The sequence below is a fragment of the Phascolarctos cinereus genome, unplaced genomic scaffold (genome assembly GCF_003287225.1).
Source record: "Phascolarctos cinereus isolate Bilbo 61053 unplaced genomic scaffold, phaCin_HiC Scaffold_4;HRSCAF=312, whole genome shotgun sequence".
In the NCBI taxonomy this organism is placed as follows: Eukaryota; Metazoa; Chordata; class Mammalia; order Diprotodontia; family Phascolarctidae; genus Phascolarctos; species Phascolarctos cinereus.
In genome coordinates this window covers 292,044,652-292,116,740 of record NW_027555847.1, presented here as the reverse complement: position 1 = coordinate 292,116,740, position 72,089 = coordinate 292,044,652, and the positions used below count along the sequence as shown (strand labels likewise).

At 40.5% G+C, this 72,089-nt stretch overlaps 1 protein-coding gene across 1 annotated transcript; it reads right to left on the bottom strand.

Annotated features, from left to right (window-relative positions):
- Positions 1-30,649: 30,649 nt before the first annotated feature.
- LOC144456532 (uncharacterized) lies at positions 30,650-52,471 on the bottom strand. Its single transcript, XM_078151749.1, has 3 exons — positions 52,136-52,471; positions 36,693-36,914; positions 30,650-31,066 (listed from the first exon to the last, which is right to left on the bottom strand). Exons 1-3 carry the CDS (start codon positions 52,469-52,471, stop codon positions 30,779-30,781), a joined length of 846 nt encoding a protein of 281 aa, XP_078007875.1. The 3' UTR covers positions 30,650-30,778.
- Positions 52,472-72,089: the final 19,618 nt, after the last annotated feature.

The window sequence follows — 72,089 nt, the reverse complement described above, 5'->3', positions numbered from 1 at the left end:
GTCATTTGACGCCCACCCTAAGGCTCTGCCTTCCTAATTGGTGAGTTTCTTCAACGTTAGCCCTAGTTCCTGCCCGGTGATTGGTCGTAATTTCCATTATTCACTTATCTAGCCCAACCAGGATTCTTGCTCCTATCTGACCATCTTTATGCCACGCCTCCTGCAACCATGATTGGTTCTCGCGTTGCCCTCTTGGGGCCTGAACTCCTGATTGGTGAAAATGCTCCAGCGCCTCCTTTGGGGTTCTGCTTGATTGGTGAGAGTAGTTCATAGGTAGCCAGGCACAGACTCATCTACCCACTCCTGTCTTTGCCGTGCTTTTGTGTGGCGCGCTGTGGGCCCGGTACTTGGGGAGAATGGTGAGAATCCCCCCTAACTGATTTCACCTAGACCAGAGGTTCCAAACTTATTTGGCCTGCTGCCCCCTTTAAAAATTAATTACTCAGTGTCCCCCTGGAAATCTTTAACCCTTTAACGTTTTTTTTTTAATATTTGCATAATTTCAAAAAACATATTTTATAAAAAGTGAAGCATCTTAAATTTAATAATTCATTGCATATTTGTGTTTTTTGTCCTACACTGAAATTTTGATGAATCAGTATTACCTCATGTAACTGTATAGTATCGCATTGTAAACAAGTTATTACATGCACATATTCCTGCTGATGCATGCTGGACTTCCCCACAATTCTTGACAGGCTTGCCTGTTTACATTTGTCTTGTTAAGACCTGTTGGGGAGCTTGACCACAGATTGGTTATAACTTGCATTTTGTGTGTTTATTTGGAAAATGGTGCAACTTACTACCACTTTAACTCTGGTACACAATAGATGAAACATGTAGGAATGGTTTTTGTAGGAATTGATTTTGATGGACTATTCACATTTGTAATGGGTTTTCCCTTTTCCACGTTCTCAGCTGTGGGGAGGAGGGCTGGGGTGGGAGGGTGAGTACATTTTTTTTAACTGATTAAAACAAATATTATATTTTAAAAATAAATTTGGAAGTAATATGCGCAGAGATGATAGTTGAACTCATGGGGACTGATTACTTTCATCATGAGTATGTAGAAAGATAAGAGATGATAGTTGAACTCATGGGGACTGATTACTTTCATCATGAGTATGTAGAAAGATAAGAGAAAACCCATTTGGGGTTTTCTTGGTAGAGATGCTGGAGTGGTTAGTCATTTCCTTCTGCAGCTCATTTTACAGATGAGGAAACTGAGGCAAATTGGGTTAAGTGATATGCCCAGGGTCACACAGCTAGTAAGTGTCTGAGGCTAGATTTAACTCAGGTCTTCCTGACTCCAAGCCCAGAGCTCTATCCGCTCTGCCACATAGCTGCCCCTGGAAGTCAGGACTACCTGGGTTCTTGTACCCCCTCCCTTATTTTTATTGAACCCCCACCCCCCAGTTACACCAGTTACAATCCCCCTGGATCGTTCTAGCAACCCCCACCTTTCAGACCTATGAAATGGAGTGGAATGGCTCCTTGTCTGGGAGTTGACTCTCCTGCTCTAGCTATAGCATTCAGTGCTCCTGACTGGTGAGAGTTCTCCAACGCCTGCATTGGGGCTCTGCCACCTAACTGGGGATAGTTCTCCTTAACTACAGGGGATCCAGACCAACCAGGCTGCTTTGCTGTTATTCCTGCCACGCCTATTTCCTCCTCAACAGTGTGGGGATCTCCAGTTTTAGAATTGCACCCTGTGCTCCTGATTGGTAAGTTTTCCATAACTGGCCTGAACCCCAAACTATCACACTTTGCTCTCTGATTAAACACCTTGCCTTCTTGAATGAGAGCTCTAAGGCATAGACTCTGGGGCTCTGTGTTCCAGATTATTGAGTTCTCCAGCTCTTAGCTCCTGCCTTTGGGTCCCATGTTTCCCTCCAGTGAGTTTCCAAGCTCTTGCCCTGGCCCTGTAGTGAGCTCCTGATTGGCCTGACTTGGTCCAACCAGGCTGCCTGATCCTTTTCGAGCAGGCCGGTGCCACTCTGCCTTCCCCATGGCTGGTGAGAATTCTGATTGGTTGTGAGTTCATTTCCTCTTTGGTAGGTCTCCCTCTTAACTCCTGATTGATGAGAATATTTAGCTCTTCCCACCTGTGGGCCTTTTAATCCAATTGGTGAGAGCTCATTATTATCGTCTCTCCCGCTCAAGTTGTGATTGGTGAGAATGTTCTAAATCCTCCAGCACTGGAGTACTGTGCTCTTGCTTGGTTATGAGTTCTCTAGCTCCTCCTCTTCTCAACTCTTGATTGGTGAGAATGCTTCATCTCTTGAGTCCTCAGCTGCTGATTGGTGAGCATTCAGCCAACTTCCTGCCTCCCCACCAACTCCTGACTGGTGTGAGTGCACCATAGTGAAACCCATCAAGACTAACTCTTGACTCCTCCTTTATGACTCTCTCTCCAGCTCTTTCCTTGGTGCCTGTCTTGCTGAGGGTCCTTTCTAATTAGCCAGCCGATCCAACTGAGCTCCATCAAGCTGTTTGCTGCTCCCTGCTGCCTTCAAGCTGGGCCTCTGATGTTGCAACCAGCTTCCGGCTGCCACCCTGGACGCCTGCGCTCCTGATGACTGCCAGGTCCCCAGACTGACATGACTCAGCCTCACCCTGCTGCCTACTGCTCTCTGGCTGCTCTGCAAGGGGCTCTGGTGGTCCTGCCCCGAACCTGACTGTTAAAGATTCTCCAGCCCCCTGGGGTCCTCCCCACCATGAGGGTTCTCTCTGTCTCCCTGGCTGGTGAAATTCTCCACCTGCTGCCCCCCTGGCTCCCTGCCTCCCCTCCCCAAAGATTCTCCTGTGCCCCTCCTGATTCTCCAGCTCCTACCCAGGGGTCCTGCCTCCCCCAGTTCTTCAGTCCACCCTGCCCCCCTGGCTGATAAGGGTCCTTTTCCTGCCACCCCAGTGATTCTCCAGCCCCTGCTTAGGGGCCCTGCGCACCCCACACCTCACCCCTATCCACCCAGTGAAGGTTATTTCCCTTGCCCCCCTGATCTTCTGGCTGGTGAGGGTTCACCAGCTGTCTTCATGCCATGCCTCAGCATTTGATGTGACTGATGCTCGCTCTCCAGTTCTGGGCGTGGGGTCCTGGTTAGAGTTTTCCAACTCCCATTTGGGAACTTGTTCTCATGATGCATGAGAAGTTTTCTCAACCAGATGTATGCAGACAAACCATGCTGTCTGTTGCACTCCGGCCATCTTCTTGCCATGACTCTTCCTTTGACTAGCTCTCCTGGTTCCTCAGACTTTTGACTGGTGAGAATGGAGACATAAGAGGTCTCTGTACCTATCTCAGCAAGCATCCTGCTGCTTTTTAGCTGTTTCATGCCAAGACTACTCCCCTTCAAGGAGCGTTACCGTTCTGAGTTTGGTTAAAGGTGTTGTTGATGGGAGTTGAGTTTAATGTACTGGGAAGGGGGGCATATTGGAAGGATCTCATTGTAAATTGAAGTGCCTAACTTAAGGACAAGGTTGGGGTAGAGAAGAAGTCTGTGAGTTAGATCCTAAACTCTTGGATACAGGAGAAACACCAACACAGAACACCAGAATTTGGATAGGGTAACCCGTCAGTAGAATGAAACTCAAAGGAGTGTTGGAAGATGGAAGGAGTGTGTTGGTTAGTGCAATAGAAGAATGGGAGGTAAAATGGAATGATAAGGAGATGGCATAGATGGGTTTGAGGAAGCAAAGAGTCAAGGCAGCCTGTGACTGAATGATAGGGAGTTTTTGGAGCTGTAGAGTAGTATATGGTCACAAACTTCCCAGTAGCAATAGTCCTGTGAATATGATCATTATTTACTGAGCAAGAGGTGGAAAGCAAGAATGATGGTCATAGATGGTCATAGGTTGTGTGGTAAGGCCCATGGTATATCTTTTTTTCTGTCTGGAGACCTGATGATCTGATCCTTAAAGATAGGATTCACAGGTTACATGGGCTTGATTCTGTAGCTTGGCTGGTTATAGAGGCACAAGTGATCTACTCACAATGCAATCATCAGCCAGGGCTGCTTCTAACGAGGCCAGCCTCAATGTTTAGTTGGTTGTCTCCTGGGTGAAGGGGCAGGTAGTCTATCAATAAGTATGTACAGCATACTAACCCAATAGAGACTTACCAGTCAGTAAGTATGTATAACATTTATTAGATGTTTTCTGTGTATAATCCACTATGTTGAATACTTACGGAGATGCTGAGTTTTGGTAAGACATAGCCTCTGCCTTCAAAGAGCTTATGTTCTACTAAGCCTAATTTAGTATGGAAATAAAATAGCCATATAAAATAAAATAATATTCTTATGTGAAAAGCACATAAATGTTTAGAGGCATATTGTCATGTAGCTGGCTAGACTGTCAACTTGTTGAATTAGTCCCATACATTGTCTGAGAAAGGGATATATATTACTACATTGTGTATATATTGTATATTGTTGATTTCTAATCAGAAGGGCCTTAAATTAAAATGGGTGTGGAAAGGAGGAAACCATGAATATCAAGCCTTTTATTTTTATTCTTTGTGTCTTTTTTTAAAAGAATGTATTTCTTATACATAGTGAATCAGTTTTGTTTTCTGATACGTCATTCTTTTTCATTTATTGAATTGTTTAATCCATTCATAGTTTAAGTTATGAGAGGATTGAATTTTCCTACATTTGTATATAATATCATGTTTGTTTTTCCAAATTAGGATTTTTTATCTTCTTCCTCTAAAGAAAAGATTGTCTCTTCACTTATTTTAGCTTAATTTATCCTCACTGGCTCTCTTCTCCTCACTCTCAAGTACTACCTTTTCTCTCTCTATACTTCATATAATTAAAGCTTTAAGGTACCTAGCTATTTGAGTTCTTCTAAATAGTTTCTATGTAATTGTCTTTTAGATAGATCTTCACTCTTCCCTCCTCCCTGCTCTCTACCCCCTTTTTATTTCTTGTGCCTCTCTTAAAAATACCAATTCCTGTGGGTAATACAGAGGATACTGCCTCGCAGTAGGAATTTTCCCATTTCCCTGATTGTGTAGTTTATCATTGACCTTTGCCTTCCTCTTGATTATTTTTTCCCACTTTTGTCTCAAAATTGTTTCCCTGGTCTATGTCTTCTCACTCTTCTGAGCGTCAGTTGCTCTGAAGATCGAGCTCTTCATGTAGCTGAATGAGTGATCTCTACCAAATCGCTGAGGATCATACCTGTTGTAAGGTCCCTCTTCCTTTCATAATATTCTTCAGCACTTACCACCATTGAAGGTTGTTGTAGTTCAGTCATTTTTTAGTTGTGTTTTGGGGTTTTCTTGGCAAAGATATTAACAGTGGTTTGCCATTTGCTTCTCCAGCTCATTTTACAGATAAGGAAACTGAGGCAAATAGGGTTAAATGACTTACTCAGGGTCACACAGCTACTAAGTATCTGAGGCCAGATTAGAACTCAGGAAGTACTGTGGTCATTTACTCTACAATGTCTATTGGGTCTTGTTCCACTGATCCACCACTCTATTTCTTAGCCAATAGCATACAGTTTTGATGATTACTGATTCATAATATAGTTTGAGAGCTGGTAGGGCTAGGCCAACTTCCTTCACCCCCCCAATTAATTCTCTTGATATTCTTGACATTTTATTGTTCCAGATGAATTTTGTTACTATTTTCTTTATCTCTATAAAATAATTTTTTGGTAGTTTAATGCTGTGGCACTGCATAAGTAGACTGATTTATGTAGAATTGTCATTTTCATTATATTGGCTCTTCCTCTTTCTCTCTTCCCCCTCCCCTCCTACTCTACCCAATTGAATGTATGTATTATTTTCTCTTTGAGCCCATTGTGACAAGAGTAAATTTCAGGCATTGCTTGCCACCCCACTTTCATCTTCTTCATTGTAAAGGCTCTTTCATGCTTATGTGATATAATAAACCCGTTCTACCTTTCCTTTCCCCTTTCTCCCAGTGCATCTTTCTTTCTCACCCGTTATTTTTATTTGGTTATCATCTTTTCATAGTCAACTCATACCTGTGCCCTCTGTCTATGTATACTCTTTCTAGCTACCTTAATAATGGTTCTTAGGAGTTATAAGTATCATCTTCCCATGTAGAAATGTAAACAGTTTAATCACATCAAGTCCCTTATGATTTACCTTTCTGTTTATCTTTTCATGCTTCTCTTGAGTCTTGTATTCAAAAGTCAATTTTTCCATTCAGCTCTGGTCTTTTTCATCAGGAGTGCTTGAAAGTCCTCTATTTCATTGAAAACTCATTTTTTCCCCTGAAGGATTACACTCAGTTTTGCTAGGTAAGTGATTCTTGGTTGTAATCCTAATTTCTTTTCCCTCCATAATATCCCATTCCAAGCCCTCCAGTTCTTTAATGTAGGAGCTGCTAAATTGTGCGTTCTTCTTACTGAGGCACCACAACATTTGAATTGTGTGTTTCTGCCTGCTTTGCACAGTTTTCTCCTTGACCTGAGAACTCTGGAATTTGGCTGTAATATTCCTGGGAGTTTTCATTTTGGGATCTCTTTCAGGAGATGATTGGTGGATTCTTTCAATTTCTGTTTTACCCTCTGATTCGAAAATATCAGGGCAGTTTTCCTTGTTAATTTCTAGAAATATATTTATTATCTAGGCTTGGTTTTTGATCATGGCTTTCAGGTAGTCCAATAATTTTTAAATTATCTTTCTTCAATCTGTTTTCTAGGTAAGTTGTCTTCTGGTGATATAGTTCACATTTTCTTCTATTTGTTTCATTCTTTTCATTTTGTTTTTATTGTTTGTTGATGTCTCTTGGAGTCATTAGCTTCCACTTGCCCAATTCTATTTTGTAAGGAGTTATTTTGCTCAGTGAGCTTTTGGTACCTCCTTTTCCATTTGGCCAATTCTACTTTTTAAGGAGTTTTCAGTGGATTTTATGCCTTTTACCATTTGGTAATTCTATTTTTTAAGATGTTATTTTCTTCAGTTTTTTGGTGCCTCCTTTAGCAAGCTGATCTCTTAAGTAGTCCTGGGCTGGAAAATTGTTTAACCCAACCCTTTTTTGTTTTGCTACTCCAGAATTTTATTTGAGGCTTTATTTTAAAGTTGTTTAGAAGGAAATTTGGGAGAGCTCAGGTGAATCCTTGCCTTTCCTCTTCCATCTTAAGATGTCTTCCAGTTCTGGTTAAAGAGCTTTTCTTCAGTATTTGGATTTTTTTTTTGTCCCTCTTATCATTCTTTTTTTCATAATTTTCTTGCATTGCTCTCATTTATTTCCCCAGTTTTCCTCCTGACACTATTATTTGCTTTTTAACATCTTTTTAAAAATCTCTTTAGTTTTTCTAGGAATTCTTTTTGGGTTTTGTCCAGTCTATATATATATATTATATATATTTTGAGGCTTTGTTTGTGGGTGTTTTCGTATTGTTGTCTTCTGAGTTTGTGTATTGAGCATTTCTGTTCCCACAGTAACTTTTTATGGTAAGATTACTTTTTGTGTGTTTAGCTGTTTGTTCATTTTTTCTACTATTTCTTACCTTTGGACTTTATTTGTTTTTAACATATTTTATTTTTTCCCACAATTACATGTTAAAACAATTCAAACAGCATCAGTTCTTTCTCTGGAGGTAGATAGTACACTTCATCATTAGTCCTTTGGGATTTTCTTGGATCATTGTATTGCTGAGAATAGCTAAGTCATTCACAGTTCATCATACATCATTGTTATTACTGTGTATAACCTTCTCCTGGTTCTGCTCACTTAACTTGGTATCAGTTCATGTAAGTCTTTCCAGGTTTTTCTGAAATCATCCTGTTTGTCATTTCTTGTAGCACAATAATATTCCATCATAATCATATTCCACAGATTGTTTAGCTATTCCCCAATTGATGGACATCCCTTTGATTTCCAATTCTTATTCACCACAAAAATAGCTGCTATAAATATTATCAATTGGGGAATGACTTGTATTTTTATAAACTAGACTCAGTTTTCTATATATTTGAGACATGAGGCTTTTATCAGAGATGTTACAAAACTTTCCCCCTAGTTTTCTACTTTCCTTCTAATTTTGGTTGCATTGGTTTTGTTTCTGCAAAAACTTTAATTTATAATAATCAAAATTATGTATTTTACATTTTGTAATGCTCTCTGTATCTTCTTTGGCTCTAAATTCTTATCCATAAATCTGACATATAAACTATTCCATGCTCTCTTAATTTGCTTATGTACCACCCTTTATGTCTAAGTCATGTACCTATTTTGACCTTATCTTGGTATACAGTGTGAGATGTTGGTCTATACCTAGTGTCTGACATACTGTTTTCCAATTTTCCCCGCAGTTGTCAAATAATGAGTTTTTCTTCCAGAAGCTTGGATCTTTGCATTTCTCATATACTACATTGCTATGGTCATTTAGTATAATATAATTTGTACCTAATATATTCCACTGACCCACCACTGTATTTCTTAGCCAATACCAGTTTGTTTTAATAATTACTGCTTTTCCTCATTGCCTACTCTAATTCCTTTTATTTCTTATTTCTATAGCTAACATTTCTAGTACAATATTGAATTATACTGGTTATAATGGGCACCCCTGCTTTATGATCCCTGATCTTATTGGGAAGGCTTCTAGCTTATCCCCGTTACACATAATGCTTGTGATGGTTTTAGATAAATATTACTTATCATTTTAAGGTAAGCTCCGTTTATCCCTATGCTCTTTAGTGTTTTTAATAGAATGGGTATTGTATTTTGTCAAAGGCTTTTTCTTCATCTATCGAGGTAATTGTATGTTTTCTGTTGGTTTTGTTATTGATATGGTCAGTTATGCTGATAGTTTTCCCTAATATTGAACCAGCCCTGCATTCCTTGTGATATGTTGCTGTAATCTTTTTTGCTAGTATTTTATTTAAAACTTTTACATCAATATGCATTAAGGAAATTGGTCTATAATTTTCTTTCTCAGTTTTGGCTCTTCCTGATTTAGGTATTACCCACATATTTGAATCATAAAAGGAATTTGGTAGGATTCCTTCTTCACCTGTTTTTCCAAACAGTTTATATAGTATTGGAGTTGATCTTTAAATGTTTGGTAGAATGGCAGCTAGGTAGTGCAGTGTATAGAGCACTGGCCCTTGAGTCAGGAGTCCTTGAGTTCAACTCTGGCCCCAGACACTTGACACTTATAGCTGTGTGACCTTAGGCAGGTCACTTAACTCTGTGATTGCCTCACCTGCCCCCGCCCCAAAAAAAAACTGTTTGTAGAATTTTCTCATGAATCCATCTGGCCCTGAGGATTTTTTCTTAAGTACATTGATGACTTGTTCAATTTCTTTTTCTAAGATTGGGTTACTTAAGTATTTTATTTATTCTTTTTTTAATATTTTTGTAGATATTCATAAATTTCATTTAAATGGCCAAATTTATCGGCATATAATTGGGCAAAATAGCTCCTAACAATTGTCTTAACTTCCTCTTCATTGGTGGTAAATTTTTCATTTTAGATACTAGTAATTTGTTTTTTTCTTAACTTTTAAAAATCAAATTAACTAATGGTTTTTCTACTTTATTTTTTTCATAAAACTAGCTTCTAATTTTATATATTAGTTCAATGGTTTTCTTTCAGTTTTAATAATCTTTCCTTTGATTTTCAGGATTTCCAATTTGGTATTTATTTGGGAGGGTTTTACTTTGTTCTTTTTCTAGTGAATTTTTAGTTGCATACCCCTATTCATTGATATGCTGTTTTTTCTATTTTATTGATGTGTAATCAATTATAAGTATAAAATTTCCCCTAAATACTGCTTTGGTTGCATCCCATAAATTTTGGTATGTTGTCTCATTGTTGTCATTTTCTTTAAAGAAATTATGTATTATTTCTGTGATTTGTTCTTTGACCTATTTGTTCTTTAGGATTAGATTAGTTTCCAATTAATTTTTGATCCAGATTTCCATTGCCCATTATTGAATGTAATTTTTATTGTATCATCATTTGAAAAAGATGAGTTGATTATTTCTGCTTTTCTGCAGTTGGTCAATTTTGTGTAAGTGCCATGTACTGCTGAGAAAAAGATAGGCACATTTCCTTTCTATTCCCATTCAGTTTTCTGATCATGTCTAACTTTTCCAGAATTTTATTTACCTCTTTAATTTCTTGTTTATTTTGTTGTTAGATTTATCTGTTTCTGAGAGGGGAAAGTTGAGGTCACTCACTAGTATACTTTTATTATCTGTTCAGGGGTGGGGAACCAGACCTCAGCTTCCCTACCCCTGGTCTATTTCCTCCTTTAATTCATTCAACATCTCCTTCAAAAATTTAGATACTATACCATTTGGTGCATATATGTTTAGTATTGATATTACTTCATTGCTATTACTTCCATGGTACTTTTCAATAAGATATAGTGTCCTTCCTTTTTAAATTAGATCTATTTTTGTTTTTGCTTTGTCTGAGATTGTGTTTGCAACCCCTGCTTCATTTGCTTCAGCTAAAGCATGATGGATTCTGCTCTGGCCCCTTACTTTTACCCTGTATGTGTATCTCTCTGTTTCAGATGTGTTTCTTGTAAACAACATATTGTAGGATGCTGATTTTTAATCCATTCTGTTATCTGCTTCCATTTTATGGGTGAATCCATCCCATTCCCATGTGTAGTTATGATAACTAATTGTGTATTTCCCTCCATGCTATTTTCCCTTGTTTATCTCTTTCTCTCTCTTTTTCTCGCCCTTATCCTTTCCTTTTTAAAGTGTTTTACTTCTGATTACCATCTCCCCCAATCTGCCCTTCCTTTTATTAATATCCTTTCCCACTTCTATTATCCCTATCCCTTTTTACTTCCTTTTAGGATAAGATAGATTTCTATATCCAACTGAGTGTGTGCATGTTATTGCCTCTTTGAGTCAATTCTGATGACAGTAAGGTTTAAGTTTTGCCCACTGCCTCCCCCATCTTCCTCTCCATTATAGTAGCTGTTTCATACCTCTTTTACATGGGATAATTTCTCTCATTCTCTCTCCCATCCTTCTTTCAGTGCAGTCTTCTTTCTCACCTCTTTATTTTGTTTTTTTGGAGTATCATTCCATCAAAGTCACCTTATATCCATACTCTCTGTTTATGTATACTCCTTCTAATTGCCTTAACAGTAATAAATTTCTTAAGAGTTACAAATGTTGTCTTGCTATATCTTTTTATGTTTCCTTGGAATCTTGTATTTGGAAGTCATATTTTTTATTCTGCTGTGGTCTTTTCATTAGGAATGCTTGAAAGTCTTCCATTTTGTTAAATGTCTACTTTTCCCCCCTGAATGATTACATTCAGTTTTGTTGGGTAGGTGATTCTTGGCTGTAATCTTAACGACTTTGTCATCCAGCATATTCTATCTAAGCCCTTTAGTTCTCTGATGTGGAATCTGCCAAATCCTCCGTAATCCTGATTCTAGCTCCATGATACTTGATGTGTTGCTTTTTGGCTGCTTTCAGAGCTTCCTCCTTGGAGCTGTGAGCTCTGCAATTTGGCTGTGATGTTCCTGAGAGTTTTCATTTGGGGATCTCTTTCAGGTGCTGATCAGTGAATTCTTTCATTTTTTGTTTTGCCCTTTGGTTCTAGTCTTTAATGGCAGTTTTCCTCGATAATTTCTTGAAAGATGTTGTCCAGGCTTTTTTTTTTTCAGTCATGGCTTTCAGATAGTCTAGTTATTCTTAAATTATTTCTCCTGGGTCTGTTTTCTAGGTCAGCTGTTTTTCCGATGAGAAATTTCACTTTTTCTTTTTTTCCTTTTTAATTTTGTTTTATCATATCTTGCTGTCTTATGGAGTCATTAGCTTCTACTTGTTCAGTTCTACTTTTTAAGGAATTATTTTCTTTCCTTTCCCTTTTTTTTTTTTGGTAGGCAATGGGGTAAGGAATTATTTTCTCCAGTGAACTTTTGTACCTCCTTTTCCATTTGGCTAAATTCTATTTTTTTAGGAGTTATTCTGTGAATTTTTGCATATCTTTTTCCATGTTGTTGATTCTTTTTTCATGATTCTCTTGCATTACTCTCATTTCTTTCCCCAATTTTTCTTCTGCTTCTTTAATTTTCTTTTAAAAATCCTTTTTAAGCTCTTGTAAGAGTTCTCTTTGGGCCTGAGACCAAATTGTATTTTTCTTTGAGGCTTCACATGTAGCCATTTTGATACTATTGTCCTCTTCTAAATTTGTGCCTTGATCCTTCCTGTCTCCATAGTCAAGTTCTGTAGTCAAGTTCTTTTTTTGTTTTGGTTTGTCTTTTTTGCTCATTTTTTTCTGTGTACTTAGGGCAGACCTGCCCAACTTGTAAACTTCTTCAGGTCTCAGATAGGTTTGACTAGATACAGACTGACGATGGTTGGTTGCCATGGGTCATGTGACAAACGGGATTGTGGAGTGGCAGCTCTACCTTTTTCATGGGCCACCTGAAATCCTTTGCTGGGTTGCAGGCACCCTTCGCAACATATGTTGTGCAGGACTGATTTGGTGACTTGGTGTTTTTATAAGAGAGTTGGACTCTGGTCCTGCACTGTCCCAAGCTTTTTGTGCTGGGGCTTAGCGTCTTGCTTCTGGTTTTCACTGGGATTCAGGAACTAGTTGTTTGCTTGCACCAGAGGATATGCTTCCCTTCTGGCTTATGCTAGGGGGTGGGGCTCCCTATTGACCTTTCTCTGTCTCAGGGGCAGGGTTTTACTGCTAGGTTACTATGGAACAGGGCCTTTCTATGGGGAAGGCCTTAGGGCAGGGTCTCACTGTTGACCATCCCTGGGGCAGGGCTTCACTCTTGGTCACCAAAGCAGTCAAAGCCTGGCTAGTGGCTTGTGCTGGGAGGTGGGGCCTTGCTGTGCTGCAGAGACTTCTGGGTTGCCTAGGGGGCTGTTGACTTGCAGGAGGGTGGGTCCTTTCCTTGCTGTGAGTCTGGCTGCTGCTTCTCTTGGACCTCATTCCCCCTCCACCCCAGTGAGACAGACCTTTTCTCTTGTGCTGCTTCTCTGCTCCTAGATCAATTCTGAGCCACTTTTTAAGTTGTTTGGAGGGGAATATGGGTGGGCTTCAGAGGGTTCCTTCCTCATTCCACCACCTTGGCACCAGAAGTCCCAGCTTTGGAGTTTGTGTCAGAGTTAGGTTCTGCCCACCTCTGGGGAGAATGACTGGCCTGAGCTTCTAGCTTTTATATCCTGTTGTTTTCACAGCTTGGTCTGGGATCTGGAAAGTTTTTGAAGATTCCAGAGTAATAAGATCTGGGCTGTGGTCCTACTTCTTCTAGTCTTTGTTACAGTCTTACCCAGGACTCCGTGCTCCCTTTTGGCCACTCCTCCTCCTCTGTGCTCTGGAACTTTGACCTCTATTGCTTTGAGACCACAACTATTCCAGCGCATCCTAGAACTTTGACCTTGGACTTTGTAATGAGTGATGGAGTTTCTAAATGGTGTCTGATCCTGCATCTAGCACTAGCACAGCAGTCTGCCTGGTATGTCTTTCTGAGCAGGTATTTGGTTTTGTTACGGATGTTGGACATTGGCTGTTCCTGGGGCTGCAGCTATAGTTGCCATTGCTACCTCCACTGCCCATAGTGAGGGGTGCTTTTGCCACTTTTGTTTGAGGCCAGCTCCCACTCTAGTGTCCACAGGCCCCTCTTTCTGTCCTTCCAAGCTATCCTGGGCTAAACAAATAACTCAGTGTGATTTTTTTTGGGTTGTTGTTGGTTATATTGTTCAGATTTTTGTTCGATAAGTTTTTAAAGGTTGTTTAGAATAGTGGGTTGGGAATGTCAGCAAAATTGCTGACTTCACTCTACCATCTTGTAGTAGTACCTCTCTTTATCCTTTATCCTTTTCTATTTTGGTTTTTAATTGGGGATTTTTAAATTTTTTTTTCTTATTTATAGTTGTATGCCCAATTAATTGATCTGCTCTTTCTTTTATTGATGTATGTGTTTAGAGATATAAATTTCTCCTTAAGTATTGCTTTGGCTGCATCCAACAAATTCTGGTATGTTGTCTCGTCATTATCTTTAATGAAATTATTTATCATTTCTATGATAAATAGACCCACTCATTCTTTAGGATTGGGTTATTTAGTTTGCAGTTAACTTTTACTCTATGATTCAAAGTCCCTTTGTTGATGTAATTTTTGTTATATTATAGGTAGAAAAAGATATGTTTACTACTGCTACTTTTCTGCATTTGTTTGTGAAGTTTTTAGGTAGGTCCTAATACAGTCAGTTTTTGTCAATGGTTTATACAAACTGGGAAAAGGTATATTCCTTTCTGTTGTCATTCAGTGTATAACCCAGAGGTCATATCTAACTTTTCTAAAATTCTGTTCATCTACTTTTTTGTTTATTTTGTGGTTGGATTTATGTAGGTCTGAGAGGATAAAATTGAAGTATCCCACTAAAAAGTTTTACATCTATTTTCCCCTATAATTCATTTTAACATTTCCTTCAAGAATTTTGATGCTTAGCCATTTGGTGCATATATGTTTAATATTGATATTAATCATTGTTTATAGTATCTTCTAGTAAAATGTAGTCATCTGTTTATCTCTTGTAATTTGGTTCACTTTTGCTTTGTCTATTATCATGATTGCTACCCTTGCCTTTTTACTTCATCTGAAGTAATAGATTTTGCTCCAACCTCTTATTTTACCTCTGTGTGTATTCTTCTGTTTCAGGTCTTTCTTGTAAATTACATTTTTTCATTCTGGTTTCTAAATTCATTTTGCTAGCCTCTCCTGCTTTACAGGTGAGTTTTCTTCATATTCCCATTTATAATTATATGAATATTATTAATTTTTTCCCATCTTGTTTTTTTATACAGTCATCAAATTTCACAGGAATAAGGTTTCTAGAAAACAGTATTAAGTGAAAAATGTGAATATTGATACATTGTATTTATGGGAGATAGGGGATTAGGTTTTTGCAGCCACCAAAAACTAATTTTTCATTAGAGACTGCTCAGAATACAGTTTTTCTGTATTCTGTTCTGCATACAGTTGTTCATAACAAAACATTAATTCCTATAATGTGTACTTTTCCTAAAATTTGGTAACATGCAAAATATTTTTTCTCACTAGTAATTCTCTAGAGGTTTTTTTTGACTTTTGTGCTAAAATCTCAAAGAAAAACCCAAAACATTGATTTCACATGATAGTTACTTTTCATAACACATGAAATCTACAATGCCATAAATACTGTGCAGCAAATAACATTCTTAAAACTAAAACATTTTTTAACTGGAATCTTTACCTTCCACTGTATCAGATGGCATATGTGGGTATTGTACTCTTTACTGTACTGCTGTCAACCTCTTTGTCTTGGCTGCCTTCTGAAAACCAAGGAAGAGGTTGTTGGGACTCTAGGTGCTGCTGTCAGAAGATGCTGAGACTGGATACCACCTTAGCACCCAAATAACTTGTGCTATGCTTCGGGTCACAATGAATGCATAGGGAGGGAGCTCTTTACTCTACAATGGTAGGGTGAATAAGATCAGTGAAATGCCTAGTAGGACACCAGCTGCTCTGAAAACCTGCCCCCTCATTCCTTTCATTTTCTTTTTATGCTGCGCGTAGCCATGAATGTGTGTAGTTGCCAATGTGAAAGTGAAAAAGAGATTAATATAAAATCATGCGAATGCTTGAAGTCATAGAAGTTAAACATGCAACAGAGTCTGATTTGTCTCCCATAGTCTACTTCTCCTCTTATTCCATGTCTCTTATGCCCCTTCCCCTTTTCTTTTAGCCTGTTGGGTAAGATGGAACTATGTGTGCATGTTTATTTTTTCATTTTTCCATTTTGTGTTTTTCCCCAGTTACACGTAAAAACAATTTTCAACATTCATTTTCAAAACTTTGAGTTCCAAATTTTCTCCCTTCCTCCCTACCCACCTCACCTCATTGAGAAGGTAAGCAGTTTGATATAGGTTATACATGTGTAGTCATTCAAAAATATGTCCATAATAGTCACATTGTGAAAGAAAACAAAAAAGAACCTCAAGAAAAATTAAAATAGGAAAAAAAGTATGCCTCAGTCTGTATTTAGGCACCATCAGTTCTTTCTCTGGGGATGGATGATATTTTTCGTCATAAGTCCTTCAGAGTTGTCTTGGATTGTTGTATTGCTGAGAATAGCTAAGTCATTCATAACTGATCATCTCGGAATATTGTTGTCACTTTGTACATGGTACGTTTCACTTTGCATCAGCCCGTGCATGTCTTTTCAGGCTTTTCTGAGAGCATCCTGCTCATTTCTTATAGTACGTAGTGTTCCATCATAATCACATATGAAGTTCAAGTATTGCCTGATTCCCCTCTGCCTCCATTGCCCCTTCCATTGTATATGCTCTTCCTTGAGCCACATTAATGTAAGCTAATTATCCCCATTCTTTCTCTTCCTTCCCCCTCTTCTAGGGCATTCTTCTTCCTCATTCTTAGATTCTTCGTTTGGGATTTTCCCAATAGAATCACACCCAGGCTCTCTGTCTATCTAATTAGATCCTCTCTTAGAACTCTAGTGGTGATACAATTCTGAGGAGTTACATGTGTCCTTGTTAGGATTTCTCCCTCATGTTTCCATTTTTTATCCTTCTTGAGTCCTTTGTTTTAACATTAAAGTTTCTGTTCAGCTCTGGTCTTTTCATCAGAAATATTTGAAAGTCGTCTCTTTAATTAAATGTCCATTAAGAAAAGAATCCCTGAAGGATTATACAGTCATCCCATGACATTCACAGGTTTCATATTAGTAGTTTTGGTTATTTGCAGTTTGGCCATCAGTAATTAAATGGGGACTTTTAGAAATTTACAGACTTCACGTTGCAGAAAAACATTCACAGCTTGTCTCATCTTCCCACACCAATATTGGTGGGCCAAACTAAGCAATTTGTGTGGACCCCCATGACTCTGGGCATTCTACCATAGGAGGACACAGGGAGTCAGGGAGGACTAGGTGACCATTTGGTCCATGCCAGAACCCAGAGTTTTTGTTCCTTATGTATGTTCAAACCTGTTCTGGATAGGCTAGAACATGGCCTTTTGGGCTGCCACAATTTCTGCTGTGGTCAGTGTAAGTCTAGGGGCAGGCCCTGCAAACATGGAGGAGGACAGACCTATGGGGACTGGGGGTTGAAGGGCAGCCTGCTTAGTATTCAGGTTAGTAAAGGCATTTCCCGGGACATAGGGAGAGCCTTCACAAGACTGTCCTAGAACTTTAATAATGGCCACTGCTGCTGGCAACAAGAGGGAGTCAAGCAGTCTCAAAACTTGCACCCTGTTCTTAGTGGGAGTGCCAGAAGAAGCCAAGAAGTATCAATACTTGTACAACATCCCAAAATTATGTGCCATTACAAAGGTGTCCATGTAAATGTTCACCTGTTTTCTTTTTGCTAATTCACAAGCTTGGGTCAGTGTTTCACGTTTGGCTTGTTAGGCTGAAGAGGCTGAGGGGAAGGGTACAACTTCTCAGTGGTAGTGGTAGAGCACCTGGCCATCAGGTTCCTGTAATCATTTTGGAGGCAGGAACTGTCAGTGTCCCAGGAGAAATCTGGGTTTTTAAACTCAGTTTCCTAGGTTTGGATAGAAGGAAGATCTCTCTCTAATCCTACAAGGTGGCTGCTGGGGAAATGCTGGGTGTGATGAGAGTTTGGAAGAGTATTAATTGCATGGGAAACAGGTAGGACTAAAGGGAAGTTTAAAGTCACCTCTTCCACTAAGACCAAAAGGTCTGAGGGTGCAACAGCAGCTCAAAGGCACAGTAGAAGTTTCCTAACCACTGGGTCAAGGATCTTGCTATAGTACCTGAGTGGTCAGAAATTTTCCCTATGTTTCTGATACAAAATTCTAAGACTATTCTACCTTTTCCCACTAAGAAAAGGAAGGGGAGGAAGTAGTTAAGGCAGCTCATAGCCAGGGAACATGAGAAGGCCAGTTCGTGATAGACAAATGCAGCCTCAGAAACTTTGTCCCAGGGGAGTGACTTAGGGACGGGGATCCAGAACGTCCAGTAGCCAGTGAGTTCTAAGAAACTGCAAAGCTGTTACTTGGTTGAAGGAAGGGAGCTCAACACTACCATCAACCAGGCTGGGTCAAGGTGTAGACCACTGAGTGAGATCACATGTCTTTAAAAACTTAACCTGGGAGCTTAGCAAACTGTAGCTTTTTTTTTACATGCCTTATGGCCTTTGTGGGCCAAGGATGTAAGGAGAAAAATGGAGTCAGTCTTAGAAGATTCTGGATGTGGGGAGCACATGAATAAATCATATGCATATTAGAGGAGGGTGGACCCTGAAGGAAACTCAAGGTCAGCAAGGTTTGCTTTCAAGAACTGTGAAGTAGGTGGGGCTCTCAGTGTGGCTTTGAGGTAGGCAAGTCTAGGTAAACTGCTGGCCCTCCCAGGTCAAGGTGAAAAGGAATGGGCTTGGAACCAAGTTTTGTAATAAGGATTCCCCAGTTTCTCAGGTCTCTTTTATTACTATTTAAACATTTTTTTAATATTTTATTTTTTCCCTAGTAACATATTAAAACAATTTTTTAAACTTTTAAGTTTTGAGTTCCAAATTTTATCCTTCCCTTCCCTCTCCCCTCCCTATCCAATATAGTTTATACATGTATAATCACCTAAGACATTTGGAGACTCGAACAAAAAAATAATGAAAGAAAAAGTGAAAAAGCTTGCTTCAGTCTATTCAGACAGTATCACTTCTTTTTCTAGAGGCAGATAGCATGCTTCATCAGTAGTCCTTTGGGACTGTCTTGGATTATTGTATTGCTGAGGATAGCTAAGGCGTTCGCCAGTTTTTCATCATACAATGTTGCTGTTACTATGTACAGTGCTCTCCTGGTTCTGCTCACTTCAGTTTGCTTCAGTTCATATAAGTCTCCATGTCTTTCTGAATCATCCTGCTTCTCATTTCTTAAGGCAATAATATTCTATCACAATCATATACCACAGCTTGTTTAGCCATTTCCCAGTTGATGGGTATCCCTTTGATTTCTGATTCTTAGCCACCACAAAAAAGAGCTGCTATAAATTTGTGTACAAATAGGTTCTTTCTCTTTTATTGGGGGATGTCTCTGGGAAATAGACCTAGCAGTGGTATATTGGTGAATCAAAAGGTATGCAGTCCTTTAGGCATAGTTCCAAATTGCTCTCCAGAATGATTGGATTAGTTCACAACTCCACCAACAACCCATTAGTGTCACATTTTTCCCCCACATCCCCTCCAACAGTTGTCATTCTCCTTTTTTGTCATATTAGTCAATCTGATAGGTGTGAGGTGGTACTTCAGAGTTGTTTTAATTTGCATTTCTCTAATCAATAGTGATTTAGAGCAGTTTTTCATGACTATAGATAACTTTGATTCATTGTATGAGAATGGCCTATTCATATCTTTTGACCATTTATCAATTGGGGAATTACTTGTGTTCTTATAAATTTACTCAGTTCTCTATATATTTGAAAAATGAGGCCTTTATCAGAGGTTCTTAACTATAAATTTTCTCCCTTTTTAAGTGCAGCCAACCCTTTCATTGCACTCATACCTGAATTCCATGGGGAAATTGCATTCCCTTAGGCATTTTTTTCCTCTTGAAAATTATGTAAGTTGGTAGCTTCCTTTGATCAGTTGTAACAGCAAGCATTACCATCTATCATAATTTCTCATTACCACGGATTTGCATAGGTACATTCGATGATCCTTTCAGTGCAATAGTGCTTTTGAGAGGTATGTTGAAAAAAACTGGAGTCTGATCAGCAGTATAGATTTGAGAAAGTAAGTATAAAGTTTCCTGGCACATATGCAAAACAAATCGATGGAAACTTTCAACCTTGTCAGTGTAATCAGGTGGCAACTCTTGGCATATTATGGTTCTCCTTCTCATAGACAGATTGTGTCATCAGATGAACCTCATAACCCGCCCATGACTCTCCTTGAACAGAGTTGTAAGAATGTCATGTTTGTGCACTGCCTCCCGTGCCTTCATTTGCAACATCTCATAGGATACATTGCAGCCATTTTTGTGCATTTCATTGACATACACAAATACTTCATTGATTTGTGGAAACTTGCCTGTTTTAGGACCTTTAAAAACGTGTCTAGAAAGGTTTGTGTTTTTTAGCTTCTCTTTTAGTTTCTGCCAGGCTTGCACCAACTTTTCACTCACTGTCTTTCCACAGCTGTTTCCATGCTGTTCAGCAAACGCAATCACTTTCAGCTTGAAGCCCCAGAATAGTTTTTATATATACCTGTAATCAGAAAGAAATGCTTTGCATGTTAATACATCACTGTCAGACACACAGTACAGTTTAGCTAGTGTTATAAAGAAGACCCCAGACTCAATTCCGAAAACTGGTGCCTCAAGCTTTCTTTATTGGAGAGGTTGAAGAATGGTTCCTCCAGTCTCCAGGGGCACACCTCCGCAGGAGGGGAGAAGGTGCCGAGTACAGAAGTGAGAGCAAGCTTTGTAGTTAGTAATTGCCTAACTCCTCCCTTCTGGATCAGGATTGGTCCTAATCCTTCTGGGTTCATATATTTTACATACATGTGATCCCGACCCCTTAACATACAATTTGTGCCTAAAATTGTGTTATTGCTCCCCCCTGGGCAGAGAAGGTAATATTCATGAACCCTATTACGCTTGTGCAGTAGCAAAAAGCTGCTGACTGGAGATTAACCCCAGCCTAGTTGAAGCCTTTCAGCCTGGGCCCCTTGTTTGTGGTTTCTTCTCACCCACTGGCTATTCCCTCATTGATTGGCCTTCAAGTGGTTCCCGGTCTTTCAAACCTGTGCTGATTTCTATCTACTTATGTGGAAACTTAACTCTTATTTCTTACACTAGTGCAAGAATATGCAAGTCTTTACCATGTCACATGACTTACGGCAGCTTCTCCTGCCGTCTGCTGCACTTGCACCTACGGCTCTTCATTGGGTTGAGTGACAATGCCGTTAGTACTGCAGCGCACTAAACAGACCACGCAAGTTGGCTTTTGGAAATATACTGACAGTGCACATGCACTGAGCATTCTAGGCTTGTGGCTTGCAGTGCGTGAGAGATAAATGTGTATCCATTGGTGAATACATTGCTGCTCTGTTTACCGTGTAGTGGCATGACAAATAGAATTATGCCATGCAACGATTACACAATGAAAGGTTATGAACCAATTTTTAAACTAAAAAAGCAATGTTTGACTATTATGCAATGGTGACAATTATGCAGTACCCCTTAAGGACACAAACCTTGTTAAATAGACTCTGTAGGTAAACTAAGTCAGGGAATCAAGAAAACTCAGCAAACATAAACACCATGAAACCAAAAGCTAAAGCAATACAATAACAACTGTCAATATTAAATAACATCAATTCTCCTTGTACCTGGTAATCCATTCCCAATGTTCATCTAATCACATTTCATCTTGAGTCCCAGATGTCCCAGGTAGTTGTCTGGTCCCTGGAAACATCTTCCCTTGGACGTTCAGGAGTAAGTCTTGTTCTCTGGGCAGCTCTGAAGGGGATTTCTCCTAGTAAATCTGCTTCTTTGGTTCCAAGTCACTCAGAGATTCCTAAGTAATTCTGCTAAATTCTGCCACTAGGAAGACTCAATAGAAATTAGTACAACTTCCCATCGTTTTCCAATAATTTAATCCGATAAATTCCAATAATTCATGTGGTAAAAATTAGCTCAAGCCTTATGGTTCTGATCCTATTAACAGCAGTCAGAAGAAGAGCATCAAAATAGGAACCCATAATTCACCTGAAACTTCAGAGAATTTAAGATTTTACATACCACTTGCTATTTTTATTTTTACTTAAACTCTACCTGATATGTACACTGCCATCAACAGGCTGAAGGAAGAATCTTAAGAAAAAAAATCCGCAAGGGCTTGACTTAGAAAATGAGCTCTTCTGTCCCTTAAAATTATTGGAGGGGCAGCTGGGTGGCACAGTTAGGTGGCACAGTGGATAGAGCACCGGCCCTGGATTCAGGAGGACCTGAGTTCAAATCCGGCATCAGACACATAACACTAGCTGCATGACCCTGGGCAAGTCACTTAATCCCATTGCCTAGCAAAAAAAAAAAAAAAAGAAAACATATATTACATGAAAGGCTCATAGGTGCTACAGATAGAAAAGACCAAATGGAAAAACAGCCCTTGCCTTCAAGAAGCTTGTATACTATTGGGAAATGGAATCAATTGTTTGTTAGGGGCAGCTAGGTGGCGCAGTGGATACAGCACCAGCCCTGAAGTCAGGAGTACCTGAGTTCAAATCTGGCCTCAGACCAGACACTTGACACTTACTAGCTGTGTGACCCTGGGCAAGTCACTTAACCCCAATTGCCTAAAAAGCAAAAAAAAATTTTTTAAAAAAAATTATTGGAGACTTCAAAATAGAAAAATAATTTTACATTGTTTGCATTTATCACTGCAATTTTATGCACAAAATCCTTAATCCAACTTTGAGAACTTTTTACTAAAACATATTCAAAGTCTGTGCATCCCATTAGAAACATTTGGACACAAGTCGTGTGTGTGTGTGTGTGTGTGTGTGTGTGTGTGTGTGTATCTCCTAGTTCTAGAGAAAACAGTCCGGTCTTGTTGCTTTCTCAAAATTTACCACTCTATTTTATTAAAAAACACTCAGTCATATACCAAAATTCTACATTATTCACAGGGTATTAAAAGCCAGGTTCAGAACTAACCTGATGGGAAAATTTCTCGTTCAGAATGGAAATAAAACCATGGGAAGCTGAGTCAGGAGGATCCTACCTTTGCCTATAATATTGTCCTCTCAACTTTTCCCAAGGTCAGAATTCACTTGTAGTAGTTCTCAGATTGTACTCCTGTTGAGCAGCACATAGAGTTTCTGCTGAATGGGCTGTTGGCTTCATGAGAATTCAGACAACCTGAAATAAAACTCAGAATAATATCAAATTACAATCCCTAGAGATTTTACCTGAAATAGCAAACATTTTATTAATGACAGCTTAGGGTTAAGTGGTTCTTATTTTTTTCATGTTGCAGCAGGTTAACAAAAAGGAACTATGAAGTAATTTCATTTATCCTTCATTTATAAATTAAAAACAACCACATTCTGGAAAAAATTCTGGCCACTGTAAGTTTCCAGACTAACATCCATATTGCTTAAGGCAAAATGAAATCACTGAATCTAAGGTCTCTATTGTTACTTTTTGTTGTAGTTTAGTTTTATTGGCAAAGATAACTGGAGTGTTTGGCCTTCTTCTCCTATTCATTGTTCAGATGAAGAAACTGAGATAAACAGGGTTAAGTGACTTGCCCAGTGTCACATAGCTAGTAAGTGTCTGAGGCCAGATTTAAACTCAGGAAGATGAGTTTTCATGACTCCAGATCCAGAACTCTATCTACTGTGCCATCTAGGTGCCCTTAGTAACACTTAAAATTTCATAATTTTCATAAGTAAAAGCCAAATAATCTATAGGATAGAACTCTTTATTATAAACAAATGTGTAAATCCTCTACTTTGGGTGTGGTCCTAGTTTCTTAAATTTCAGTACTTTAGAATTTTATCACACCTATCTGTACGGATAAGATCTTAGCACTTTGCCTAAGTCAAAAGTCCAAAAGAACCTCATGGATAAGGATAACTCAAAGAGATCTTTACTATTTTTTCTTCTAACAGTCATTTTTATTATCCGTTTTTTTTTAAATTAGGACCTATTGATATGTTTTTTATTCATTTTGAACTTAAATATATAAAGACAAAGAGAACATTTTCTCTGTATGTAACACAACATAAAAAGAGGATTCACTATAAAATCATAAATTTGCATTTCACACTGTTCACTTTTTTTGAAAAACTATATAGTAAGTACTACCCAACATTTTCAAAGCTACTCTATGTTCTCCTAAATTTTCTTTTCTCTGCTGTGCACTTTATACATATTTTTTAATCCCCCCCATCCTGCCCTAGGGCTGGCCACCATTAGATGTGTGTGTGTACACACACACACATACACACACATACGCATACATGTATGTATATATATATATATGTACACACATGTATATATGTATATGGAGAGAGAGAACGAACCATACTATATATCTGTCAGTTCTTTCTGTGGAGGCAGATGGCATATTTTTTCATAGGGCCTTTGGAATTGATTTGAGTATTTAATACTAAAAATTACTTAGTCACTCTAAGTTGTTCTTAGAACTGTTGCTGTTACTGTATACAACATTCTCTTGATTCTGCTCATTTAGTTTTTCATTATTTCATGCAAGTTTTTCCATGTTTTTCTAAAATCAATGAGCTCATCGTTTTGTATAGCACAGTGGTATTCCATTGCAATCATGTACCACAACTTGTTTAGTCATTCCCCAATTGATGGGCATCCTTGCAATTTGTAGTTCTTTGCTACCACAAAGAGAGCTGCTATTAATATTTTAGAACAAAAAGGTTATTTTTCCTTTCCCTAATCATCTTGGGAATCATACCTAATAGTGGTATTGCTGGGTCAAAAAGTATAGACAGTTTAATAACTCTTTAAGCATATTATTATCTACTTTAAAGGAAATGTACCCTAAATATTTAACAGTTTTCAAACATTTTTGCCACAGTTCAGTTAATAATCTAACAACATCCAGATTAAAAGAGAAGTTACTTTTCTAACAGTATTTCTGATACAATGGTTTCTCAAATTTTATAATATAAGAAAATATTTTAAAATACCTAACAACATACATGATATCATATATTTAAATCATCAAACAAAATATATTGCCAGTCAAGTGACATCAATTCAGTGGAATGCCTTTCCAAATTATCTAGAATTTATTATTTATGTCTTTAGAATTTATTATTGTTTTCATTCTATATTGATTGCATTCAAGACCAATATATAACAAATATTTATATAGTGCTTTTGGTTCCTTTAAAATTACCCAGTAAGCCAAATCAATTCTTTCATGATTAACCAAGTCCCAAATATTTTAAAAGGGTAGATAAAGTGCATATTTCACCTTTCCCTGAGGCATCTACTATTCTCTGCAGTTTTCACCATGGGAAACCATAGGCCTAGAATTCCCATCCCCTTATTTTGGAGCCTGGGAGACCCTAAGGTCTTCTGTACAACCTGTGGCTGCCAAAATGTAGAGGATTTCTTTTTCCTCTACTTTTTTTTGGGGGGGAGGGGCTAGGCAGTGGGGTTCAGTGACTTGCCCAGGGTCACACAGCTAGTAAGTGTTATGTATCTGAGACCAGATTTGAACTCAGGTCTTCCTGAATCCAGGGCTGGTGCTCTATCCGCTGCGCCACCTAGCTGCCCCTCCTCTACATTTTTTGAGGGCCACCCGGAATCCTTTGGCAGGCCATAGGTTGTGCTGCAGGCCTGCTCTAAGGGTTGGGACAGACCCTTCAAATGGTCCTTCAAGAACAGAGTGTAAGCATGATCAAACCTTTCTCTTAGTTTTTCTGGTTAATTGATTCTTAGTTGTAATTCTAGCTCCATTGCCCCCTGGAATATCATATTCCAAGCCTTTTGATTCTTTAATGTAGAAAGCCACTAAATCCTGTATGATCTTGACTGTGGCTCCACAATATTTGAATTGTTTCTTTCTGGCTGCTTTGCAGAATCTTCTCCTTGGCTTGGGAACTCTGGTATTTGGCTGTAATATTCCTTAGAGTTTTCATTGTAGGATGTCTTTCAGGAGATGATTTTTGGATCTTTCTATTTCTATTTTAACTGCTGGTTATGGGATATCAGGGGTTTTCCTTATCAGTTTTTTAAAAGATGACATGTAGGCTCTTCTTTTGATCATGGCTTTCAGGTAGTCCTGAATCTCTCTCCTCAATCTATTTTCCAGGTCATTTGTTTTTTCCAATGAGATATTTCATGTAATCTTCTATTTTTTAATTATTTTGATTGTTTTATTGTTTCTTGATGTCTCATGGAGTCATTAGTTTCTACTTCCCCAATTCTAATTTTTTTTTTGGGGGGGGGGGCTAGGCAATGGGGTTAAGTGGCTTGCCCAGGGTCACACAGCTAGTAAGTGTTATGTGTCTGAGGCCAGATTTGACCTCAGGTCCTCCTGAATTCAGGGCTGGTGCTCTATTCACTGCGCCGCCTCGCTGCTCCCCTAATTCTAATTTTTAAGAACAGTTTTCTTCTTTGACTTTTTGTACCTCCTTTTCCATTTGGCCAATTCTACTTTTTAAGGAGTTCTTCTTTTCAGTTGATTTTTGTGCCTTTATTACCATTTGGCCTACTCTATTTTTTAAGATGTTATTTTCATGTGTGTGTGTATATCTTACTTTACCGAGCTGTTGACTCTTTTTTCATTGTTTTCTTGCAGTTCTCTCATCCCTTTCCCCAATTTTCTTCTACTTCTCTTATTTAATTTTTAAAATCCTTTTTGAGCTCTTCCTTGAATTCTTTTTGGGCCTGAGACCAATTTTACATATTTTTTTTGAGGTTTTGCATATAGACATTTGTTGCCCTCTTATGAGTTGGTGTTTTGATCTTTATTGTCACTATAATGACTTTCTATGGTCAGGTTCTTTTGTTGTTGTTGTTGTTGCTTGCTCACTTTTCTAGCCTATTTCTTGTCGTAACAATGTCAAAATTGGGCTCTGATCCTGGGGTGGAGGGGGCACTGTCCCAAGCTTCAGGTTTTTTGTTCTGTTGTTTTCAAAGCTAGTTCTGGGAGTCTGTAAGTTTTCAGTTTTTCCAAGGTGGTATGATCTAAAGAGAGGTGTGGTCACTGTTTTTCTGGCCTTTATTTTGGTCTGTGAGTGTTTTCTGTCTTGGAACTGTGACCAGGGTCCCTGCTCCCTTGCATCTGGGAGTTCTAGTATACCAGTGCTCCTATTTGCTCGGAACTGTGACTCAGCTCCCATGTATGGGCAATGTAACCGAGTCCTGCATCCAGTGCCAGCAAAGAGTCCCCTGTAATCTCCTCTTGAACAGTTGTCCAGCCCCTTACTAGCTTGTGAGCTGACAGCTCCACATAAGTTGCTGCCACAGATTTAGTTGGCTCCAAGTCCTGCTGCCACCTTTTACTGGGGGTGGCCTGCTGTTTGCTGCCTTCTGTGGGGCCAAGGAGCTTTGCTGCTGGGGTGTGAGGCCTTCCTGTTGGCTTACACCTAAGTTGCCCTCGGCTGGGATATTTTTCATCCCATCCTTTTATTTGCTTTACCTCTCCAGAATTTGGGTTTAGGCATTATTTTAAAGTTCTTTGGAGGGGAATTTGAGAGAGGTGAGTCTTTGCATTTTACCTCCACTGTCTTCCATCAAAACCTTCTCAAATCACTTTCCAAAAAGTCCAAACCCCTACCTTCATTCACATTGTTTGAGTAAACAGACTTCAAACTTTTTTTTCAGCTTTTCTACCTATTCTCCTCTCATCTCTACTTACTTGAACTTTCTCTGTTCCTCTTCTCTCCAGTGGTCTTTGATAAAGCCTACAAACTTTGAAACTAACCTTTCATTTTATACTCTAGATTACTTACTTCACTTTACCATCACTACTTTAAGTACATTATTTCTTATTTTTCCTTAAAACAAATTCTATAGAGCAGTACCCCCAACCTCACTTAAGATATTTCAGCAGTTATAAAAACATTGAAACCACGATTTGGAAATTTACAGTACAGAACTTACATTTTAATCAGAAATTTAGTCTCTGGTTTTATAAAACCATGAATTCCTGCAGACTGAGAGAAAAGATTACCTTCTCTTTTATCTCTGTAATCTCCAACCTGGCCAGACATGCAGAGAAAAAGGCTGTTTTTCTTTCTTTCTTTTTTTTTTTTGCAGTTTTATGTATAATCATCTTTTTATTGTACTATGTTTATGGCAGTGCTTACTTTTATTCCATAAATTAAAATGTTTTAAATTTTTTTTTTGCCCTTTCAATATAAATTTATTTATTTTTAGTTTTCAGTATTCACTTCTACAAGTTTTTGAGTTCCAAATTTCTCACCCCTCCCCCCACCCCAAGATGGCATGCATTCTAAATACCCCTTCCCCTGGTCTGCCTTCTCTTCTATCTTTCCCCCCTCCCTTCTCTTATCCCCTTCCTCTTCTATTTTCCTGTAGAGCAGGATAGACATCTGTACCCTATTTCCTGTATTTCTTATTTCCCACTTGCATGTGAAAACATTTGTTTTTAAAACATGTGTTTTTAAAACTTTGAGTTCCAAATTTTCTCTCTTCCTCCCTCCCCACCCACCCTCATTGAAAAGGCAAGTGACTCAATATAGGTTGTACATGTGCAGTTATGCAAAATACTTCCATAGTAGACATGTTGTGAAAAACTAACTCTATTTCCCTTAATCCTATCCTGCTCTCCCATTTATTCTGTTCTTTCTTTTGACCCTGTCCCTCCTCAGAAGTATTTGCTTCTGATTACCCTCTTTCCCATTCTGCCCTCCTCTCTATCACCCCCCTGCTCTCTTGTCCCCTTCTCCCCCTATTTTCCTGTAGGGTAAGACAGATTTCTGTACCCAATTGAATGTGTATGTTATTCTCTCCTTAAGCCAAATCCTATGAGAATAAGATTCCCTCATTCCCTCTCACCTTCCCCTGTTTCCCCTCCATTGTGAGACTTCTGTTTTTTTTTTTGTGAGATAATTTACCCCATTCTACCTCTCCCTTTCTTCTTCTCTGAATATAATCCTCTCTCATCCCTTAATTTTATTCTCCAGATATGACCCCTTCATCTTCAACTCACCCTGTGCCCTCTATCTATCTATCTGCCCCGACCTGCAGGGCCAGTATACGTGGGGGGTCGAGGAGGATCCTGGCTGAAAGGAATGGGTGAAAGGAGGAGCGAGACCAAAAAGATGGTAGGCAAGGTCTAATTTTATTTTTGAGCGTTCCAAGCTTATATAGGGTAAAAGTGGGGAGGGGCTAAAGAAAAAATAGGCCTCCGGAACTTTCCAGGGCGGTATGGCAACATTTTGTGGTTAGTACATCTGTTGACGAAAACATGTTATGATACGGTTTGTCCCGGAACAAGCTGCTTGCGGTTTGGTGTTTTCACGGGGTTAGGGGCCCACTACCAGGTGCTGGCTTCCAACATGTCCCCCTTTTCTATTTAAAATAGCAGGTGAGAGGCCTGTCTTAGGCTATGAGGTCGTCCTCCATGTTCAAAGCGCATTAGTGGCAGTGGTCCCTGTCTTAGGCTAAGCGAGGGGTCCCCCACGATGTAACCCATCATGGCCTCACTCTATTCCCGTCATGGGGAAGCAACTGCAGCCGCGCTTATCTTTTTGACACATGGGACCTCAATATTCCCGTCATGGGCTCTCTCACAGCTGCCAGATCACTTTTTATCCTTAAGATTTCTCCACCACCGCGAGCAGCGAGATTCCGGATGCACGAGCTTCGAGAACTGGAGACCCTCTTCCATGGTATCACTAGGATCTTCTGACAAAGCAAGTTGGTGGTAATGGATATTGACGGTGTTTTTAAGAGAAGCCTCAATCTGCGTCTTAATGAAAGAGGTTAGTCTGGTAAAGGCCCAAGGTCCAAAAGAAAAAAGTAGGAGGAGACCAATTAAAGGTCCAAGAAGAGGGAGGAGGTATGGGAGGACTCCATTCAAGCCACTCCAGAGGGGATTTTCAAAAAGTTTTCTGCGTCTTTCAATCAGATCCTCTTGCAGTTTTTTGATTTTATCCCGCACTATCCCAGATTTATTTGCATAGAAGCAACATTTTTCTTGTAGGGCTAAGCAAATTCCCCCTTGTTCTGCCGTGAGTAAATCTAGGCCCCTCCTATTCTGAAGAACGACTCCCGCCAGGGAGTCAATTTGGTCTTGAAGGTCATTTATCGTCCCCGAGAGGGTTTGCACATCATTAAGAAATTGATGGGATAGTTTTGTATATGAATCAACAGCAACTCCTATGCCGGCAGAGCCGGTAGCGAGTGCCCCTGTAATCCCAAGGCCAACAAGGAGGGGGATAAATGCAACAGCCCTCTTGGGTCTTCCAGTAATATAATCAAAACTGGGCAGTGGGACAGGCTCATCTCCCGGAATGATGTCGATATCAGGGAGGATTGAAATTTGTGTGCAGAGTCCTGTCCAATTCTGGGGGAGAGCAGAGTAGGCCATATTTCCCCCACAGGCGAAAAGTTGTCCCGGCAGGGGACAGAGAGGTTCCTGTGAGGTATAGTTTTTGACTTCAGAGCAATTAGCAAAGGTAGCAAAACCAACATCAATATCAGCAGTGGAATTCTGAAATGGGGCTTGGATACAAGGAGAGGGGCGGAGACCAACAGGTTGTACCTTAAAAGGTGGACTAAGTGTGCAATTTGTGGATGTGGAGCCATTTGGACATCAAAGCTATGGGCATAGGTGTGCCAAGGGCCATACACAGCCAGCAATCGGCAGCCAAATCAGGGTTAGAGTAATTAAGGGCCTTAAGTGTTGCTTCAAGGATTTCTGAAGTTTGGACATCTAGGTCCGTTCCCCGGGGTTTGGGCAGTGCAAGTGGATGGTAATGGATGGGGGGATACATACTCTTAATTATTTCATTTATTCGTTCCCTAACCTCATGTTCCCTAATTTGGTCTGTAGGGCCACCCCCATCAGAGATATGGACAGGTGCATGAAGGGGCCAACAGACATTTTTTCCAATATTTTCTTTACGACAGGAAGCCTGAGCATACTTATTGGTACTTCCACGTAGGCTTGGAGCTATCCCAGTCCCCTCCTGTGGAGCCACCATATTCTCTTTCCTGTATTGTAGTAAGATAGACTGTTCCTGAGCTGCCACTGCACTGCTGGGTAGAACTATAGCATGTGGAGTGCAAGGCCTCAAGGTAGTTGCAATCACTGGGGCAAGGCCCGGGCTGGCCACCATTCGGAGGGATAACTCGGGGCTTCCTTACGCATTCCCACTTGGGTTTGGAGACCGTGATAGAATGACGGTAGGCGAGGTAGGCTGTCTTTTCCCCGCAGTCCACTTCTTGCGTGTAGGTGGCGGGACGGACAGTGAACGCCCCCGCCGCAGTCACAAGGGCTTCCAAAGAGGGCACGGCTGAGCGCTACTGGGTCAGGAGATTGAAAACCACCGTGGCTCCCACGGAACAGGAGGAAAATTACGAGGATCGTCATTTTCTGTAAAACAGAGAAAGAAAACAGAGGTGTCTCAGGGGGTGTGGTTCCCTGGACGGCATTATGAGTTTCTGGCTTGTCCATCAACCTAATCAGCCTTTCAGGCAACCATCTAGCATTTTGGCACTTTGAGTCATAAATACAAGCATGGCCTTTGCCCCAGATTAACACAGGATCAGGGCCCTGCCATTTGCCAAGCAGGGGATCTTTCCATTTTGCCTGAGCGTAGGTTTGGGCCGTAGGAATGCCAAAGGCGGTCTGCGGCACTCTTTGCCGCAGTGTCCAGAGTGAGAAAATTTAAAACAAAAAGAGCGTGATTGAGCAATGTTTTGGCATTGCCAGCTCTGGGATAAAGAACTTCCCTCCCTGATTGTAATTTCAGGATCATGTTTTTCAGTGTCTGATGGGCCCTTTCCACAATTCCTTGCCCTTGAGGATTATAGGGTATACCAGTAACATGCTTAATATGCAACTGTGTACAAAAAGATCTGAAAGAAGAACTGGTATAACCAGGGCCATTATCTGTCTTAAGAATTTTGGGCTGCGGGAGGACCGCCAAGGCACTAAGGAGGTGATTAATGACATGTTTGGTGGCCTCTCCAGGTTGCAGGGTGGCAAAAATGAAGCCACTGAAGGTATCAATGGACACATGAACATATTTAAGCCGACCAAAAGGGGGATAGTGAGTGACATCCATTTGCCAAAGTTCCCCGGGGATAAGACCTCGGGGATTGATGCCATTATGAGGTTCAGGAAGGAGGGTCAGGCAACCAGGGCACTGTTTCACAATCTGTCTGGCTTGTTCCCGGGTTATAGGGAACTTGAGACGAAGCGTATGGGCATTCAGGTGATGCAGCTTGTGGGCTTGTGTGGCAGCCTCAACAGGGAGGCAGACAGAGCAAGCAGAATGCGACGAGTTACTTGATCAACCTGATCATTCCCTTCAGAAAGAGGACCGGGGAGGTCGGAATGGGCACGAATATGACCAATGAAAAAGGGGTTGCGGGAGAGAATTAGAAGCTGAAGAGTGGCAAAAAGAGGAGACGCATTAGTGGAGGGACGGATATACGGGACGGTTTCCAATAGAGGGACTGACTGTGCAATATAGGAACTATCAGTATAAACATTGAGGGGGCCCGAGACAGATTCAAAAACCTTAATGACCGCTGCGAGCTCTACCAGCTGCGCGGAGGTGAAAGGGGTGTCAAAAGAGGTGACCTGTCCATCAACACTAAAGGCTGCCTTCCCTGTGGCGGAGCCATCAGTGAACGCCAAATGGGCGCTCTCTATGGGCTCCGCTTTGGTGATCCTTGGGAAGACCACGGGTGTTTTCTGAAAGAACTGAATGAGCTTATCTGAGGGATAATGATTGTCTATAGCTCCCATATAGGAAATGCAATTAACTGCCCAATCATCATCATTCTGAAGCAGCCATTGAATCTGCGAAGCAGTGTAGGGGCAAACAATATGATCTGGTTCTCGACCAAAAAGTCGAAGGGCTGCCTCTCGGCCGAGGCGCAGGAGCCCTGCCGTTAAATGCGGGTAGGAAGAAAGGATCTTTGTAGGTGTGGCTGGCATATGAATCCAGAATAACGGATGTCCCTGCCATAACAATCCAGTGGGAGAAAAAGTGGTGGAAAAAATTAAGAACCAAAGAGGTTTTTGAGGAGCGTAATAGCCAATATGTTGTTCATGAATGGCTTGCTCAATTAAGGCAAGGGCCTTACGGGCCTCCGGCGTGAGAGAGCGGGGTGAATTTGGATCGGAGTCTCCTTTAAGAATATCAAACAAGGGTCGCAGTTCCCCTGTAGTGATCTTAAGATATGGCCGAAGCCAATTCAATTCTCCCAGTAATTTTTGGAAATCATTAAGGGAGCAAAGGTGACTCACTCGTAGGCGAACCTTCTGGGAGAGAATGCGATTCGTCAAGAGTTCAAATCCCAAGAACAGCTGGGGGGGGCAGGTTTGCACTTTATCAGGGGAAATATTAAGGCCCCGATATTCCAACGCCTTAATGAGCTCCTGTGATACCTGAGTCAATTCCTCATTATTTGGTCCTGCAAGGAGGATATCGTCCATATAATGGATAATATAAAGCTTGGGATACTGCAAGCGGAAAGGATCAATTGTTTGGGCAACATATTTTTGGCACAGCGTAGGGCTATTAGCCATGCCTTGTGGCAAAACTTTCCACTGAAAGCGCGGAGAAGGGCCCACACAATTGGTAATAGGAACACTAAAAGCGAAGCGCTGACAATCGGAAGGGTGGAGGGGAATGGAAAAGAAGCAATCCTTAAGATCAATTGTAATCTTAGAAAAATCTTGCGGTATGGCTACAGGGGAGGGGAGCCCAGGTTGAAGGGCCCCCATAGGAATCATAGTTTTATTGACGGCCCGTAAATCATGTAAGAGTCGCCATTTACCTGATCTTTTTTGGATAACAAAAATGGGCGTGTTCCACGGGGATGTAGATGGTTCTATGTGACCTGCAGCTAGTTGCTCCTGCACTAAAGCAAGCGCTGCCTCCAGTTTTTTCTTGGGTAAGGGCCACTGGTCTACCCAGACGGGTAGGTCATTTCTCCACGAGATCCTATCTGCCTGGAGTGCAGGAGGACCCGTGGCCCTCACGAAAAATGGTTCTGATTATCTGGGCTCTCACAACCAAGGCCTGCTCGTCCTTTTCTCCCTTCAGCAACAATGGGGACAGTTGCCCTTGACCTTTCTTGCCTAATCCTTGCCCTGGGAGAAATCCCTGGGAGAGCATTTGACGGGTCACAACGGTATTTGGGCTGCACATAATTACCCCCATCTGTGAAAGAATGTCCCTTCCCCATAAGTTGACAGGTAAGCCGGGGATCACAAAAGGCCGAACAGTCCCTTTATTTCCTTCTTTGTCTTGCCAAGGCAGCCATTGAGAGCTCTGTAGGGTATTGTGGGATTGACCTATGCCCTGCAAGTGTGTCATGGATGGTTGAAGGGGCCACGAAGGCGGCCAACTATCTTTTGAAACAACAGTCGAGTCAGCTCCTGAATCTAATATTCCTTCAAAAAGCCTGCCTTGAATAAAAAGCGTAAGCATGGGGCGGTCTTGGGAAATGGCCTGGACCCAATAGATGTCTGAGGAACCAGGCTTGGAGTGGCCTCTAACAGTGGCGAGAGCAGGGTATGGAGTCTGTAGGGGGAGCGGGAGAGCCTGCGCAAGGCGTTGTCCCTGACGGACAGTGAGGGGCCCTTTCAGGGTTGAGGCAAGTATCTGAATTTCCCCCGTGTAATCACTATCCACAATGGAGGGTGAATCATGAGGCCATTAATAGTAGCGGAGGCGCGACCAAGGATGAAAAAATAGAAGTCAGGGGGCGGGGGGCCAAAGATGCCTGTAGGAATAATATGGACGCCACCCTCGGGAGTCAATACTGAGGTGGAGGCGGCACACAAGTCCACCCCTGCGCTTCCTGCAGTGGCTCTGAAGATGTGGGGTGTGGACTGGCTGATCCCCGAGGCCCGAACAAAGGGGTCGACTGGGGGGCCCGGGGCTGGCCCCTCCGACCGTTTCCCTGTAAAGGGTGGCCATGAACGTCTGTAGTTGAGCGGCAGGTTTGCCCAGTGTTTCCCTTTCCTACACCGAGGGCAGAGGGTGGAGGGTTGGGAAGCCTTATTGCTGATTGGAGCGGAGGGAGTGTCAGGGGCACTAGGGCACTGTCGGGCAAAATGGCCAGGTTGACCACACCGGAAGCATGCCTTTTGGGAGTCCCCGGTTTGGAGAGCTGCCCCTATGGCCAGATGTACGGCCTGGGACATTTTGGTAGTGAAGGGATCTACATCTCTGCACATACGTATCATTTCCTCTAATGTTTTATCTCTCCACTTCCCGCGTAAGGCAGACCGACAGGCATTGTTAGCATTTTCATATGCTAAGCGTCTCACAAGCTGATCATTAGACGCTTCTTGCCCTAAGGTTCGTTCAGTTGCTTCCAAGAGCCTACTAACATACTCAGAGAAATCTTCCTGAGTTCCTTGTACGATCTTATTAAGCGGAGCAAGGGGGGATCCAGAAGTGGGCAAGGCACGCCAAGCCGCGAATGCAGCATTGGCGGTTTGCGCCAAGAGGCCTATTGGGAGGCAGCGTTGTTTGGCCTCCTCTGCGTATTTCCCTTGACCACTCAACTTCTCATAAGTCCACTTTAAAGCGGGGGAGCCAGGGGATTTTTGGTTGGCTGTAGCCATGGATTGGCAGCGGTCGAAGAAATCTGCTTTCCATGTCAAGAACTGCCCCCTTGAAAGGACTGCCTGTACTACACGAAGCCATTCTGCCGGCAAGAGATATCCTCCGCGGGACATAGATTCAAGAGCTGAGAGGGTGAACGGGGCGTTAGGACCATAGGACTTGACGGCGGCGTTAAGATCCTTAATCCCTTTGAACTGCAATCTCCTATATTCTAACCGCTGTCCTTCCTTTTTTCCAATTGCCCATTCCTCTTCTTCTATTTTTCCACTATCCTGTCCCTCCCCCTCTCCCTCGTCCTCTTCCCTTCTTCCTCACTTTCTTCATCTCCCTCCCCTTCACTGGCAGAAACTTCCTTGGGGTCGTTGTGTGAGGAGTCAGGCTGACGAGACCGGGTCATAACAGGGAATATCATGGGCTGTGCCTTGTTAGATTTTCTATCTCTAGCACTGGCTCTGATCTTTTTCAGGGGTTTCTGATGTAACTGCGACCTATTGGGGGAAAAAATGACAGAATTCTGGAGGGAGTGTTGCAGGGAACTCAGTTCCGAAGAGAGTTGTGCATATTGCTTTTGTAGATCTAAGACTTCTCGGAGCTCCTTAACTTGAGTGGAGAGTTGACTTCTGGCGGATGTGAGGGCTGAGGAAGTGGGAATGGGGGGCAAAAGCGCAGGAGCGCAAGTCTGGGATATGTAGGGAGGGGGTAGGTACTGGGAGTTATGGGCCAGTCCGGGTTATTATATCGGGCGGCTTCTTCCTCCAGTTCCGCCTCGTCCCCGGGATCTAGAGTATCAGGGTCAGGATCTCCTAAAGGAGGAGTTTTGTGTTTTGCAATTATAGGCAGTGTTAAAGGTTCAGTAGCCGGGACCGTTTCCACAGGGAGGGGAGGATAAAGAGGCTTTGGAGGTTCCGGCGGAATGGTAATGACCACGGAGGGGGGTCTAGGGGGACTTTTTCCCACTGATTCTAATGACTTTGTAGAGGCGGTTCGTGATAAAGGGCGCTGTAGCGATTTAACAGAAGCTGCCCGCGACAAGGGGCGTAAACAAAACTCTGCCACCGAAAGGAGTTGGCGCTTGCCTGGGTCCCCAGGGGCAGATTCCACTATGTCTCTGATGATACCCCAGTAAGAAAAAGCCGAGGGAGGGACCGCCTCTGGCCCTTCAGTTTGCAACTTTCTATTGAGGTCTCTCCCGACCTTCTGCCACTTTCCCGGATGAATATCTGGGCCGGTAACCATAAACCAAGGGCAGACCTCATCTACAAAAAGAAAGAATTTCAAAAGGTCCTTTTTCTTAACTTTAACTCCTCTCTCCTTAAGGGCATGCTTAAGGTCTTGGATAAAGACCTGCTCCTTAGAAAGGTTGGAACCCATGATTAGAATGAGGCGGACGAAAACTCAACTTACCAAAACGCAGGGGCTCTTCATGAGCGATGAGAAGGAGGGGGTCGCGACGAATCGTTTCTCAATGCTGGTCCGCCTGGCAGAAGTCCGAACCTCGAGCCCCACGTTGGGCGCCACTTGCCCCGACCTGCAGGGCCAGTATACGTGGGGGGTCGAGGAGGATCCTGGCTGAAAGGAATGGGTGAAAGGAGGAGCGAGACCAAAAAGATGGTAGGCAAGGTCTAACTTTATTTTTGAGCGTTACAAGCTTATATAGGGCAAAAGGGGGAGGGGCAAAAAAAATGGGCCTCCGGGACTTTCCAGGGGCGGTGTGGCAACATTTGCGGTTAGCCCTGACAAACATGTTATGTACGGTTTGTCCCGGAACAAGCTGCTTGCGGTTTGGTGTTTTCACGGGGTTAGGGGCCCACTACCAGGTGCTGGCTTCCAACATCTATCTATATATACATACATATAATTTTTTTCCTTCAACTACCCTAATACTGACAAAGTTCTCATGAGTTACAAATATCATTTTTCCATGCAAGATTGTAAACAGTTCAATCTTAATAAGTCTCTTATGATTTCTCTTTCCTGTTTACCTCTTCAGGTTCCACTGGAGTCCTGTATTTGAAAGTCAGATTTTCTATTCAGCTCTGGTCTTTTCATCAGGAATGCTTGAAAGTCCTCTATTTCACTGAATGACTATTTTTTCCCCTGCAGGATTATACTCAGTTTTGCTGGGTAGGTGATTCTTGGTTGTAATCCTATCTTCTTTGCCCTCCAGAATATTATATTCCATGCCCTGTGGTCCTTTAATGTAGAAGCTGCTAAATCTTGTGTTATCTTGATTGTGTTTCCACAGTACTTGAATTGTTTCCTTCTGGCAGCTTGTAATATTTTCTCCTTGACCTGGGAACTCTGGAATTTGGCTACAATATTCCTAGGAGTTTTCCTTTGGGGATCTCTTTCAGGAGGAGATCTGTGGATTCTTTCCATTTCTATTTTGCCCTCTGGTTCTAATATATCGGGCAATTTTCCTTGATAATTTCTTGAAAGATGATGTCTAGGCTCTTTTTTTGATCATGGTTTTCAGATAGTCCAATAATTTTTAAATTCTCTCTCCTGGATCTATATTCCAGGTCAGTTGTTTTTCCAATGAGATATTTCACATTGTTTTCTAATTTTTCATTCTTTTGGATTTGTTTTATAGTGTCTTGATTTCTCATAAAGTCACTCTCTTCCAATTGCTCTATTCTGATTTTTAAGGAAGTATCTTCTTCAGTAATCTTTTGGACTTCCTTTTCCATTTGGCCAATTTTTCTTTTTAGGGCATTTTTCTCCTCATTGGCTTTTTGGACCTCTTTTGCCATTTGGGTTAGGCTGTTTTTTAAGGTGTTATTTTCTTCAGTATTTTTTTGGGTCTCCTTTAGCAAGCTGTTGACTTGTTTTCCATGATTTTCTTGCATCACTCATTTTCTTCCCAGTTTTTCCTCTACTTCCCTTACTTGCTTCTCAAAATCCCTTTTGAGCTCTTCCAAGGCTGGGACTGATTCATATTTTTCTTGGAGGCTTTGGATGTAGGAGCTTTGATTTTGTTGTCTTCTTCTGGTTGTATATTTTGATCTTCTTTGTCACCAAAGTAAGATAATATAGTCTGACTCTTTTTGTGCTGCTTGCTCATGATCCCAGCCAATTACTTGAGTTTTAAACTCTTTGTTAAGGTAAGAGTCTGCTTCCAATGTGGAGAGTGTACTGTCCCAAGCTTCAGGGGTTTGTGTAGCTGTTTTCAGAGATACTTGTAGGGACCTGTAAATTTTCAGTTCTTCCAAGGTGGTATGATAAGGGGCGAGGTGTTTACTCCTTTCCTGGCCTGTGATCACAAGTATTCCTTTCTGTCCCATAACTGTGAGGAGGGGTTCCTCTCCACAACCACTACAAGCTCCACCACACCAGCGCTCCTTCTCACCCCTGCACTGCTGCCCAAAACTGTGTCCCAGATCCAGACATGGGCAAAGCAAGAGATTCCTGCCTCAGCACTGACAAAGAGATCCCTGCAGTCCGTCTCTAATCAGCCACTGGATTCCCCCTCAGTCTGTGGGCCGGAAGCTCGGGAAGCAGCTGCTCCCCCCAGGGCCACGCTCTTGAGGAATGGAGCTGAAACCCCACCTTCCTCTCTGACCACTGACAGAAACAGACTTTTCCCACTGACCTTCTAAGTTGTCTTTGGCATTGGTGGATTGAGGAGTCTGGAAAGCTCCACAGCTGCCTGTGATTCAGTCCTCTGAGGCCTGCTCCAGGTTTGCTGCGGCCTGCGCGCCCACGCTGCGCCCAGCGTGATACACCTTTCTGATCAATCATTCAAGTTGTCTTGGGCTGGAAATTTGTTTCACTGTGTCTTTTTGTGGGTTCTGCTGCTTCAGAATTTATTTAGAGCCATTTTTCATGAGTATTTGGAGGGGTTTGGGGGAGAGCTCAAGCAAGTCACTGCTTTTACTCTGCCATCTTGGCTCCGCCCCCAAAAAGGCTGTTTTTCTAAAGACTTTAAAAGTTCTCCAGAAGAGTTTTCACTATTTGCACTCTTCTTTTGGTTGATCAGGCCACAGGAATAAAGTAGTTTGATTACCAAGTCACAAAACACAGGTAGTATGACAAGACAGACACAGAGAAGCAATTGCTGGCAAAAGTTTTTCTTTCTTATCTCCCATTGAAAGTTTAATCAAAAAGTCAGTGAACATAATTTTCTAGAGGCAGTCTTATAGCCTTTAATTTGCAGTAATTGAAAGTCCTTTCTTCAGGCCAAACTTGGGATTTATTGAGATACTTACATGGCTTAAACCAATCTTTGCATAATTTGAGAGCTTTATTCTTAGTCAACCCCTTCGGAGTGAGAAGTTTCCCCTCATCCCAGGCCAATAAGAATTTCCTCGAGGGCTTATTTGTCAGCTTATTAGAGCTGATACCTATGGTACACTCATCAGGGACCATTTAACCTTTGATGAGACAGCCATCTGGATGTGTTTTGGGAGGATGTAGGGGTCTGGGATGACTGATCCTTTCAGAGAAATCTTATTAGAGTGCTCTAGGATGTTCATTTGGTAGAAAGTCTGTCTGTTCCTAACTGGTTGCCATAACTGTTATGGTGAAATAAAGATACAAGGTAGTTATACCTAGACAACAATTTATTTAGCAATGCATGCAGTTGCAGAAACAAAAATCAGGTCTTAGGCTCTCAGTAGCCCAAAGACCCAGACCATTAGCTTTTATAGTTATTATATAATTGAAAGAAGTGGGAAAACAGGATTGTAGGAATTGAGACACTTGGTTTATTATTGGTGGAGGAGATTGAGAGACATTGGAGGGGGAAGTAGTCTTGTGACTTATTCAGTTTGGGTGACGGTCTTGTGATTTTCCCAAAATCAGGTGATTTCCAAGAAGTTGAAAATTAACTTTGTAAAATGGTGGATAAAGGCAAAATGGCATTACTAGTGCTATTCTAACGTAACGGTATTACTTTTGACTTTTACTTGTACATAGAGTATCATTATACCTTCCACATCATGTGGGTTAGGAGCAACCCTGCTCTGCAACCTGGAAAATCCACATAAAATATTTGGTCCTTCCTTCATACCAGAGAAGAAGTTTAAATTTTATTTTCTTTTATGTTATTCAGTACTTTATTGTAAAATTTGGGTTAAGCGCTGGGTCATAGGCTATATGTAGGTCAGTGTGAAATAAAAATAGTATATGAACAGGAAATAAAAGAAATCTCTTTTTAAAAGATGAAAAATTTGAAAAGAATACTACTGAACATACTGCATGTATAGCAAAAAGCATTTAAAAAATAACCATTGAATAGCATGTGTAGTGTGCCTTAAATAGCCGTATTACCCCCTGATCAGGGGGTTTTGGGTGGCTGGGTGCATTGTCCAGAAGCAATAACACCTTAAAGGGTAATCCCTTGCTGGCAAGGGATTTTCTAACCTCAGGCATAGAACACTGATGGAATCTGTCAAGGGAAAGTGCTTTGCTAGTCTGTGCTTTCTTACTGTACATCTAGAAGATAGGCAGCTAGTACTTGTCCTTTCCTTTCAAAGCTCGAGAGTTAGCAGCTTTATATAGCAGGGCTGTCTTTATTATGAACCCTACAACATTGGCACAAAAGAGCAGGGTTACCCTATCCCTTGTGGCTTAAAAACCTGGAGCTCACTTCTTTTCTTGACTGATGTCTATCCTCTGAGGCATTTTTTTCCAATATAGGGCAGTTTTGTCAGCATTTAATATCTGTTCTGGTTTGTAACCTTTCTTTTCAGTCAGTTTCTTCAGGGTTTCAGGAAACTTCCTAGCTGCCTCTTGATCAGCAGACACCGCCTCTTCCATTTCTTTTACATTGCATAGGCCAGGCCTGCACAACTTGGCAGTAGGGGAGGGCCAAAATTAAAATAGGCTAAACTACTTTAGGCTGCAGATAGATTTTTAGTGGCTCACTTTCCAAGTAAAAGTATAATTAATGATTAAACTGTTTTGCAAACAAATCGTATTTTTAAAAAAGGGAAATTTCAATTAATATCAATTAATAACACTTATTACTTAAGATTTTTATTTATCATGCAATCACATTAATGTTAAAATAAATATTTTGCTAAGTGGTACACTTTTTAATACATCTTTCAGGTTTTCTTACAGTTTACATTTAGTTAATGGGATGTATTACATTTCTTGTCAGCAGTCAGTTTATCACAGACCTGCACAACAGATGGTAGTTAGGGGCCAAAATTAAAATAGGCTAAACTTCTTTGGGCCACAGATAGGTTAGACTAGAAACAGACTGATGATAGTTACTTGCCATGGATCACATGACAAACAGGAGATTGTGTAGGGGCAACCCTACATTTTTTGTGGGCTGCCTGAAATCCTTTGGTGGGCAGTAAGCAGCCCTTGGGCCATATGTTGTGCAGGCCTGGCATAGGCTAAACCTTTTAAAAAATTTTCAAACTTGTCTTTGCTGGCCTGAAAATCCGCCTTTCATCTTCATTTTCCTTTAGGAAATCATATAAGAACTTAGCCTTTTCCCATATAATACCAGAGTCTACTGGAATGCCTTTTTAATTTTTTTAATTTTTAAATTAAATTAAATTTTTTTTGGGGGGTGAGGCAATTGAGGTTAAGTGATTTGCCAAGGGTCACATAGCTAGTAAGTGTCATGTGCCTGAGACCGGATTTGAAGTCAGGTCCTTCAGACACCAAGGCCAGAACTCTATCCACTGTGCCACCTAGCTGCCCCTGGAATGCCTTTTTTTTTTAACTTTTTAAAATTTATTAATTTTACTTTTCAACATTCGTTTCCGTAAGCTTTTGAGTTTTAAATTTTTCTCCCCCTCACTCCCTTCTCCCCTCACCAAGACAGCGTGCAATCTGATATAAGCTCTACATATACATTCCTATTAAACATATTTTCACATTTATTGTAAAGAAGAATTAGAAGCAATAAGAGGAACGATAAGAAAGAAGAAAAAAACAAAACAGAATTAAAAAAATAGCAAATTGTTTGCTTTGATCTGCATTCAAACTCCATAGTTCTTTCTCTGGTTGTGGATAGCATTTTCTATCATGAGACTTTTAGAGATGGCTTAGATCCTTGCATTGCTGAGAAGAGCTAAGTCTATCAAAGTTAGTCATCGAATAATGTGGCTGTTACTGTGTACTGTGTTCTCCTGGTTCTGCTCACTTCACTCAGCATCAGTCCATACAAGTCTTTCCAGGTTTTTCTGAAGTCCTCCTGCTCATCATTTCTTTTTTTTTTTTAATTTTTTTAAATTTATTTTTAGTTTTCAACATTCACTTCCACAACATTTTGAGTTTCAGATTTTCTCCCCATCTCATCCCTCCCCCTACCCCAAGATGGCATGCATTCTGAATACCCCTTCCCCTAATTTGCCCTCTCTTCTATCTCTCCTCCCCTTCTCTTATCTCCTTCCCCTTCTATTTTCCTATAGGGCAGGATAGGTTTCTATACCCCATTTCCTGTATTTCTTATTGGAATGCCTTTTTTAATAATGGTCCTTCACCAAAAGAATATTGCGCTTTCTACGTGAGAGAGATAGAGATCTCATGGTTTATGCAAGTGCTTCATAGCTGCAGCAATGGCTTTGTTGATTTTCTTCTTTTTTTCTCAGTGTGCCTTAGAGTAACTCATTAATGCTGTAATGGTGGCCAACGGCAGCAGCCTTTTTACCTAAATGAAACTTATCTAACAATTCTACTTTTTCCTTCAAGTTCATCATTTTCTTCTGTTTCTTGGGAGTACTTCCTGAACCACTAGGAACATTATGCTTGGAACTCATGATTTTAATAGAGTTTATAGTATTTAAATGGCACAAGATACTAGAAACTTGAGATGCAAAGATCACTGCAAGATATTACATGAGAGATTTTTGTTAAACATTCTTGGCTTCCCCAAACCACTGTGTAGAACTGCAGTTCTTTTACTACAAATTTAATTTTACATTATGCATTTATGAGTTACTAAACTTTTAAAGATATCTCTGTTTTTAACTTTTATCCTCTGCTGGATTTTGTGCTCTTTTCACAAACTTTAACTTTAAAAAAGAAATTGTGTTATATTTATGGCATTAAAGGATAAAGTATATTGATATTATACAATGTTATATATATGTATATGTATTATACATTTCTGAGTTTCTAAACTTTTTCTTTGTCATCTGCTGACCCTTTGCATGTTGTCTGCCGCTTCTGCAAAACTTCTCCAAAATTCCCATTTAATTTCTTAATGCCAACCCACAACATATTGAAACCACAGTGGGGAAAGTCGTGATGTGGGAGGGATAAACTGTATGCATACATAATACAGTACTCACTCATGCAGTAAACACATACAGTATTGTGATTACTTATTGTATATTCTATAGTACAGTAATGAAAATAAAATCCTGAAAATAAATATTGAACAAAGATTAAGCATTTCAAGTTTTATAAAAACTTAAACCTTATTTTTGATGTAGCTGCAGGGATGTGTGATGGGGCGAGTATACTGTTCAGTTAACTCTCTCAACTTTGGCTTACTTCATAAAACCCAAGGGAGAATCTGCTGAAACTTACTCTGCCAACAGGGAAGATGATGACAAGGGTGGCCTGTGGACGTCTGGCTGTTCCACCTCAGGAGTTTGGCTTTCATGATGTGTTGATGGCTTTCAGCATTTTTCTCTCCCAAACTGGCTTGAAAAATTGTGTCAGCCTTGTCTGCTTGGCTTTTTGCCTCTAATCTGTACGTATTTTTGAATAAGAGACAAATGCAATGGAGTTAAGTGCTTAAAGTTGAGGCAGCATTCAGTCATAGGGTCCTCAGCCAGGAATGGGCACATTGGGAGATTCAGATTTTTCGCTGCTTTGCACTTGCCTGTGAGTAACCTCAGAAGCATTCTAAGTATTGATTTGGGGGTTACAAATAAATTTTAGCAAGTAGGTGAATTTGCAAATATGGAATCTGTAAATAATGAGGACCAATGTATATTCAAGAAAGATAGGAAATAATTAACAGAGGGAAGGCATTAAAATTAAGAGGGATGCTTCCTTTAGAGGATGAGATTTTAGTTGGGACTTCAAGAATGCCAAAGAAGCCAGGAGATGGAGATAAACAGGAAGAACATTCCAGGCATGGAAGACAGCCAGAGAAATAGTCACTCATTAATCAGTAGAATTGTCAAATTTAACCATTATGGATATTGGTATTTGCAAGAGGGTTTTTTTTTCTGGAGTCAATCCATGGATTCTTTCTATTAGTTCTATGTTAAAATTTTCTTCTGTTTCTTGAAGCATGGATTTTTGAACTTGCATTAAGTTTTTTGACTTGTCATGTTCCTCTGGGACTCTTAAGATTCTTAAGTTATCTTTACATATCCAGTCTTAAAGTTTAATATATTTTACTTGTTTGGAGATCTTGCTTTCTTTTAATAATGCTGCTTTTTGTTTCTCTTCTTCTATGTATTCACTTCCTGTATTTTTATTACCAATTAGTTATTCACTCTCTTGTTTCTTTAGCAACACTTGATACAGTGGTTCCCCCCACCTAAATTTTTTTAAAATTCTGCTAATTATTTCAGACCATTAATTGTGTTTTCAGAATTTTTATTTCTCTATTAGACTGTTGAGGTTACATCCTGATGGAGTTCTGTACTCTCTTGGGATCCTTTGCTCTATCAGGTATTTATTCCTTTTCCCTTGGCTTGCAGTATATATTATAGATGCCTGAACTCTGATCTAGAGGCCATTTTTCCTTCTGTTATTAATATAGACTCCATTGGTTTATCTGCTTATGGTTAAGTTCTTTAATTGAATTTTCTTTCTCCTAATATCTTTGGCATTTTTAGTCTTTTTTCTTTATTTTTCTCTTTTGGTTGTAGTTTTCCTGGGGTCTGTATCCCAAAGCTGTCTCAGCCTCCTCCCAAGCTGAGCAGTTTATGCTTCACCAGCCTAGGTCTCTGCCCCAAGCAAGAGGGACAAAACTATATCCCGCTGGGCTGGACATTGGACATTTTCTCTCAGGCTTAGTGGAAATCACACAGAAATATATGTAAGTACCCTGCTCCAGTTTCTTCTGTGTCCTGCACAATGGAGACAGTTGAAATTGCTTTATGTTGGGTACATAATTCCTACCATGGAGGAGATGTTTAGAGGTGGTAAGGATTGTAGAATATTTCAGATCCCTTGGACAGAAAGAGAAAATAGATGAAGTCTTAAGAAATAGACCAAAAGTGTTTTGCTCAAGTAAGATATGGTAGGGTTGGGGGACTTCACTTTTTCAGGTATTAGCAGGAATACTACCAAGAGTAGATGAACTAATAATTTCATCCTTCACAAGATGGAGGAACCACCAAAGGGAAATTCTGTTCTAATTCTGACTCAGTAACAGAGAGAAATGGGTTTCTCAGGTAGAAATAACAGAAACCTTGGAAGGAATTGATTCCTATCTCTTAGAGTTTGTGAGAGGGGATAAAGCCTGGCATAATCTGATGTAAGCTCTTCATTTTTGGAGAATAGATTTCAAAAGGGTCAGAGAAAGGGTAGGGAGGAGTCCCATTGAATGAAATCTATAGTTAAAGCTTCCCTGGAAAGATGAGAAACTCAAAATTCTGAGGACACAAAGGAAAACAGTTCTGATGAGGAGGAAAAGGCGTTGGGTAAAAAAAAAAACTGTGAATTCATAGATAACTCATCAATCAACATGGACTTTGAAAAGATATAGATAACATTTTCCTGTGTTGCAGTGGAAAGGTGCTTCATGAGTGGAAGCAGGCTGGAGACATAACCAGTGGTGAGCATCAAAGGGAAGCAGTAGTACTGAAGGGCCTCGCACCCTGTTAGGGCTTATTAAATGCTTGTTGATTGCTTGCTTGATTAAAATATGTCATCAGGGAAATGTAAACTGGGAAGACTAGATGGACTGGACTTGTGGCAGGACCAGTGATGGCAGATGAACAGGCAGTTTTAGGAATGTTACAAAGAGGTGAGAAAGGTCTCTAGCATATTGGGAATACCCTTTGGGGGCAGTGCCAAAGGCCAGAATTAGCATAAGCACAATAATATTCTGTCACAATCATACACCACAACTTGTTTGGCTATTCTGCAATGGATGGACATCCTCTCAATTTCCAGTTCTTTGCCACCACAAAAAAAGCTGCTATAAATATTTTTCTTCAAAGTAGTTCTTCTTCCCCCCACCCTTTTAAAAATCTCTTTGGGATGTAGACTTAGCAGTGGTATTGGTGGGCAGAAGGGTATGAACAGTTTTAGAAGCCCTTTGGGCATTATTGCAAATTCCTCTCCAGAATGGTTGGACTAGTTCACAGCTCCACTGACAGTGCATTAGTGTCCCAGTTTCCCCACATCCCTTCCAGCATTTATCAGTTTCCTTTTCTGTCATATTGGCCAATCTAATAAGTGTGAAGTGGTACCTCAGAGTCATTTTAATTTGCATTTCTCTAATCAATAGTGATTTAGAGCATTTTTTCATGTCACTATAGATAGCTTCGAGTTCCTCATCTGAAAACTGCGTGTTCCTGTCCTTTGACCATTTATGACTGGGGAAATGATTTGTACTCTTACAAATTTGTATTATAAATTTGGCCTGGGACTGATTTATATTTTTCTTGGAGGCTTTGGATATAGGAACTTTGACATTGTTGTCTTCTTCTGGTTGTATGTTTTGATCTTCTTTGTCACCAAAGTAAGATTCTATGGTCTGACTCTTTTTGTGCTGCTTGCTCATGATCCCAACCAATTACTCGAGTTATAAACTGTTTGTTAAAGTAGGGGTCTGCTTCCAGTTTGGAGAATGTACTGTCCCAAGCTTCAGGGGTTTTGTGCAGGTGTTTTCAGAGATACTTCTAGGGACCTATAAATTTTCAGTTCTTCCAAGGTGGTATGATCAAGGGTGAGGTGTTTGCTGCTTTCCTGGCTTGTGCTCTAGTCTATGAGTGACCACAGGCACTCATTTCTGCCTTGAAACTGTGAGGAGGATTTCTCTTCATCACCACTACAGGCTCCACCACACCAGTGCTCCTCCTTACCCCAGGACCACCACCCAGAACTGTGACCCAGATTCAGGCACAGGCAAAGCAAGAGAATCCTGCACCAGCAAAGAGATTCCTGCAATCCCCCTCTGATCAGCCACTCGATTCCCCTTCAGTCTCTGGGCCAGAAGCTCTGGGAAGAGCCACCAGCCTCAGGGGACTGGGGCTGGGACCATGCTTCTCTCTCACAGTAGGCAGAGACTTTTCCTACTGCCTTTCTAAGTTGTCTTTGGCATTCATGGGTTGAGAAGTCTGGAAACGGCCACAGGTGCCTGCAATTCAGTCCTCTTATGCCTGTTCCAGGTTTGCTGAGGTCTGGTTTGCCTGCCACATCTACGCCAAACTCCATTCCTTTCCCTGCCTGGCATGATATACCTTTCAAGTCAACCATCCAGGTTGTCTTGGGCTAGAAATTTGTTTCACTCTGTCTTTTTGTGGGTTCTGTTGCTTTAGAATTTGTCTAGAGCCATTTTTTACAGGTATTTGGAGAGGTTTGGGGGTGAGCTAACGCAAGTCACTGCTTTTACTCCGCCATCTTGACTTCCAACTCTCATTTCTTATCATACCATAGTATTCCATCATAATCACATACTACAACTTGTTTAGCCATTCTCCAATTGATGGGCATCTCCTCAACTTCTGACTTTTTTTTTTGGCAGGACAACTGGGGTTAAGTGACCTGCCCAGGGTCACACAGCTAGTAAGTGTCAAATGTCTAGTCTGAGACTGGATTTGAACTCAGTTCCTCCTGATTCCAATGCCAGTGCTCTATCCATTGCACCACCTAGCTGCCCCCAACTTCTGATTTTTTACCCCCAGAAAAGAGCTGCTATAAATATTTTTGTACACATATATCCTTTTCCTTTTTGTTTTTTATCTCTTTTGGAATACAGACCTAGTAGTGGTATTGCTAGGTCAAAGGGTATGTATGGTTTTATAGCCCTTTGGGCATAGTTCCAAATTGCTCTCCAGAATGGTTGAATCAATTCACAACTCCACCAACAATGCATTAAAGTCTCATTTTCCCCACATCATGTCCAACATTTGTTATTTACCTTTTCTGTCCTATTAGCCAATCTAATAGGTATGAAGTGGTACCTCAGAATTATTTTAATTTGCATTTCTCCAATCAATAATGAGTTAGAGTATTTTTAATATGATTAAAGATAGCTTTGATTATTTCATCTGAAAATTTATCATATCTTTTGATCATTTATTAATTGGGAAATGGCACTTATTCTTATAATTTGACTCAGTTCTCTATAGGTTTGAGAAATGAGGCCTTTATCAAAGAAACTTACTTCAAAAATTTTTTCACAGTTACTATTGCTAACTGTATTTCCCTCCATCCTATTCTCCCCACCCTGTTTATTCTATTCTCTTTCTCCTTTCACCCCGTCCTCAAAAGTGTTTTGCTTCTGATTACTCCCTCCTCCAGTCTGCCCTCCCATCTATCACTGGCCCCTCCTTACCCCTTCCCTTCCTACTTTCCTGTAGGGTAAGTAAGATAGATTTCTATACCCAATTGAGCATGTGTGTTATTCCCTCTTTGAGTCAGTTCTGATGAGAGTAAAGTTAACTCACTCTTCCTCACCTCTCTCCTCTTCCCCTCCATTGTAAAAGCTTTTTCTTGCTTCTTTTATATGAGATAATTTACCCCATTCTACCTCTCCCTTTCTCTTTCTCCCAGTATATTCCTCTCCCGCCCCTTAATTTTATTTTTTAGATATTATCCCTTCATATTCAATGCATACCTATGCCCTCTGTCTACAAAAACTCCTTTTAACTACCCTAGTGATGAGAAAGGTCTCATGGAGGAATGTAAACAATTTAAACTTATTAAGTCCTTTATAATTTCCCTTTCCTGTTTGCCTTTTTATGCTTCTCTTGAGTTTTGTATTTGAAAGTCAAATTTTCTGTGTATCTCTGGTCTGTTCATCAAAAATGCTTGAAAGTCTTCTATCTCATTGAAAGTTAATTTTTTTCACCTGAAGGATTATACTCAGTTTTGCTGGGTAAGTTGGTTGTAATTCTAGCTCCTTGATCTTCCAGAATATCATATTCCAAGCCCTCTGATCCTTTAATGTAGAAGGTACTAAATCTTGTGTTATTCTTACTATGGCTCCATGATACTTAAATTGTTTATTTCTGGTTGCTTGCAATATTTTCTCCTTGACCTAGGAACTCTAGAATTTGGCTGTAATATTCCTGGCAGTTTTCATTTCAGGATCTCTTTCAGGTGGTGATCAGTGGATTCTTTCAATTTCTATTTTACCCTCTGGTTCTGGAGTATTAGGGCAGTTTTCCTTGATAATTTCTTGAAAGATGATGTCTAGGCTCTTTTTTGGACCATGGCTTTCAGGTAGTCTGGTAATTTTAAAATTATCTCTCCTAGATCTATTTTCCAGATCAGTTGTTTTTCCAAGGAGATATTTTACTTTGTCTTCCCCCCCCCCATTCTTTTGGATTTGTTTTATTGTTTCTTGACTTCTCATAAAGTCGTTAGCTTCCATTTGCTCCATTCTAATTTTTCAGGAATTATTTTCTTCAGTGAGCTTTTGGACCTCCTTTTCTGTTTGACCAATTCTGCTTTCTAAGGTGTTCTTTTTCTCACTGGCTTTTTGGACCTCTTTTACCATTTGGCCTAGTCTTTTTTAAGGTGTTATTTTCTTCAGTATTTTTAGTGTATATGTGTGTGTGTCTCCTTTAGCAAGCTGTTAACTCATTTTTCATGATATTCTTGCATCACTCGCATTTCTTTGCATTTTCCTTCACCTCTCTTACTTGATTTTCAAAATCCCTTTTGAGCTCTTCCATGTTTTTCTTAAAGGCTTTGAATGTAGGAGCTTTGATTTTTTTTTCTTCTTCTGAGTGTGTGTTATGATCTTCCTTGTCCCCATAATAACTTTCAATAAAATTTTTTTCCATTGCTTGCTCATTTTCCCAGCCTATTAGTTGACTTTTAACTCTTTGTTAGTGGAGGGCGCACTGTCTCAAACTTCAGAAGTTTGGTGTAGCTGTTTTCAGAGATAGTTCTAGAGACCTATAAGTTCAAAGGTGGTATGGTCTAAGGAGAGATGTTTATTCCTCTCCTGGCCTGTGCTCTGCTATGTGAGTGACCAGGAACTGCCCTGGAACTATGAGGAGGGTCCCCTCTCCATTGCTGCCACAAGCTCTGCTATACCAGGGGTCCTCCTCGCCCCAGTACTACCACCCGATACTGTGACCCCAGATCCAAATATGGGCAAAGCAACAGAGTCCTGCCTCAGTGCTAGCAAAAAGACCCCTATAATCTCCTTCTGACCAGCTGTTAGACCCCATTCGCATCTGTAGGCTGAGAGCTCTGGAAGCAGTCTCTGCCACTGCTGATTCAGTCACTGCCAGGCCTGCTCCTGGTTTGCTATGGCCGGGCCTGTGCTGGACTGTGCTCCACTCTCACCTACGTGTGACAGACCTTTCCTGCTGATCTTCCAAGTTGTCTTGGGCTAGAAATTTGTTTCACTCTGTCTTTTTGTGGGTTCTCCTGCTCTACAGTTTTTTTAGAGTCATTTTTTAAGGTATTTAGAGGGGCTAGGGGGAGAGCTCAGGTAATTCCCTGCCTTTACTCTGCCATCTTGGCTCCACCTCTCCTGTTTATCTTTTTATGTTTCTCCTGTGTCTTGTATTTGAAGATCAGATTTTTTGTTCAGTTTTGGTCTTTAATTAGGAATGCTTGGAAGTTCTCTATTTCATTAAATATCCATTTTCCCCCTGGAGGATTATACTCGGTTTCAAGGGCTAGGCAATTCTTGGCTGTAATTCTAGCTCCATTGCCTTTCAGAATACCATATTCTAAGACCTCCAGTCCTTTAATGTAGTAACTGCTAAATCCTGTGTAATCCCAACAATGGTTCCACGATATTTGACTTGTTTCTTTCTATGTGCTTGCAGTATTTTCCCCTAGGCCTGGGAGCTCTGGATTTGGCTGTGATATTCCTGCATGTTTCTGTTTTGTGAGATCTCTTTCAGGAGGTGATTGGTGGATTCTTCTCATTTCTATTTTACCCTCTGGTTCAGGGACATTCAGGGTGTGATTGTATCATGGGATACAATCTCCCTGAGTGGATTATTCGAGGGGCATACAAGATCCATGGATCCAAAATCCATCCAAGGTGTTGCAGTGTACCTTGTTCTTCTTATATGTGTTGATGACTCTTCACAGCATCCATTGAGGAATGAGTTTAACTTTGATCCTTGCCTCCTTGATTCCTCTTAGATGGGAGCTTAGAAGAAGGAGTGTTACACTGGTGGTCTAAAGAAATACCTTAATTTGCGCACAGGGTTAAATGAGTGACTCCACAAATGGTGGATTTATTGTCCATACTGACAAGAACTAAGAAGGTTTTGAGTCTCCCAAGGTCCCTAAGAATGTTCTTTGTGGAGGAAGGGGCTTTTTTTTATTAGTAAAACTTAAAAGGAAAGAAAAAGAAACATTATAAACTTAAATATTGAAACTTAAATACAGAGTAAGAAAAAAAAAACATTGCCACGTACACAGCAGAACAAGTACATGTAATAAATACTACGCATTGTGTTGAGCTGTCCATCTTTTCTTTGCTTCCTTGTAAGTTTTCTTTTGTTTTCTGCTGTATGCTTTTTACTTTGTTCTTTTTTCCCTCCTTCTTCCTTACACGCCCCCTCCCAGGCTACAATTAACTGCAGACATATTTATAAATAAATATACACACATACACACATATATACATATACATACATACATATATGGACATATACTTTCCCTAATAAATTCTACTTCTGATCTTTGTTTTTATATTTGTGTGTATCTTGTATTTCCTATACCTCCTAACTCCTCTACTTCACTTCTACCCACTACCTTGCCCTCTTATTACTTAATGTATCCTCCACTCTAAGGATTTCTCCTTCTGTCCCAGCTGTATCCCAGCATTCACAGATCTTTGTTAGCTTTTTGTCTAAGAGGCATGCATCTGCTGCACTGGAGTGTTTTTGGGTGATGTCTTTTCCTGTTTGGACTAGTGGTGAAAAACTAGACAGGTGGCTGCTAACTCCCCCTTCAGGTTCCTGCTGATGTATCCTAGCCTTCTCTAGATTTAGGCCACCATCTGCAGTATGGACATCAGGTGGTAACTGTTCAGCTTCTGCTAGCCAGTGGTTGAAGTCATTCAGGTCACAATGGAAGTGTCTCCATTCTTCCATAGCTCCATCAAAATGATCTATATGATCAATGTACCTTCTATTCAGACTGCTTTTCTTTCAACCAAGTCAGACCATCCTCAATCTGAATAGCTTCAGGACAAGAGACATCAATCAAGTACCATATCAGGCTGCTTCTTATGAAGAGCTGCAATCTGTTCTCTGACTGTGTCCAGGAGATCATTGATGTTTGTGACGTTTTCATGTCATCCAGCAAAAAAGTTAATACATAATTCTTGTATAGGTTTCCAGCAATTCTGTACACCTTTAGCTTTTTTCAGAGAAGCATCTAAGTCATCCATGGCTCCTTGCAGATCACTCAGTTTCTTGAGTGCTTTGTTGACTTGCTTTTGCCAATCTTTAGTGGCTGCATTGAGGTTCTCCCATTTTTCTTTCATTTCGGAGGACTGTTTGCACATGGCTTTAGCAATTTTCTGGGCTCTTTCTTCAGGAGTTGATTCCATGTTAGACTGCAGGTCATGTCTTGGTTCTTCAGGGGCCTCGATTAGCAGGTCAGCAAGGAAGACTCGGGTTGGTCTACAGCATTCAATAGATTCGTCTTTCTCTTTCAGTTTCACATCTCAGTGCTTTACAATGGTTATGCTAGAGCTTTAGGGTAGTTTCCTCTCCTCCAGTGTGCATGCTCATCATTTTTCATATTTAGCCACTGGATCAGCTCTTCTAAAGAAGTCAGAAAACTATTCCACTTTTGAGCACTGGCCTCCAAGTGAGCCCTGATGCTAGCAGACTTTGCTTTTAAATCACTCCATCTCTGGTTCATGTCATCTAGTTGATGTTGGAGCAATACGGCCTCATCTGAATTTCCCAAAGCTTCTGCCAGATCTTTCAGGGGCAGACTAGCACTGTGCACAGGGCTTTTGCCTTTGTGCTGAACACCAGCACTCACGTCAGATAAGTCTGCCAGGATGTATGATGCTGATGCCCTTTGGCTACTGCTATCACTTCTGCTACTGACTGCATCGTGGGCAGGGTCGGGGAGAACATCTGTGGAGAGTTGTCCCCCGCAAAAGAGTCCATATCACCGGCAAAGGTGGTGATGCTAAAATGCTCTTTCCAACTACATATACAGTCCCTGCTAATGGATCCTAGAAAGATGTGGACTTCAAAGCCAGTGCCTTACATACAGTCCTGCTCAGAAAAAATACTGACATATTGTTGTAGTTTGTCTTTTGTTTTTACAAAAGACCAATGATGTTGCAAATGTTGAGTCAGTACAATGTGTTCAGCTGTGGCTGATTAGGCCAACACAAGTTTGGAAGACACTACCACAGATTAGGCACAAGTGGTCCATTAGAACATGGAAGTGACTCTGGATTTGCACAGCTCACATGTCTCTTATGCTTCTACGATTCTGCTTTGCTTATGGAGTACAGTGCCATCTTTGATGCGGGCACACCATGCTGGATGGTCCTGTGGCAGCGTCCCATGTATCATAGTCAATACTGAAATTCTTCAGAGATACCTTGAGAGTGCCCTTACATGCCTTCCTCTGACCACCTTGTGAGTGCGTACCTTGTGGTAGTTCTCTGTAAAATAGTCTTTTGGTTAAGTGCACGTTTGGCATTTGAACTATGCGGCCAGCCCATCAGAGTTGCGCTTTCTGCAGTAGAGTTTGAATGCTTGGCAGTGCAGCTCCTGAGAAGACTTCAGTGTCCTGATAGCTTGTTTTGCCAGCTAAACATTGGGATCTTCCTGAGATAACTAAAGTGGAAGCGGTTCCATTTCCTAGCCTGGCACTGGTATTCTGTCTGGATTTTGCAGGCATACAACAATGATATCAGTGCAATGGCTCTGTAGACTTTCAGTTTTGTATGCAACTAATAACTTTTCTCTCCCATACTTTGTTTTGGAGCATTCCAAATGCTGAGTTAGCTCTGGTAATATGTGCATCAACTTCATCTATGTGGGCAGTCCTGGAGAATGTACTGCTGAGGTAAGGGAACAGAATTTCTCCATATTCTGTAACCAGTGGTTCCACATATGAATGGTGCAGTGCTGGCTACTGGAGAACCTGTGTTTTCTTGCTGTTAATCGGTAGGCCAGAATTGACAAGCAGCAGAGAATTGATCCATACTTTTGTTGCATCTTAGCTTTAGAGGCTGCATAGAGTGCACAACCATCTGTGAGCAAAAAGTCATACACCAACTCTCTCTCTACTTTGGTCTTGGCCTGTAGCCTTTTCAAGTTAAGTAGTTTACCATCAGTGCAGAAGCTGATCTTGCTGCTGTTTTCATTCTCTTTCAAGGCCTCTGACAATGTTGAAGAAAACATGCTGAAGAGCATGGGAACAAGGACTCAACTTGTTGGTGACTGGGAAAGTTCAAGAGCATAATCCTCCAGACCCCTTGCAAGTACACTGTCATGAAACTCGTGTACAATGCTGACAAACTTCTCTGGGCAACTCAGTTTCTCTGTTACTTCCACAGGCCCCCGTGACTGATGATATCAGAGGCCTTGGTTGGGTTGACAGATGTTGTATATAGATCTCTGTTCTGCTCCTGGCATTTCTCCTGTAGTCGTCGGACAACAAACACCAAATCAGCCTTTCTGTGGCACTTTCTAAAGCCACACTGACTCTTGGGCAGGTAACCGTCTTCCAGATGATTCATCAGCCTATCAAGGAGAACTCTAGCAAAGATCTTGCCAACAGTGACTAGGAGAGAGATCCTCTGTTGTGGTCAAAGGACAAGATTTCCTTTTCCTTCATAGACATAGACAATGGAGGCATCCTTTGACCTCCAAAGGATGGAGAATGACTTCAGCTTGCCATATAATTCAGAAGATTTCAGTCAGCTTCTGTATGGGCAGTGGACCCCCTGCTTTATAGATCTCTGCTGGGATGCATTTGGCATCAGGCACTTTGCCTAGTGAGAGAAGCTTGGTGGCATCAGTACCTCTTTTTCAGTTGGAGGTGTAGCTAAAGAGGAACTGATTATAACCTGAGGCATATGATCAGTGGTTTTAGCATTGGTTGATGATGTTCTGTTAAGAACATTATGGAAATGTTTAACCTATCTCTCCAGGCTCATGTCCTCAGTCACTGATCAGTGTGGCTCCATCAGTGCTGAATAGTTGAAATGCACCAGAGGTCTTTGGCCCGTAAGTAGTCCTCAGGGCATCATAGAAGCACTTGGGATTATTGCCGTCACCAGAGATTTGAATCTCATTTGCCTTCTTACTGAGCCAAGAATCCTGCATCTCTCTCGTCTTTACTTGCACTTTGCTTTTGGTGGAGATAAACATAGCTTTCTTGGAGATGGACAAGCTGTCCTGATGGTAAACTCTGTGGAGTTCTGTTTCTTATTTAGCAGATACTGAATTTTCCTATCATTTTCATCAAACCAACCTTGATGTTTATGGGTGGGCTAGGGTGGAAATGAGGAGATAGATAGCTTGGCTATATTGATGTCTTCAACATACTAAAAGGCAGCTGTGTGGTATGTTGGGTAGGTCTTGCTTTGAGGATTTAAGGAAAGATGAACAATAATTATACAGGATGAGAAATTGTTTATGAGGAGTTACACCTTGATTAAAGTGGAATGAGGAACACATTCAATGATGGACTCTGGTACCTGGAGAGATAGTTGAATGCGACCTGTCATTATGGAGATCGAATTGCTGTTGGGATTTTGAAGGGTAAAAACTTGAAAACAAATCATAAGTTTAGTTTCAAGTTGGTTTGTTATTTTTTCTGAGCTGTTAAGTATTAAGTAACACTTATATTGACTAGGTCTTTTTAGAGGTCATAAGATATTACAATTTTAAAATTTTTTTATTAATTTCAAGAATGCATATCTCGCTTAAACTGTTGTAACCAATCAGAATGAAACTGTAACCAATCAAAATGAACACTTAGTAAAGCTGTGGCCTTATACTGGTTCTATTATTGAATTAATAGTTTCTGACCATATGTTACCCCTATAATCTTTTTTTCCTGAAAGTGCTACATTTGCTTAAATGTAAAAGCAAATGTGCTCACCAAAAATAAAAATGGTATCTTAGCATTATCCTGAAGGATATATTTAGGCATTTATAGTTTTCAGTAACCTTAAAATCTTCCCTTCCAGTTTGATCTTTTTCCACTCAGAAGTTATCTGAGCTAGTCAAAATGAATGGTTTCTGGTCAAAGTCCATAGAAAGTTGCATTTTGTCCATGTTTTTCTCTACATATGAAGAACAATTTAACTTCACATACACATGTACACAGACACACACACACATTCCTGGGAAATAAAAAGTAAAGCAATCTTACATTTATAAGACTCCCACTGAAACTCACCTTGGCACTCCTGGGCCCTACTAAGTAAGCTCCCACTTTTTCTTTCCCAGTATTAGGCCAGGTCTAGCTATTCAAACAGTGCTCCTGCACTGTCCTCCTTATCCTCTTCCCTCTGAGATGCATACTCTGGGCCCTGAAAGGTAAGATGCTGCTTTGTCTTGCTCAGAACCAATCCCACTTGCAGCTCAGTCTCCTATCAGTTTAGCACACAAAAGAGCTGCTTATGAGAACAGTTTTCCGAAGGTACGTGACTCTTGAGGATATCACCAGTCCTCTTGATCGGTATCTTTTTTTTTTTTTTTGGCTAGGCAATGGGGTTAAGCAACTTGCCCAGGGTCACACAGCTAGTAAGTGTTATGTGTCTGAGGCCAGATTTGAACCGAGGTCCTCCTGAATCCAGGGCCAGTGCTCTATCCACTGAGCCACCTAGCTGCCCCTTCCTGATCTGTATCTTGCCACTGGACTCAGGACGGCTCTGGAGAAGAAAGTGAGGCTGGTGACTTTGCACAGCCCTCCTCACATAAATCCAATTCACTTGCAAGTCCCGGCAAGTCACCTTCCTGATCACATGGTCCTTTTTGAGAATAGAGGACAAACAGTAACAGCAACAACCTCTACCATTAAAAGGGGGAAGGGAGCAGAGGGACAGATGATGTGAGGCGTGGGATGAGGAAGGGGTACCTAGAGGTGCTGATTGGAGGGCTGATTGGAGCTGGAGGTAGTTAGGCACTGTGGACCCACAGCAGTTGGAGGGGTCTTTGAGAGGCAGGTTTTGGGGGCCTCATACTTTATAAGGTTCTAGTAGGGGGGACAGACTTCAGTCTTATTTGTACCACTTTAGGGTTGCTTCATTAGCTTATCAACATTTTGGTTTTACTGTATGTGCCTGGTACTTATTTGCAGCTACAGGCAGGGAGCTGTTTATTGAGCCCTAGCTGGCTTCCCTTCGTTTAGCACATAATCTGCAGATGTGCCTCAATTAATTTGGGAGACAGTTTCAGCAAGAGGCTTCTGTGTTCCTACTTAGACTCTTCATTCTTATTTCCTGTTACTTTACACTAAACATTTAGATAATTACTTACTGTACTGACTAGTGGTGGCCTTGGGGAGTGTAACAGATATGATTTGAACCCACTCAAAAAGTACTACAACAGGAGGGAAGGAGTCAGAAAGCTGGAAGCCTATGCTGCCAGCCTTTGATACTGTAAGCAAAGCTCATGTCCCCTTAGTATAAGATTAAATATAATGGAAGTGTAGTGACAGGAGCAAGAGAGGATACAAAGTGTCCCAGGTACATTTGAGGAGGGAGAGAACCGTTCTAACCAGAGGGATCAGAGAAGGAGATGGCACTAACCCTGAGAAAGGTCGCCAGCCTCACTTTTTCTCCAGAACCGTCTGGGTTTGGTCTCACTCTAAAAGGCAGGGAGATCATTGTAGGCATCATTGAACAGATGCTTTCTCTGGGAATGCAAAAAGGTGGGACATCAAAGGGCTCATTTGAATTTTAGTGCTGACTTTCCTTCTCCCCTGAAGTTTTAATGAACTTAAAATAATTTGGCACATTGAGTTTAAGAAACTAATCTCACCTAATTAGTCTGGAATGAGGAGTAAATGCATAAAGGAGAGCCATGTGAAATGAGATTAGAAAGGTAGGGTAGAGCCAGGTTGTGTAGGCCTTAAGTGGCAGACTAAGGACAGAGTTAAAGGAATTCTTGCTCTGGAAGAATTAAATGGGATTAAATGACCTTTACATCCTTGATAATTTTTTGTTGGATTCTATAAATTTATCCTGAGGATTCTTGGAATCTTTATCTTCCCTCTTTTATCTGACTAAACTCTTACTTCTCCAAGATATCTTCCTGATTTATTTCTAGAGAGATTTTTTTCCCCCTTTTCCCCAGCAAAATCTTCAAGGAATTCCTCTGAGGAAGGCAGGCTTGGATCTACTTAATGTACACTGAATATCAAACCAGTTCTCTAGATTAATCATGGTAGAGCACAGTAGTCCCCCCTCACCCAGTCTTTCAGTGTGAGGCCTCTCCTTTCATTAGATTCTCTTTTTAAATCAGTTTGTGAAATAACTTGAGAGAAATAATAAACCAGGCTTGTTTACAGGTACTAGAATTAAAACTGCAAATCAAATTAGAAATGACTTACTCTTGTGTCTTTAATCGGGTTCAGTGACACTTTTCTTTCTGAGCTCTTTTAGAGGGCCATACATACTAGAGAACTGTCCTTCACGTATACTTTGGAGAGCATCATGCAGGTTAGGACCATTAGCTGCTGTAAGTATGCCACAGGTATGTCTGTTATGTTGAGTAGTGGAGCCAAGTTCAGTAGGGTAACCTGGGACCTCATATGCATAGTTAGGTAATCAGCTATAATTAGCTGACCTGATTGAGAAGGCACTGATTTCTACACATTTTAGTCACTTTATTAACATAATTAAAAATTGCTCTTCAAAAAGGTTTCAACAGTTTATAACTTTACTAAAAGTACAATATGTAAGTGTGTCTATCTTTACTTAGCCTCTTGAACATTGACTACTTCCATCTTTTGTCATCTTTGCCAGTTTTTCTGAGCATGAGGTGAAGCCTCAAGAGTTGTTTTGATCTTTATTTCCCTTACTATTTAGAATTTGGGGCAATCTCTCAAATTGTCGTTAGTTTGCAATTCTTTTTGAAAACTGTTTATATCCTTGGGCAACTTGTACATTTGGGGAATAGCTCTTGATCTCTTGTGTGTTTGTGTTAACTCTCTGTGGCCATAGATATGAAAGGTATCTGATACAGCTTGCGAATGTTGCTTCTGAAGTTAACTGGAATTGTAAGAGACTGAACCTTCTGGGCTGTGAAGCTTGGTGAGCTTGATGCACCATAGGAATAGTCTCTTAATTTAAAGTCTAGCCCATTTAAAAGATCATAGTTAAGCACTCCAAAAACATTTCATTGAGAAAATGGCTTCTTGAGTTTGGTGTAGAGTTTTTCATTCCTCTGCACTGAAATATACTGTAAGCTTCTCAAGGGGGAGGTCTTTGTCTTCCTAGTACTCCCTAGCATCCTCCTCTCTAAGTACCATGTATCCTGTGGATACCCAGTAAATCCTAATTGAACTGGAACACCACTAAAGATAATAGCAGAAAGATTGAAACATCAATCTAGAAGTGTTACTGTTTGCACAGACTTCCAAAACAGAGGCTTCATTTCTGGAAGTAAGTAGTATGCAAACTTTTCCACCAATAACCTTTTAATTTGTTTTAAAAATACTTTATTGATGCATGCTTTCTCTTTTTGTCACACTGCTATCATTTCTCAGTGATTCTCCTTCTACCCTATAACAAGGGATAGATAAAGCCAATCAATACACTGACCATGTATGACACACCATATCTCACCTCATTCTGTACCTGTAGTCCACCTCTCTTATGAGAGAGGGGATAGCGTACTTCACCATCTGTCTTCTGAAGTCATGCATCCGTTAGAGTCAAAGAACTTTTTTAGCTAACTTACTAAAATATTAGCTTACTTATGCTATGTACTAAGTACTGCCTTCCTCTTGCAGTGGTTTTACAAGCAGATTTCTCTTTTTACCCTCCCTTTCCCACACAGATGACTGTCACCTCTTGAATTTTTTCTTCAGGATGTCTCCTTTGGAGCCTATATCTTATCTTTCCCTTATGTGGTCTAAAGACAGTGTCATTTCCCTTGGTTAAATAACCATTGACTCTATACACATTTACTCAACATAATGTCATATATTATGGATTTAGAAGAGAAGCCAACCTAGATGGGTGTAAAGATAGGCTACAGATTACCACTGATTCTGTTTTTTTTGGAAGGAGGGAAGGAATTGGTTTTTAAGTTTCTGTCTCTTTAAAATAAAATGCAAAGTAATAAGAATTGTGGCTCTTTCAATGATATGTTGAAGTCACATTAAGCCCCTGAAATCCAAGTGAATTTTATGCCCTGGCTTCCTTCCCTGTTGCCCTGTGCTCACATCAGTGCCCGTAGGAATCAACTCCAGAAGCAAATTGCTGTTGATAGTGACTGACAGCATGAATTACTGCACTTTCAAAAACTCTGCCAGGATGAACCCACATGATCTCACTCTTGCTCGCATGGTAAGCCAAATGTGTGCATGTGATAGAATCAGCCACCCGAGTTCAGCCAGCAGCAAGATCGCTCAGTAGTCATTTGAAAATAGCCAGCATCTTTGAAATGAATCATCTCTACCTAGTCAGCTAGCTCATCTCTATAAAAGGCGGGGAGGGGGGGCGCAAAAGGGAAGGTTTTTCTTTCCTGAGTTCCTGACTCCAATCATATAAACTCCCTTAGGAAGACTGGAAACTGACTCATCTGTTTATTTGTCATATGAAAACCAGACATAGCCAAGAAGGCTCTGGACAACTGCAGTTTCCCTTCAGCAAACATGTTGCTGAACTGCCTTTGGGTTGCCTGTCTTTATAGTGCATTTAGAAACATCCTCCTGCTGTTAATTGCCCTGTTGATTCACAAACAATCTTCAGAATCCCTCTCTAATTTGGAATGAATGAGCACATTGAAAGAAGAAATAGACCCTTTACTTATGCAAGTGCTCATTGAACTTAAAAAGGTAATAGGAAATGCTCTAAAAATGCCAGCATGAATAAAATCCCTGAGAAGTCTTAATTCGAGCTCAAAAGGATTCATCATAGCAAGACTAGAAAATGTTATTTTGGTAAAATGAAATCATTATCTTCATTGGTCACTTACCAAAACCTTACTTCAAACCAGCCAAGTTGTGGGGTTTTTTCTGCCTTTATTACATTCAGTGTATACAATTCCATGCCCGCATCACCAGAAAGCTCACAGTTGGATGCCTTTCTCCAACTATTAAAGATGTAATCTATAGCTACTGGGAAAACACCCCTCCCCCTACCCCCCAAATCAGGTCTTGGCAGGTATAAAGCCTTTCAGTTCAACATTTAAACATGTTTATTTTTAATTTTTAAGTCTACACATGTTTTCTGTTAATAGTTGGAATCTCAAACAGGTTTTTTATTCATTTCTTTACTGTATAAAGTGCTTGGTTCACCTGTAACAATGGTCTCTTTGAAAACAGATGCTATGAAAATGGAAGGAGAAAATAGCCTTTTTTTCTTACCTTCATGTTTTGGCTCTAGGTCTCTGATGGACTCTAGCCACGGCAGAGATCATGTTAGCATTGGAGCTGTGGTAATGGGAATGAAGGAATGGGAGACATGGATGCTTGCCAGGACAAGGAAGGTCTGAAGGGGGAGATTTTAGAGAAATGGAGACAATCTGGACAACACCAGAGACTTGAACAGGGAAAGTATTGAATATCGCTAATGTTTTCTCTGCCATAGAATGTCTGTCTATTTGAAAGACATCTCTCTGACTGACTGTGGGGAGGGTTTTCTGTGAAGTTGGAGAAGCATGAAAGCATCAGTACTATTTAGGGGAGGGGATAATTCAGGGCTTTTTCTCCAGTAGGGGTCTTGGAGAGGAATTGAGGTGAGAATAAATAGTAAAAATTAAGAAACAAATAAGGAAGAAACTTAAACTTGTTGCAACCAGGGAGAAAGAGTTGGCTGGGGATGTGGTAGAACAGTGGAGTTAGGCTTTATTTGTATGTGCTTTAAAAAATTGTTCTTCTTTGGAAGATGGCAAAGTTAAAAAGTGTAAGATTAAAAAAAAAAGAGAGAGGAATGGGTAATAATATTGAAAAAATCCAGGAAGAAAACTTTAGTCTTGAGAAGATAGGATTGTCTCAAGAAAAAAAAAATCATATAAAAAGCATCTTTAATGCTCTTTTATTTTTCCACCAGGTCAGGGAGAGAGGAATATTTTATTATTACTTTATTTTGAGGAGAGGTATTATGGTTGTAATTTTTTAATAGTAGACACAAGCTTATTTGTACATCTGTATTCAAAGAAGAATTCAACAGCCCTCTGATCATTAATATTAGGCAAGGTATAAAAGAGGTTTCTGTATAGTCTCACAAAAGGCTCACCACTGTTCTGAAGGAGCTCCCCCATAGAATTCAGTTTGAAGAGGCGTTCCCTCCAGATAGTGAAGCCTTTATAGGATTGTAGGTTTAGAAGTGAAAGGGACTTTAGAGGCCATATGGGTCCCACCCTTCATTTTACAGATGAGGGAACTAAGAATTTAAATGACTTGCCTAAGGTCACACCAGGTCTAAGCGGAGCTGAAATTCTGACCAAGGTCTGTTCTGGATCCAAATCAATTAGTAAGTATCAAGTGGCTGTCATGTGCTAGAAACTGCCTACTGTACCACTCTGTCTCCTGATTCTTCTCTTTATGGATGGTGTTGTGGTAGTTATATCCAGCTTTATAACATATAATCTCTTGGATAGATCCAGAATTCCTCAGAAGCCTGGCCTATCTATCCGCATAGGAGAAACCAAGTAGATGAAGGATTATTGTCCACATTATGACATAATTAGGTGGACAACTCATAGAGCTAAAAATCTAGTTTAGACACTTCAAGTAAACAAAGGGTTGGGCCAGAACTGAAAAAGTTGAAGCAAATAGGCTGGATTCCTTTTGGGAAATCATAAAGCCCTTTTAAGACTATACACTTGGCTCTGAAAGAAAGATGCGTCTTTTTTTTTCATACTAGTATTCTATAGTTTTTTTATAGCTGCAAACACAGAAAATGACTGTCGCCTGCAACTAAGTAAAGCACCTCACAGAGGAGCGTGAAATGAAGAGACATGGGCCAGGTGGGTCAGTGAAAGACTGAGCTGTTTATTATTCTTAGGGTCCAGTTTAAATAGTGAAAGCTAACAATCATCCCCAAGGCGTTCCCACCATTCTTACATGACTAACCCCAGCCCTTATGTGCAACTTTAATTGTATACACCTGCATGTTATCAAGGTTCAAGGATGGATTAGAGTGTTCTAACACCTCTCAGGCACGGGAAATTGGTAAGCCAAATATTCTGAGTAAATGAGCCCTTAAGGGTAGGAAAAGGAAAGAGTCAAGCTCTGACCTAAATTCCTTATCCCATATTAGACTCTTCTGATCTGGCCCTCAACACATGACAGTCTCCAGAGAATTAAAAATTGATGCCACTCAAAGGGTACTGTGCATGGTAGGGATGAGCAGGCCACTGCAATATATAAAATGAGTCAGGAACAGTGAAGAACCACCAGAGAAAAAGGGTGCAAGACGCTTCTATGATAGAAAAAGTAGATAGACTGGTCACATGATGAGAGTGAGGAAAGACACAGTCTGTGTGCTCCACTAGTGGTGGTGGTGGTTGTTTGTCTTTCCTTCTCAAAGAGGAACAAGACATCAGGAAGTATCCTTGCAATGTTAAGAAGAAATCAGGAAGGCTTTCAGCACATGGGTTAGGATCTTTGTGTTGTATTTAGGGGAGAATGTAGATAAGAGTTGCTCAGGATGAGCAGGCATGTGATCTGCATTATTGTAGGGAATACCCATATTGATGAAATTAATTTGCATAGTTATCCCTTCCACATCACAGGATTAGGAATGTGGTGGCCTGTGATCTGGAAAATCCAAGTAAAATTTTTTGGCCCTCCCTTCAAACCAGAAAAGAGGTCTGAATTTTTTTCTTTTTCTTTTAAAGGGTATTTACAGTAATACACACACACACACACACACACACACACACACACACACACACACATATATGTATATGATGCATTTCTGAGTTTCTAAACTTTTTCTGTGTCATCTGTTGGCCTTTGTATGTTGTCTGCGGCTTCCACAAAACTCCCAAAATTTCTCACTTACTTTCTTATGCTGACCAGTGATATATTGAAACTGTCATGGGGAAAGTCAAAATGTAGAAGGGATAATTATGTATTTCATTGTGCAAAGAAGATGAATAATTATTATAAAATAAAGCTAATTTTTCTCATGCTCTGGTAGATGTTTCCTCATCTCTTGCTGTTAGTGTTATCTCTAAACAGCCTTGTAGCAACAAATGTGTAAGTCTGGAAAGGGTAACATGATTCCCATTTTTCATGCCTTCATATTTTTTGGAAAGCTTTCCATATCTGGTAAGGCTTTTAAATAATGAAGAGCAGCATCAAGAGACATTTATATACCACTTTGGCAGTGGAAACTGTCAAACATATTTCCAATCTCTAAGTGACTTTTTTTTGGGTTCTCCAATTGGCCACTGAAATTTCCTACATTACACTCTCCTTCCTCTGGTACCAGTGACTATGGCCTCAGCACATTGCTGAGGAACTTTCAACTCGATAGAAAAGATTTGTTAATTGCTATTTTTTCTTATTTTCACATATCACCGTATTCTGATTTTTAGTTATTTTTAGATGAAGAATCTGAAGTGTAGAGAGGCAAAGTATCCATAAACTACTTGGCAGTAGAGCCAGACGTAGCACCTATATTGCCTAATTCAGTCCATTGGCATTTGCATTTTAACGTGTTGCTTCTGGTCCTTTCTTCATCTCTCTTTTTGGTCTGGTCTTTTTGCTCAATAGGCTGGGGAGTATCCAGTAAGGAAATTTGACTATGGTTCAGTAGTAGTTCTGTAACTTAGTGTTTTAGGAGGAGTTGCCTGGGGAATGAAGGAAGCATAAGCTCAGGGTTTTGTTGTTGTTGTTGTTGTTGTTGTTGTTTTTTACTCCAAGGCTGGTTTTCTATATACTATGACATGCAGCTTCTCATTTCTTCAGTATAAGAAGGAAAAAAAAATACTCTCTTACTTTGCAGAGACAATCCATGTAATGATGTGGGGGTGGGTGGGATGGCCAAACTTGTAGTATTCCAAGTGTGATTAACATTGCAAAATTAAATTGCGTAACTGTGAAATGAACAGTAAAATAAATATTTTTGTTTGTGTGAACATGCTAAGAAATATTAGAAACTGCAGCCTTACCATATTACAATAGGGAACTCTCCCTCGTGGTACTAGTTGTTTTTTCTACTACATGACATCTTTTCTCCATGTCTTTTTTCTCTTTAAAAATTTCTTTTCCTTTATTTTGAAATCAAATAGATATGGAAACCAATAAGAATCTCATGACTCTCTCCTATTTATGTTATGAGAGGTTCCTTTGTATGAGCATACATAGTGTCCTCCTTTTATTACCACAGTGGGGTCCTTCGTGTTCCTTCCAAAGCCCTTTAAAACTCTCATATTTTCCCAATGTACAATTCAATCCTTTAATGTCCTGGTAGTGCTCTGGCTTCAAGGGATTACACATAGGGCTAAAACCTGTAAGTTTTAGAGCCTGGCAAGGCTGCACAGTCATTAATTAAAGCTTCTAATAGATCACAGAATTTCAGAGCTGGAAGGGATCTCTGGGACCAGTTAGTCTAACTCATGCAAGGAAAAGAAAAGTGCACCTCAAAACATGTCCAAGTGGTCATCTCACTTTTCCTGAAGATCTCATCTAAGTAGCAATCCCCTACCTCTCCAGCATCCCATTACACTTTTGATTGTCTCAAATTATTAGGAAATGTTCCTTGATATCAAGTCTGAATTTGTCTTCCTTGTGACTTTTACCTCTTACTTTAGTCATTCCCTCTGTGGCCAACCCCTTTCCACGTGACAACTTCTCAGGTACTCAAAGATATCTAAATGGTGGCCTTTCTTCTCCAGACTTAGGATTTCCTGTTCCCTCAGCATACCTTTATGGCACCAACTTAAAGCTCTTCACCACTCTAGTTGCCTTCCCTGAAGACATTCTCCAACTTACTATTGTTATTTCTGATCCATTTGTAGTAGAAAGATGAGAACATTGTAGTGATTTGAATGTGGGATTCTTGGACATTTTGACAAGTCATTTCTTCAGTGGGTGATGAAGGGCCCACCATTGGGTTCTATGAATCTCTCATTGACTAAGGGAAAGGAACTAGAGGGGCTTCCGTGTCTTATATTTTACTAAAGAAACTTTTCTTTGAACTTGAATACGAGTACCCAAGAGAAAGATAATTTTAAGGAATTTTGGAAAGAGGTTTAAGAATTCACGAAAGGTAGAAGTGTTTGTAATTCATCCAAAAGTTGTATACTTTCTATTAACCTATAGATAAATCATCCACAAATTGAGTATAATGTATAAATTGATGTATAAAATATTATATAAATAACACTACCAATAATAACAGCCCATAAGTATGTATAATTTTACGGTTCACTGCATTTTTATATACTTTACTGCATTATGGGATGATGTGGTCCCTGTCTTCTGGGAACTTAAAATATTTAAATGAAAGACAGACATTTTTGTTTAAAAAAACATTCCTCATGGTTACATTAAAGACACCATAAGTACTGTGCATGAGAAGATGGTGTTTGTGTTTTGTTTTGTTTTTCTGACTGCTTTATTCGACATGTTAAATAATTTGTTTTATATTTCCAGTACTGTTTGTTTAATAAAGTATTTTTGTAACAGCATAGGCAAATTTCATTAAAAAGGTCTAGTTCTTGTCAGAGCAATTTACTTTATTAATTTTTGTCATTCATTTTCAAAAGATCCAACACTTGACTGCACGTGTATAACCTCTATCAAATTGTTTGCCTTCTCAATGAGGGTTGTGCGGGGGGAAGAGAATTTGGAACTCAAAAATTTTCAGAAACTAAAGTTTAAAATTGTTTTTACATGTAATTGGGGGGAAAATACTAATTTATTTTAAAAGAAAAAAAAAGATCCTTGACTTTTTCAGTGTGATTACTCCCTCCAAGTAAATGATTTCAGTATGATTGGGGGTGGCATTTTACCACATCTTAGTTTCCATTTTGGTAACCTGTCTGGGAGTCCAACAGAGAATGGGGTATCCTTGGAGTGTAAGATGGGCATATTGCATGAGCACAGAACTTGAAGGATAGAGGAGTACTTCTTGGCTCATGTCAGTATGGCTGATTCAGGTAGCAACACTTTCAAGGTACAGTGCTCTATATCATTGGTCTCAAGCCCTTCTTTTGATATGGCAGGCACTGAACTGAACCTCATTTCTGCCTTATCCTGTCCTAATTTAACCTTTTTGCTAATACTGGTAAGATTAAAAGCAGCTATGAAGGAAGAACCCAGGTTGCAGTTGAGACTGCAGATATCTCCTTAAAGCCTAGCCCAGGGGTAGAGAACCTGCACTGCAGCCTTGAGGCCACATGTGGCCCTCTAGGCCCTCAAGTGCAAGAACAGCATTTGTTCTGTGAAGCTTGGATTCAGTCAAAGGGCCGCACCTGGAGACCTAGAGGGCCACATGTGGCCTCGAGGCCTCAGGTTCCCCATGCCTGAACCTAATGCAGAGTTATTTGGGCATGCTGAATAGAGCCTGATTGCAGAATGAGGATACATGTACAGCGATCATTATGACTCCCAGAACTTCTCTAGATCCGCATGGCTCTTAGAACCTTCATGAAGCCCAAAACAAGCTGCTGTTAGCTCTCCTGTCACATATGCTCCAAACCGTGGGGCACCAGGGCATTATTGAATGGACTTCTAGAATCCACTAAGCATTGTCATTTTGCTCTTTAGCTCCAACAAAAGAGTGAATGTAACTACTAGTTTGGGGAGTTTGCAAAATTTTTGCTCTAAAGAGATTCTTATACATGAAAGGTTTAGGCACCAGTGTGCTTGGGTTTAAGGAGTTAACCCAGTCTGGCCTATAAGTAACTCCCACAGAGAACCCTGACCATAAAACCCACTCTGTTATTATTCTGGGCCTGACTTACTTTATACCTCAACACTAGAGCTATTTTAAATTTTTGGGTCTTAGGAATGGGCTTGTTATGGGAGCAGTATCCTAAGACTGCCCCAATCACATTATGTGAGTTTATTTTTAAAAGGTATGGAACCTGCCCTCACAGATTTAATTGGCTCAGGAGACTTAAGGCTTAGGTTATTGGTCTGACTTCCTGGTCCTTCGAGTATAAATAGCCAAGAAAGAAGAGGTCAAGCTGGTCCATGACATTTGAACATCATGGGCCATACGAAGGCAAGGAAGGGAGCCTTGCTTAGCTGGTTCAGTACAACATCCTGGCTGAATATCCTTGTTGAGTATTCTTCCACTGCTCTGGCTAAGTAAATTTCCTGTAACAAAAATGTCAGCTCTCTGGGAGCAGCTAGGTGGTGCAGTGGATAGAGCACTGGCCCTGAAGTCAGGAGGACCTGAGTTCAAATCCGGCCTCAGACCAAACACTTGATACTTAACTAGCTGTGTGACCCTGGGCAAGTCACTTAACCCCAATTGCCTAAAAAAAAAAAAGTCAGCTCTCACATGTTTAATTCCATTCCCATCTGGAACCTAAATTAGCCAGGCAATCAGACAAGGCCTGTCCTGCAACATGGTGGAAAGTGAATCTGGAGGTTTGATGCTTTGTACACATGAAGTGTTTGCCAGGCCCTCTGAGCATTTAAATGTAGATCACCTCAATAACCAATAGATATTTATCAGATGCCTTCAGAATGTCAGGTATTGTGCTAAGTAACCAAGATTGGAATGTGGCTCCTCAATAGATCATGCACCAGAAGAGAGTTCAAAGGCCATCTGGTCCAGTCCTCTTGTGTGAGGACTTGCCAAGGTCACATAAGTATCAAGGGCAAAGCAAGGATTCTAACTCAGGTCTTCTTATACCAAACCCATCACACCGTCTACTATCCCCCACCAGGCAGAGTTAGTTTGTTTGAGAGTTGGAAGGGTTCTCAGCTGCCATCTACTCCAACCCATACACAAAAAGGAATCCACACTCTCATCTACCCCATAAGTACTTGTCCAGCCTCTGTTCCAAGGGCTTGGGGACCTATGCCTCTCCAGGGAATACATTTCTGTACCCTGCTTTCCAGTGCTGTAACCTAGAACGGGGGAGGTCTCTGCCCATGATCAGAGAAAATGACTACCATAACGCTTTCCTTACAAATGACAAAGTAGAACACAACCTCCATTCCGTCAAAAGCTCTTTCAGTCATTTCCTTGCTCAGGCCCTAGGTTTTATATCTTAAGTTATTTAACAGTATGATGACAATAAGATACTTTTGGCATTGGATAGCACATCACATTTTTATAAAATATCTCCCCAAAGCTTTAGGATGTTTATTGAAAAATTACTGATAAAATTGTATTTTTTTTTCCATTTTCACTTATGATGGCATTGTACTACAGTCTCTTCCTCTCTTCCTTAACCCTGGTTATTTACATCTTTCCCAGCCCAGGTACCATCTCCTCCTTGAATCCTTTCTGTATTACCCAAGTCACAAGCGATCCCTTCTTTCTCAGGTCTCTCACACATTTATACGTTATTGTACAATATTATACATTTATCATTTTCTACCTTATATTATTACCGTGGTTTAGTTCCTTTATTAGGTTATAAATTTCTTGAGCAGGGGCTATGTCTTATTAATCTTTCTATCCCTACTGTACTTATTTAGGCCTTGTAGTTGGTCAACAAATATGTTTCAAGCATTTACTATGTGGCAGACACTGTGTTAAGTGCTGGACATAGAAAGAAAAGAAAAAAAAATCCCTGTCCTCAAGGAACATACATTCTAATGGAGAAACCGTGTAAAACTAGGCACATGCAAGATATTCACAAAGTGGATGAAGGCAATCTGAGAGAGGAAGACATTAATAATAATATTAGGCACTTAACTGGTGGATAGAATTTTCAGAAGATACACCATGAAAGAACACAGCTCAAGAGACTCTAAAATTGAAACTTGGACTATAAGATGATAATCCTAACAGTGAAGAAAAGAGGAAAACAGATTAGTATTCCCAAAGTAAAACTTTGATCATGCCATTCTCCTGCTTAAAAAAAAAAATTCAGTAATTCCCTCTTGCCTTCCATACTCTGATCTCTACCTACTTTTCCAAGCTTATATTCTGCATTGCTGCCTATTGAGCCAGATGTTCCAATCAGACCTCTTGTCTTCCCTCAGATATGCTTTTGCACCTTTGCTCTTTGTATTCATTACCTCTGTTACGTTCTTGATCTCTTTCTGCCTTTTAAAATCCCCCATTACCTATTATCTTCTTTATAAAGCTTTTATTTATTCTGCTAACTGAATGTGATCTATGATTTTCTCCTTCTAAGCCCTCATAATTTTGTGTATGTCTCTAATGTGTCACTTATCATGTTCTGCCTTTTCAGCATCAGAAAAGCCTAAAACTCGGAATGAGTTGAGGCATACAAAAAAATGCTAGTTAAAACGGATTTGTTTTTTAGCTGTTGAGAGCAAGAGGATGAACAGGAAGTTAGGATCGTTATTTGGGGAAGATGATATACTGTTAATGGAGGATGGGAAGACCTTATCAACTCTTTTTACTTTTGTCTTCTCAAATAAGAAAAAGAATATTTACACTGGAAAGGGTAGAACAAGGATTTCTAAAGGAGAATTAAAACAAGAAGATAAAATAGCAGCCATTTTCATTGCACTCCAAGTCCCTAGACCAAGCTAGGTACCAAGATAACTGGTAAATGGACCAGCGTTAGTAATTTCTGAGAAATTAGGAAAAGTATTGGAAGACTGGAGACAGATGAATCTTGTCCTAGTTTTCAAAAGGTGTGGACAATTTAGATTATGGAAATTATACATCAGTGAGATTAGCATTGATCTTCCAAGCTTGAGACTTGGGTTCCTCCCACCATATGCTGCTTTCACTTTCGTATGCTGATGAACCGAGCTGGAGAAGCTCACGATACCAAATCAACAGGGTTGATTAAAATTTGTTGCAGAATCACACCTGGGCCCTCACTGTGGTAAGGCAATCCTTTTACACATACCTAATTGATTCAGCCCATTCACCCCAGTGGTTTTTCCAGACTTTTTCATCCTCCCTCAAGACTTCCATGGTTTCCCTGCTTCCAACCTTCTGAAGCTGAGGACTTTGCCTCGTATTTTATTGAAAAAATTGAGGCCATTCCCTGAGAGGTCCTTCAGTTCCCCTCCTTCTCCTCATTTCACTTTATTCAGACATCATCTCCCACTATCTTCTTCATGCTTGTCTCACATGAAGAGCTGGCTTTTGCTGAGAAAAAGCCTCCACCGAACAAATAAATGATCCCAGTCCATCAGCAGATTGCCTTCTCTGTCATCCCCACTCTTACTTATCTTCAGTTCCTCCCTGTTTACTAGCTGCTTCCCTACTGCCTGTAAACATGTCTATGTTTTCCTTAACCTCAGAAACCCCTCACTTATCCATCCACTTCTGCTCACTGTTATCCCATCTTCTTACCCTTTTGTGGCCAAATGCCTTGAGAAGAACATCAGTGTTTGGTGCCTCATCTCTCACTCTCCAGAATTCTACAATCTGGCTTCAAGTCTTAACTGCAATTGACTATCTAATTATCTCTC

What these genes read in the sequence shown, in the direction of transcription:
- LOC144456532 (XM_078151749.1), bottom strand. Translation starts at nt 52,471, where the DNA reads ATGGAAGAATGGAGACACTTCCATTGTGACCTGAATGACTTCAACCAC. An exon ending in ATACATTAAGTAATAAGAGG is followed by an intron (nt 36,915 to 52,135) that starts GCAAGGTAGTGG and finishes TCAAAAATAAAG; the next exon opens with TTAGACCTTGCCTACCATCT. An exon ending in TGAAGAGCCCCTGCGTTTTG is followed by an intron (nt 31,067 to 36,692) that starts GTAAGTTGAGTT and finishes TCTGTTTTACAG; the next exon opens with AAAATGACGATCCTCGTAAT.